Below are 72,089 nucleotides of genomic sequence, written 5' to 3'. Positions count from 1 at the left end.
ATTTTGATATATTTTAAGGAAATGAAACTATAAATTGATAAAAATTCTTAAGAAGCTTTTGATAAAATAATGTGGAGCACTATCTAAGATACTATTTGAAGAAAAAAACTCAATAGTACGCAACAATGATATCATTTTTGTGAAAATGGTATGTAAATAGATATGTATAAAATTTTCTGGATATGTAAACCTATGTATGTATATGCATACATGTATACATATGTATATAACATCTCTGGAAGAATAAAGGATAGCATTTATATAAACTTTTTTTAACCATATTGTTTCCAAGCACATATTTGTAAAAATAAAATTACAGAGACATACATGGTTCTGATAAACACCAAATTCAGAGTAGCAATTAACTTTGGAAAGGAGTAGTAATAATACGATTATGCAACAATACACAGAGCCTTCAACCGTTCTGTAATTCTTTTGTACGGTTGTCATTTTCATATAATTTCAAACTTGAAAAATAGTTCAAAGACAAGAACAAAGAACTTTCTTACATCCTTTACCTATGTTTTAATATATTTTTCATCTCTCTCTCTTCCTTCTTTCTTTCCTCCCTCTCTCTCGCTCTCTGTCTCTATCCATACAGACAAAATATACTTTATCTCTAAATAATAACCATGATTCAATGACCAAAATCAGAACATTAAACATTGATTTAATATGATTAGCTAATCCATGGTCCATTTCATCTGTAATATTATATTTTTAAAAAAATGTGAAGCAGGCTGGCCATAATTGTTCACACCTGTAATCCCAATACTTTGGAGGGTCAAAGTGGGAGGATCACTTGAAGCCAGGAGCTCTAGACCAGCCTGGGCAATATAGTGAGACTCTATCTCTACAAAATATTTTTTTTAAAAAAATAGCTTGCCATGGTAGTGTGTGCCTGTAATTCTAGCTACTCAGGAGGTTAGCCAGGAAGATCCCTTGAATCCAGGAATTTGAGGTTGCACTAAGCTGTGATTGCACCACTGCACTCCAGCCTGTGTGAGAGAGTGAGACTCTGTCTCTTAAAAAAAAAAAAAAAAAAAAAAGTTAAAACTGTCGGAGTTTATTAAAGGGGATGTGGATATTTTATAATGCTACAATTTTCTGTATCTTTAAAATAGTTTCCATTGCCTAAAAAAAAAAGATAATTTAACCATACATCAAATGATGTTATCTAGCTCATGCTTTAATCAGCTGTCAATAAATATGTATTTTCTATCTATGATGGAGACCAATTTCCTGGCCTCCAGGATCTGGTCCCTAGGTTCACTTAAGGCAATTATTTCTCTCATCATGTCAGATAGATATGAATGTTATGGACTGAATGTTTATGTTCCACCAAAATTCAAATGTTGAAGCCCTAATCTCTCATGTGAAGGTATTTGGAGGTGGGGCCTTTGGGAAGTAATTAGGTCCTAAGAGTGAAGCCTTCATGATGAGATTAAGAAGAGACACGAGAGAGATGATCTCTCTCTCCATCATGTGAGGATAAAGCAAAAACTAAGGCCATCTGCAAGCCAGGAAGAGAGCCTTCACCAGAACTAAGCGGAGTCTGCCTTGATCTTGGACTTCCAGCGTTCAGAACTGTAAGAAATAAATATCTGTTGTTTAAGACTCCCCATTTATGGTATTTTGCCATAGCAGCGTGAGCAGAATAAGTCACCTAGCCTCACTCTGCAACAGAAAAATAATGACTCATGAAGATTGTCACTCCAAACCCTTTGCAAAGGAAGATACAAATGCCCAAGGCTGCTCATTACGTAATTGCTCAGAACACTGTTTCTCAGGTGTACACGATGCTGCACACTTCCACTGAGACACCTAGTGGTAGGCAGTTCTGTCTACCTGAAGATAAAAAGCAAAACACCATGCTCAGCGTTTTGCATTTTAACTCATAAAATATACAACTGGTTCTCTCTCCAAATGCTCAAAGGCTTTTGTTTATTCTAACTCCTCTTTAAATCATGCCAATGAGGAATACAAACAAAACAGACTATGTAAGCACGTTGCCCTGGGTCAAAGTCAGGATGAAATGCTTTCATCTCCTGATCTTTGTACTAATTGACTACTCACTGACCTACTACATTGTTTTAATTATTAATTCTCATGGCTCTTTTAAAATCATTTATTTATAAAACAAAATATTATAGGACATTATCTGAATCTTCAGATTTATTTCACTGCAACTAATAGTTGTTCAATAAATATTAAATATAATTGACTTACATTAAGATATAATGATTGTAGGCAATGCGCTAGGTCCTAAACACAGATACAAATACAGATATAAACATCATAATAGGAATTCAAATGCATAGATTGGAAATTATCAAGATCATTACAAAACAATTGTTCTCTATAAGAAATCCTTTCAAGAAGAGTAACCAACAAAAAAGCTCTAACTACAAAAATACAAGATTACATGGAAAAGGTAATGCAATTCATTGTATCAGAGAAGTTTGGGGGTTTGGGGGAAAGCAGGCATTCTTCATTGAATTAAACAACAATGGAGGTATAAATTAGCACATCCTTTTAATAGGAATAACACCCACACTACAGTTTTATAAATCTCTTCTTTCCAACCAGTGAGAGTATCCTATACTCTCTGAGGTAAGAAGTCATGGAGTTTCCTTCCTGGTTTTGTAAAATCGCAAAGTAGGAAATATTTATTAAATATGTTTGTTACTAGATGCTTATCTTCTTTTCAAATGCATTTTTGGAATGACTGTTCTTTAAAGGGGATTTGAATCTTTAGAACTATTAGGAGCACATGAGGAAAGACTTGGGAACTTAGGAGTATAATTAATATTCTTAGGAGGTACTCGATATGAGTTATGAGTTCATACTACAAATGTTGAGGAACAAGAGCTATAAGTCAGAACAAAAGGGGAGGCGGAATTCTATTTGATTGAATGACTGTACTGGAGAAATTGCAGGTTTGGGGCCACACCATGGGACCCTTGTATACTGTTAATAAACTTTTTTGGTAAAAGGATTGTAATCATTACAAGGGAGTCAAAACCAAACCTAACCTAAGGCTGAGTGGTATAATTTCCTAAAGCAGAGATCTGTAAACTTTTTCTGTGAAAGATGAAATAATAAATATTTTAGGCTTTGCAGGCCAGATGGTTTCTGTCACAACTGCTTAACTCTGTCCTTGCAGCACAAAAGCAGCCAAAGACAATACTGTAATAAAAGGAGGGTGGGCTTGGATGTATTTCAATAAAACATTATTTACAAAAGCAGATAGGTAAGCAGAATTAACCTACATGGGCTGGGCGCAGTGGCTCATGCCCTTAATCCCAGCACTTTGGGAGGATGAGGCAGGCCAATCACTTGAGGCCAGGAGTTCAAGACCAGCCTGGCCAACATGGTGAAACCCCATCTCTACTAAAATTACAAAAATTAGCCGGGCATGGTGGCGTGTGCCTGTAATCCCAGCTGCTCAGGAGGTTAAGGCACAAGAATCACTTGAATCTGGCAGGCAGAGGCTGCAGTGAACTGAGATTGTGCCACTGCACTCCAGCCTGGGCAACAGAGCGAGATCTGTCTCAAAGAAACAAACAAACAAAATAATAGAATTTAGCCTACAGGCTGCAGTTTGCTAACCCCCTGTTCTAATCTCTGAAAATCTTTTCTAGGTGATACACCCACATGAAGACAGTCCTCAGGCCAAACTCGTAGATCCCAATTCTTTGCTATCCATTTATCCTCTTCTGAACTTTCTAGAGTCTCCTTTTCTGTTTCTTTCTCCCTCCACCCCCACATGTGTCTGGAATTGTCAGGCATCCTTTTCTCAGAAGCCCTGAATGGCTGTATGGGAAGAAATTAGGCCTCGATGAGACAAACAAAATGATTATTAGGGACTTACTTTGTTTAAGAGAGGAAATACACTTGGGGTGATTGCTTAACCCAGAGATTATTACTGAGAATAGTGAGACTCACAAAAAAGGAGACACTTGGAAGGCCTCAAACTCTCCAGATGAGAAATAAGCTGAGGGCTACCACCTGGCTCACATAATGGTTACTTTGTAAAAGATCCTTTTATACATAAACAATGTGTCTAAACTATGAAGCAAATTACACAATAGAGTCCAGTAGGTGAATAGATTTCTTGCAAATCCTGGTTGGCAATATTACTAGGAAGAGAGGAAAGAAAGGAAAATTTGCAGAATTTTTTATAACTCGTCTTTCACAGCTAGAAGCTTTTTTTCTAACAGAATTTAATGAAACACTAAGAGCCACGGTTTCCTGTGCAAGAGTTATAGAACTGGTATGATACCACAAGGCAGACATAAAAGATTAGGAAAGGAATGTTACCTGATGGCTGCATGTGATGACATCCTACTGACTCCTGTGAATGACTGCATCAGTCAGGGGCCCACAGGAAACAAGGAGCATGCTCAAACTGGGTAATTGTGGGAAAGTTTACTAAGGGGATTCTTTACTAAGGACATAAGCTGGAAAATCAAGACTAATCATATAATTTATAGTTGAAACTGTGCCACTTTTTTTTTCACAGTACTTTGAGTTGTTGTTTTAGGAATGGTGCCAATTTTGAGGGTGAAAGAAGCTTTATTAATAAATTATTTCAGGACAATGGGTATAAACTGGGTCTAGGACGGCCAAACCATAACTTTTGCAATAGTGGTGTATCCCAGGCTAGCAAAAATAAGGAGCTGTTATCACCCCTACCCCTACAAGGACAAAGGGAGGAAACAGTTACCAGAACCTGGCAGGCAGCAAGATGAAAAGGTTAACAAACAGGAGCTGTGGCCCTCTATAAAGGAAAGCATCCAATTTACAGTGAGCCAACAGCTGGAGTGTGGGTGAATTAAAATCCGAACTTCACTGTCTTACTGCTTTCTGATCTCTTGCCAATATCTCACATTAGGCGAACCCAACCAGAAACTGGAGGTTAGGGGAGCCTGTGGATGCAGTCCTTATGGGTCTGCTTCCAAGGCATAAAGCCTCATAGGGAAGTACAGAGATTATACCTAAAGGGGAAAATAGAATGTATCCAGCATAGTAAATATCCTTGCAAAGTATCCAAAACTGAAACTATCCTTTAGCTCTGGCTTCTTCCAAAACTTTTTTTGAAGCATTCGAAGAAAGCTCAACTCTTACATTCTTCTTGAACACACTTCTCCCTGTTCATGTCCTGTTATGTTGTAGAAAAACAGTAAAGTAAGCAAGAAGTTGTTTTACCCCCAACAGGCTGGGAGTAAGACTGTTTCTTCACAGAGCAATGAATGTAAGCATGAGGTTTACATGAATATATTTAGTCTCCTCACTCTCCATTTCAAAAAGATCTGGGAGCATTTGACAGCCATGAGCTGATTATGCAGGTATCATCAGCCTGGGAATAAGATGAAATAAAAAAGTTGTTTTTCACATTTGTCATAGGAAACTCCTTCACCCGCTCTCTGGTCCACAAATGTTCCCAAGAGATCTTAGAGGAACTGTGGAGTCTGGTGAACCACATCAATGGCTCAGACCAACAGCAAATCTGCATGAGCATAAATATAAAATGCAAAGGAAACAGGCAAAATAAATATCACTTTCAGAGGTGAACACTAGCCACTTCTCCTTACATAAATACCATGCTTGGCTATAAAAAAAATTAAGGTAGAATATGAAAAAAAGAAACAATGTCCACCTCTGAAAGTGTAACACTGTCTTTTATATGAGCATATGAAAACCAAGAAGTAGAATGATTTTATGACTTGCATCCTGGAGGATCCAGAGCAATACACTTTACCTTCAAGACCAAAGAACACTCTTCTGCTAGGGAAACTCCATTATTGCCCTTTCTAAATTATTACCAAGCTAAAGTTGGTGTCATTGACTTTTCTTAATCCAAAGAGAGAGATCTCCACCATCTCATCAATAACCTCTCTGATATCCCTTCCATTTTTTTAAATCCCATAATTATATTATTGAATAAGGTAAAAAAAAAATAGCAATCTCCTTTTGGCAACTATTTTTCAAACCCAAACTGAGTTTTGCATGAGTTCTGGGCTACTTTAAATATTCAGGACAATTCAAGGAAGAGGAAGAAAGACATAAATTTAAAAAGGAGGGAAGGAATAAGGGAATAAAAGAAGGAGTGGGAAAGAATAACAGAATGAAAGAAAGTGTGGGAATCATTATTAAAACAAGAAATAAAAGTATTAAGAAAATTAATGAATGATTTATCTTTTTAGTGAGGGTAGGAGAAAAGAGAGCTATGTCATGGATCATTTTCTGGTCCATCACAAGGGTGAGAGTATTGCCTAAGCTTCCTGAGTAATCACAGAGTGTTACAAATGATCTCACTTCTATTTCCATGTGGAAGACACACCATTCTTGACCTAACCTAGGATTTCCCAAACTAGGTGTGTAGATACTGTTCACTCCTTCAGCATTTGGACAAATGAAAAAAGAAGGAAAACGGGAAGCTTTTCAGCTCACTCTGAATTTTCACAGATGGCCCTGGTCTGAATTGTTGCCCAAGGTGAGACATAAGTAGATTCCAGGAAGACAGGAGCAAAGAGCTAGAAAAAGAAGCCTTTATAGAGAGGTTCTTTCAATGGAAAAGAATTTGCTTCCTGACAATGATCTTCATAGAAGGTTAATATGGTTAAGCATACTGAGAATTCATTGACTATCTATTACATGTAGTACAGAAGATAGCCCTATTGTGGTTATGATGATGACCATTAGCTTAAGAAAAACTGGCTTTCATGATGAATTTGTGTGTGGTAGAGCTTGTCACAGTCTGCCCCTTGTAGTGGCTGTTTGGAAGATCAGAACTCACTTTTGAGATCAATTGTTATAATTCTCCAGTTTTTAGTAATGCTTTTCTAAGGCCTTCCCTGCACCTGATTCTAATTTGCTTATTCTAATAAGGCAGATTCTAATCCACCTTATTCCTTTGCTCCATTCTCTTGTCTCACCTTGACTGCTTTTTTACCTTTTGACACCAATGTATTTATTGCAAATCAATTTAAATGCTGCTGGAAAGGTAAATAGTGAGCAAATGAACTGCTATAAAACATGACCTACTTTTAAAGAACTCCCAATTTAATAGAGATAAGGTTGAAAAACATTATTGAAATGTTAAGTAATCTATAGAAGCCATAGAAAGAAGTCCAAAATAGATATGGCTTACAGGATAATGAGGTCACATCCCGGTAGGAGACCACTTTTGGAGACATCAAATGAGATGAACATGGAAAGACATTAAAATCTAACATCTCAGATTGGGAAAAAGAAAGCTCAGAGCATGTTTAGAGCATATTACCTTCAGAAACTGTTTGCTGGAAGCCTAGGAGAATGAAGGAAATAGGGCTGGAAAGACAGCTTGGAGCCAACGCAGGAGGGATAATTGTAAATCTCAAAACAACCTAGAGTAGGTTGTTTTGCCATAACTTTTGAGCAGAAAAGTAATATAATCCAGGTGATCTAAGAAGTCACATAATTACAGATAAGGAAACTGGGGACAACAGGAACAAGTGTTAGCAATGTTTTAACAAAGAGACACCTGGGATGCCTTAGAAGGAGACACCCTGCCTACCTCATCTGAACAAAGACTCTACATAGATCATAGACACGAGGGGTTTTTGAAAAGGGAAACAAAAGAAGGGAGGCAGCCTGGTTATACCTCCAGAAGAATGCAAGTCGAACCTCAGTGCAGGCTGCTTTCTGCTGTTCTTGCCCCCATCAGCAATCAAGAGATGAAGCTGAAGGTTCTAGTGGGCACTCACACTCTCTGGCCCTACAGCAAATCACTAGAGGGGAAGGCATATGAGGTGAGGGTGACAGAAGCAGCCACCATGCCCCTTCCTTTGTCTCTTGGAGCTATCCCAGCCCAGTGAAGAAATCTGAGTTTAGCTCCTGTCTGCCTATGTAATGTCCAGCTGCCGACCAGAATAATCTCTGATGTCACAATAGATTAATCAGGTTTTGGCATCGTCCCACAATACCCTGAGAAGTCGGTGATGGGGGAACAGTGGACTTTTTTTTCGATGAATGCTGTGGTGACTTGAGTACAACACACGAAGAATTCTAGAAAAGGGCCATTTTTGAAGTCAGCGGTGAATCAGAGGTTTTCTGGCCCTCTCAAGTGCCTTCTATGAAGAAGAATTCAACTCTGGCTCCAGTTTGTCCCCTACTCTTTTCCCGAATCCCTCGACATTTCCCTGCTCTTTTCCCCAGGCACCGCATGGCCTGTAACATTTGCTGGGACTCACACACAGCGTCCAATCTCCTTTCTCCGAGCGATGACTCCTAGGAACTTCCCAAGGACCAGAGCGACGCAGGCTCCGACACGCGAGGGCGGGGGGCGGGGGTGGGGGGGTGCGATGGACGGGGGAGCGAAAGGGAAAGAGAGAGAGAGGGGACCTGGGTGTAGAGAGGGCCCAGGGCCGCATGAGCCAAGCTAGGGCGGAGCAGGGAGTTCATCTCAGCAACCTAATCGGTGTCGGCCTTTCCCTCCCTTCAACCCTCCATTGGTGCTGCTGGAACTCGGAAGACTGCTAGACAGACATCTTCTAGGGCGCTCTCCCTGACTCACTTGGCTGCGCTTTTAAGCACTCTTTTCTGGATCAACAAGAGTTTGCTAGTAAAAATCTGAGCCCGCCATCTCGATGCTTCTCCTGTCTCTAAAACTGGTGCCCAGGCTGAGGCCCAGGTGACAGACGTTTTCCAGTCTACGCTGCGCGGGGCTAAGCCTCTGGGAGGCAGAGCGCACTAAAGCGTGCGCCGCCTCGGGGAGAGCTGAGCTCAGGACAGCATCCTCTCCGTGCGCGCTCGCCGCTGCGCACCCAGCAGCGCGGTCTGGCTCCGCTTCTTGTGTCACGTCCTCACGTTTAACGCTGGCCTTAAGAGTGGGACTGTGAAGGTGGCTGGGCGCTGGAATTTATAGTTTTAAAAGTTCTTGACACCTACTAGAAAGTGCTAGAGGACCCTTCAGCCCCTAAGGCGCCCGTAGTCACCAAGAGTAGGCGCTTTTCCTGAAATTGATATGGGCAATTTGAAAAGTAGGGTTTTTGAGAACAAGCCACATCAGATCTTTCACCATTTATTTCAACCTCTTATCGTTCCTGCCCCTAAGGTTCTGGTCACGGTTCAACATTTAGTGCTTTCACATGGAAGTGCTGTCGAAGACTGAGACTGCACCCACCATCCAAAACATCCCATAAGTAAGCACAGTTTCTTACTAGCCAAGGAGAAGGGAAAGCACTAGTTGAATGTGGCCACACGAAATGCTCAAAGATGTTCAGAATGCACGGGTCATATGCAAGGACTCCAAATCCTTACAGTGGCTGCTGGTTTCAGAAGGTGTTTCTCCCAAATAGAAAGGATTGGTCACGGAAATGCCCTGTAGGAGAAAGACACTGGTATCCATTTCTTAAAGGACATTCACACTTATAAAGGGTTTAGGGCAAAGCAAAAAGGAGGAAGGTGAGGGAAATTCCTGATGACTTTACTAATGTTAAAATTCCATAGATTTAGCTACTCCTTTTTTTTTTTTTCCTTTCACATCATCAGTTCAGAATTCTATAAAGGAAAAGAATGACATGGTAGAAAATCATTGGCCTAGGAGAAAAGAGCCCGTAGGCGTTTAGGTGTTATATAGTGCAGCCAGAAAGCTCTGGAGCATCAGGGAGACTCCAACTTAAGGCAACAGCATGGGTGAATAAGGGCTTCCTGTGGACTGGAAATGAGAGGCAAAACCTGGTGCTTGAGCACTGGCCCCTAAGGCAGGCCTTTCAGATCTCTTACACTCTTGGTGGGAAGAGTTTAGTGTGAAACTGGGGTGGAATTGGGTTTCCACGTACATTCCCTTTTGCCTTACTATATGTTCTGTCAGTTTCTTTCAGGAAAATCTTCATCTTACAACTTGTAGGGCTGGTGCTAACTTACGACTTCACTAACTGTGACTTTGAGAAGATTAAAGCAACCTATCTCAGTACTATTTCTAAAGACCTGATTACATATATGAGTGGGGTAAGTGAAGAAACTTTTTTAAAACAAATGTATTTTCATCAGACGAGTCGGCTTACATACACGCTACAATTTAACTTTGTAGGAAAGAAAAATAATTTAGAAAAAATCATGGCCCCACATTTTGTCAAGAATTCTTACAAGTGATATTCAAATATCTAATCTAAAATGATTATCTAGAAATTGGCACATTCTAAGTATGCAGATGCTGATGAGGAGCAGGTATTGATAGACAGCGCATTATGCATCGAAAGATGTCTATCCTCTGCTAAAGTGCTACTCTGACTATGCTGTAAAAAGACAGCAGGAGGTTAAGAGCTGTCTTTTTAAGAAAGAGGAGTAAAAGAGAGATAATTCTCATGAGCTAAACTCTAAGGATTGATGCTGTGCTCCAGGTCTCTCCAGTGTTTTAGATGTTTCAGGATGCTATTTATCACAGAATATGGTGTACTTGGAATTTTTTTTAACATACAGTAGTAATCATTTTCCCGATTAACCTAATTTCTAGATAGAGTTTGCATTCATGAATGGCCACACTACAGATGTGGACATCCAAAGAATGGCATTATTACTCACAAGCATAGTGCTATGTGCAGTCATGGCTTGAGGGAAGGGAGGCGGGAGGTCGCCCTCTGAGACCTGAACCTTTTGGTGTGGTTTCAAGCACTAGCCAGCACTATCTAAAGACTGTTTCACTGCCTTGTCAATGACATAGGAAACAGGTACCTGAGTGGAAACTGTTTTCAGGGCACTTTTAAAGCTCGGGAGCAAAGGGTGGAGGGATGATTTTCCTTGTAGACTTAAAAGTCTTTACCCTCTTTGCCTATTTTTCTTCCTTCCAGACCAAAAGTACCGAGTTCAACAACACCGTCTCCTGCAGCAATCGGGTGAGTGGACTGTTCAGTGCTGCTGGCTTTCTCCAGGCTGCTGGCTTTCTCCAGGGAGACGCCAGACATTTTGGAGAGGGAGTATGCTGCGGTGTGCAGAACCCCGAGAGGTGCCTGGGTTCCGGGACGCCGCCGCCGGGGGATAGGGGACATCTGGGCTGCCAGCGCGGGGCTGCGCCTAGCTTGGGACAACACTTCTGTTCCAATTTAGGGAGAGGAAGTCTCTATCCGGAGGAAAGGCAAATTGGGAACTGGGACAAGGGAACGTTGTCGGGGGCACCACCTGCTGGGGTCCGGCGCCTCCGCGCTCGGGCTGGGGATTTTGGCAGCCTCCGCCCCATGGTGACTTGGGAGGAGCGAGCGTGGGTGACAGTCTTTTCGCGAGGAGCGCCCTCCACCACCCTCGCCACGCCCCTGCTCCCCCGCGGTTGAGTCTTCCTTGCTCTACGCAACCGTGACCTCTTCGCTCTGACCGTTGACTTGCGTGCCCCGCTCCTCCCTGACCTTCCTCCCCTTCCCTTTCACTCAATTCTCACCAGCTCTTTCTCTCTCTGGTGTTTTCTCCTTTTCTCGTAAACTTCGCCGCCTGTGAGCAGCCACACTGCCTTACTGAAATCCAGAGCCTAACCTTCAATCGCACCGCCGGCTGCGTGTCACTCGCCAAAGAAATGTTCGCCATGAAAACTAAGGCTGCCTTAGCTCTCTGGTGCCCAGGCTATTCGGAAACTCAGGTAAGCCCGAAGCGTCAGACGCTTGCTGTACCTTGGGGCTAAGCTCAAATTAAACTGGGGCTTTAGTGCAGAACTCGTTGTCTGATTTTTATTTAGGTTTTATCTTTCGAAGAGCAAATGAGCCTGGTAAAAGTGGTAGGATGTCAATTAGACCCACGTTGATACCCGGACTCAATCTCACCTATTTCTAGGGTTCTGATACTGTTTTGGCTGAATTATGGTTCTAAACCTTAGGGCAATGTTTCAAGGTATGATGAGTGAGACTTCTATACGAGAATGTTTTGATTGCTGGAGCACAGGAGTATGGCTATTAAAAATGCCAATTCCCAGGTACTCAACCCAGAGCTTCAACATCAAAATCTCAGATTATGGGGCTCCTTAAGAGATTCTTGTCCAGTCCAAAGTTAGCAACACCTCTTGTTCTTATCACTTAATTATTGTGTGCTTATTTGCTAAATGTATAATTACATTATACATAAAATCTCTATCCTATGTTTGCTTAATTGCTTGTATGGGTGCTATTGCTGTCTCTTTACATATTTTTGCACACGTAGTTATCTGCATTTGAATGCTTGTGTAGCATTAAATATGGAGATAGTGTAGTGGAAAGTTAGGCATAGGAACTCTGGAGACAACCTGCCTGACTTTGAATCCTGGCCCTATAACTTCTGTGAAGACTTAGTTAAATTACTTAGCCTCTGTGTACTGTAGCTTCGTGGGTAAAGTAAGTATCATATCAGTTAGTCTTATACAGGTTGTTTATGAGGATTAAATTAGTCAACGCATGTAAATGCAGTTGGAACAATGCCTGGCACATAATAGGCACTCAATATTTATTTCAGTCAGCAAGTAGAGAATTTATCTTCATGGTGACAAGTTTAAGGAACAGAGAGAGACAAGTGCAGATATGTATGATTGCTCCTTATTAGCCTAGTGGACTTTATATGTCTACAATCTAGGTAGATGGACACAACTGTCACTTTTTTTTTTTTTTTGAGACAGAGTCTCGCTCTGTCACCCAGGCTGGAATGCAGTGGCACGATCTCAGCTCACTGCAACCTCCACCTCCCAGATTCAAGCCTGAGCCTCCCAAGTAGCTGGAACTACAGGTGCCCACCACCACACCTGGCTAACTTTTGTATTTTTAGTAGAGACGGGGTTTCACCATATTGGCCAGGCTGGCCTTGAATTCCTGACCTTGTGATCTGCCCGCCTCGGCCTCCCAAAGTGCTGGAATTACAAGTGTAAGCCACCATGCCTGGCCAAGACTGTCACTTTCTAGAGCTTGAGGATTGAAACCATTGCGCTGATCTGGGTTGAGCTTGAATTAGAAACTCAATACCAGACAGGCATATGAGAAACCTATTTGGCTTCATGCCTTCTTATGAAGGAGACCCTGGCAAATCTACAGATGGCTACAATAAAATTCATTTAAATAGGAGCACAAACAAAAAGCTAGATCGAGTTCCTGGACAGCATGTGAGAAAGGGAGAGTTTGGAGAAATTTATTTCAGTCCCTCCCAAGCCCAAATGGAGAGTCTAAGACTAATAATAATGATTTCACAGATTTTTTTTAAGATTTGTGCTTAATAACCCTGTGACTTTATTAATTTGCATACCATGTGTCTAGGAGGCCCAGTGTACTACTCAAAGGTAATTCAGATAAAGGCATATACTGGAATCCTCTTTAAAATAAGCCTTCAGATGTCTGTGACACATCTAGACAATGGGGCAGGGGAGGGGGAAGGATGGGGAGCAGGAGCATGCATTTTGGGTCCAAAAAATAGAGTAGGTTTATTGAATTATGTCTATAAACAGGTATAAGATAGCTCTTGCCCATGAGGAACTTGTGATCTTGTCAGGGAGATTTTGAAATCAGCAATTTATTCATTTACTTAATCACTCAGCAAATATTCAGTGTTTCCTATGATTAAGACACTGTATTCAGTGCTATGGGGAATACCTATGATGCAATATAAAGAAAAGTATGTTAAGTGAGAGCCAAGTTAAATGACACACACTCTTAAGCACTGGAAGAGTTTCCAAAAGCAAGGTCTGAGCAATTAACGGAGGCTTTTTGAAGGAGGTGGTGCTTGGCCTTGAAGCAAAAGTAGGTGGGTACAGAAACAGGAAGGCATTCCCCTGGAAAAGGCACATGCTAGCACATAGTAAGCAGGTGCTTTGGAGACACACTGAAAGACGGATTTGCATACAGAAGGCAATAAAACCTGCTCTCAACAGTTACTAAAGATAGTGCAAAGTAATTTTGACTATTGATTCTTATATTCTACAGATAAATGCTACTCAGGCGATGAAGAAGAGGAGAAAAAGGAAAGTCACAACCAATAAATGTCTGGAACAAGTGTCACAATTACTAGGATTGTGGCGTCGCTTCAGTCGATCTTTACTGAAACAACAGTAAACCATCTTTATTATGGTCATATTTCACAGCACCAAAATAAATCATCTTTATTAAGTAGATGAAACATTAACTCTAACTGTGACAAAGAAGACCACAAATAGTTATCTTTTAATTACAGAAGAGTTTCTTAACTTATTTTTGTAAGTTTTTATTGTGTAAGTTTATAATGCAGGGGAAGTACTACTCCTCAAATGTTGAGGGAAGCTTCCATAACATTGATGACTGGCTTCGTGGCAGTAATTCTCGGCTGTAATTGCATAAGCATTGCTCAAGAGGAAAATCCAAAAGTGCAGCAGGAGAACTCTTTTCCCTGAAAAAGGAAAAATATTGAACTCAGTGATAGCACCAAAACTTACATTTAAAAGACAGACATTCCTTCTACATGTAATGACACTTCTTGTGTTAAAATAAAAATTTACAAGAGAAGAAAGTGAAAGCAAATGGGGTTTCACAAATAGTTGTAAATATAGTGAAGCAATTTGAAATAATTTTCAAGCAAAATATTGTGAAAGTATTCCAAGCCAAGTTTTAAATATTATCTAACAGACGACAGTGGTATATACAAGTAGATCCTGAAAAGTACTTTTGTTACAGCTACTATAAATCTACATATAAATTATAGAATGTACTTTAATTTATTTTGTGAACACTTTTCAAAATGTACATTCCTTTGTAATTGACACTATATATTTCTTAATAAAACAGTTCTCAAATTTGTTTCTTATGAATCATCTTTCAAATCTAGTTAGACAATTTGCACACATACTTTTCTAAGGGACATTATCTTTCTTCAGGTTTTTACCTCCACTCATCCTTAGAGCCCACTGACTGCTCCCCTTTATACCTGTTGGCCCTGCCTATAGGAGAAAATATTTGGAGATTGGCAGCTTCAGGATGCATTGCAATCATCCTTTTCTTAAATTATGTCATGAGTCTTTTCTTTATTCCCCTCTTGAACTTTCCTCACACCTGGAAGAAACAAAGTAGGCAAAAGTGAACTGGGGATGTCAAATCGATTCTTGAATTCCTGCTGCAAGCTAGAGCCACAGGCACCCTCTCACTCAACTTCCACTCAGAACCCTCTAAACACCAGTGGGAAGGGCAACCCACTGCATGTGGGAATGCACTGATTTTTCCTAGGAGTAGACATGTTCCTCTAATTACTCCCTGAGGGTTAGTTGGGGCTAAACCATGACAGAAGTGGGGAAGTTCAATGTCCTTAAATCCATCTTACCTGCCAACAGGTAAGAGGAAGCTTACATTATATGTCCAGTCTACATTTAAAGAGCACTTACTGTGGAACAAGCCTTCAGCCAAACACTGGAGATAGAAAAGTAGGTAAGACTCAGCCTTTGTCCAGAGAAGCTCCGGGTGTAGCTGAATAGGCAGTTTCTTTTGTTCTGAGGAAAATCAGGACATGCCTGCTGTCTAAAAATCTTTCTCTGAAGACCTGACCCAAGCCCTTAAATGCCATTATAAGAGAAATTTCTTTAAGTCTATTAACTCCATTTGAGTAGGGATTCACTGACTAGATTTTACTGAACTATGAAAATAAATACACATAATTTTTCACAAAATTTTGGGCCTAATTCCCCTAAAAGAATTGAGGATTAGGGAGAAAGGAGACAACTCAAAGTCATCCCATTAAATGCAGTTTCTTTGAATCTTCTGCTTTATCTTTAAAAATTTGTGTATATCTTTTATTCTATTTATTCCATAGACGTCTTAATATAAAATTAGTCAATTCAATTACACCGTCAATTAAAAGTAATGGGCAAGAGGATGCATCATACTAATTTAGTAAGAACGTTCCTAAATGTAACAATGTGGATCATGCATCTCTGGTTTTTTAAATGTATTGAGGCTTTCTTGGTGGACTAGTATAATACACGGTCAGTTATGTCAATGTTTCATGGTCAATAAAAAGGAAGTTGCAAATTGTGATTTAAGCATATGAAGTTGGATATATACATACTGAGACTACATTGTTAGTTATGCTATTTATATAATCTATATTCTCACTTTTGTCTCCTTCATTCAGAGGCTAAGACAGCTGTATGAAAGTCTACTGCTGGCTGGGCGCAGTGGCTCATGCCTATAATCCCAGCACTTTGGTAGGCCAAGGCGGGCAGATTTCAAGGTCAGGAGATCGAGAGCATCCTGGCTAACACAGTGAAACCCCGTCTCTACTAAAAATACAAAAAAAAATTAGCCAGGCATGGTGGCGAGCTCCTGTAGTCCCAGCTACTCGGGAGGCTGAGGCAGGAGAATGGCGTGAACCTGGGAGCCGGAGCTTGCAGTGAGCCAAGATTGTGCCACTGCACTCCAGTCTGGGCGACAGAGCCAGACTCCCTCTCAAAAAAAAAAGAAAAAACAAGAAAGTCTAGCTGATATAATTCTTTATTTCTTTGTATCCATAAAGTTTTGCTTTCTTGTTGCTGAAACCATTTTTATCCAACGCCTAAAAAATCAATGGAGCCATTTATTGATCATTGTACCCTTACCATTACAACATTTCCACATCTTATTTGCCAAGTAATCTATGCTGTCTATTAAACTCTTTCTGGGTCTCTTTGCTTTTCATATTTCTTGTACATAGCATGTCATTTTAGTGTGTGGAGGTGGGGAGCGAGAGGGAGTGGATGAATTCCAAACTAAGGCATGTTTACTTTTAGTGTTGTTGCTGCGTTTTTATGTTTTCTGTTTTCATAGTTCCACATTATTTGTATAATTTTAACCTAAAAACAGGTCTTTACATTTATTCCTTTTAACCATTTCTTATCGGTTTTTGTCCTATCCCCTCAGCATGTTGATATCTTGAGAGTTTGGCTCTTGGTTCTATCATTACATAACTCTCCCTCATAGGCTTTCTATTGTTTAATTCAGTTTTTGAAAAAGTGAAAAAAGGTAAGGACTAAGCCCTCCTTACCGTCAAAGGAGGCAACTCTATAGGCTGGTAATTTGTCAATGTACTTTGTTTAAAAAGAAGAAAAAAGTTCCTTTAACTTTTAAGAATCAAATATCAATTTTTTCATTCTATACATATCAAAATAAAGCTGAGGGGAAATTTATCAAATGCTTTACTGAAGTCAAAACATACTAAGCCCATATCAAGCCTACAGATCAAATAAATTTATCTAAAAATGGGAATTTTAAAATATTTCAATTATATTCCTTTCTAAATCTTACAAGCCAACTCTCTGAGAATTATACCAGACAGTAACATTAAACTGATCTGAGATTTCTTAGTATTCTCTCCTTTTTATTATTCAAAAGTACTAGGTTTTCTCAAACGTTTTTGTTATAGCTGTAGCTTTGAGAATATCTGTTGGCTTTTGTCTGGCATTGCAATTTGTAAATACACCTATACTTTTTGATACCCAGTATTTACAGATTACCAAATAATATAGTTTCACTGATGATTATCAGGCAAAAGTTATTTATATCTAAACACAAAGGATAATAGCTCACATACAAAGTTAATTGCAAATTGAATTTTTTGAGTCTCAAGTTCTACATTTCTAAAATAAGGATGATGCTTCCTATATTTTAGGGTTATTATTAGAATTAAAGTACATTATAAATATAAAGTCCTTGGCAAATGGTAAGGAAAATACTTTAAATTTAGTTATTTGAATGCCTGTTTGTAACCATTATAAAGATTAGGAATAAAGACTGTTACAGAGCCTGTCAGATAACTTTATTTTTAGTTTTCTGTTTAGGACTGCTTTGTGGCAATAGAAAGAAGGTTGAAAAGTTTAAGCACACAGTTATTGACAGCCTGGCAATTTTGAACTCTACCAAGATAGCAGAGTTCATAAGACAGAGTACCTCAGGTGAGAGGTGCACAGAGAAAGAAGCTCAGAGACCTGTAGGGATATCTCTTGAATATTTAGCTGAGTACTTTTCAGCACATGGCTGAAAACTCACATGGCTATGAGAAAACTACCCAACACTGGGAAAAGAGTCATTTGAAAGGTTAGAGGGAATAGTGTCCATTACTTACTCAAAGCCAGGAAAATTGCCTATTTTCATCAACTAGACTGGAATATCTCACAACTCATTAGGCATTGGGTAGGGCACTCAGGAGAGTCTTACTTTAGTAATTAATAATAATTAATAATTAGCCCAAGGCTAATTGCTGCAATAATCCCGCATTAGAAATCTTAAAAGTAAGACTTGAAAGAATCAAACTGTTTCCAAGTAACTTAGCTGAATCCTACAATAAACTTCAAGAATATCTGTAGAAATAAAAAATACCTAGGACCCAAAAAGGAAAATTCGCAATATTTTGTATACAATTAAAGATTATCAGATATGAAAAAAGTGCAAAAATATAACACATGATAAGGGGAAAAAGTGAAACTGATTCAGAACTAACATCGAAGTTAGAATTAGCAGACAAGGACATTAAAATGGTTATTGTAACTATATTCAATATGTTTAAAAAGTTAAATATAGACACAGAACATGTAAAGAAAATCCCAGTCCAACTTCTAGATATGAAATCTGTAATGTGTGAAATGAAATTCACAGTGAATGGTAATCATGAGAGATTAGACATTGCAAAAAATAAGATTAGTAAACTTGAAGACATACCAAGGGAAACTATACAAAATAAAACACAGAAGGAAAACAATAACTTAAAAATGAAAAGACCATCAGTGAGCTGTGAAACAACTGCAAGTGCCTAATATACATGTAATAAGTCTCTTAAATAAAGAGGTACAGGAAAAAATATAGGAAGAAACAATGGTAAATTTCCAAACTTTACAAAAATTCTAAACCCACAGTTCCAAGAAGCTCAATGAAGCACAAGAAACAGATAAAACTACACTAATGCTCATCATAATCTAATTGCTCAAAACCAGAAAATCTTAAAAGCAACCAATGGAATTGTAAGACCTTCAGCATGTTCTTCTCAGGATTTCCTCTCCAGAGCACTTCAACCCTTTCTCCTGTACTTCGTATATAGTATATCATGAACAATATCATGATATAATTAGAAAAAAATTTTACATTGGTTGGCCTTAATTATTGATTTCTACGTGTTAGCTTCTGTTTAAGTAGGAGGGTGGGAAGATTCTTTTCCATTCCCCGCTATTCTTGAAGTAAAGACAAGGATTGTCATAAATGAAACCACCGCTTACTGAGTAGTTTTATCAGTTATTTTTCTTATACTACCTTATGAAATATTTGCAACAATCCTGTGAGCTATGTGCTATCCCCATTTTATAGATTCAAGAAAAGGCTCAGTGAGTGAAATATCCAGTGTAGCACAATTAGCATGTGTAGCATCCGGCTGATTCTGAAGTGCACACTTTCTATTACTTGAGATTAAAGTTTGAGACTTTAAAATAAAAAATGCCTTCCACTAAGTGGAAATTATCCTCATTACCGAACTAATAGATATTGTAGTTGTCTCCTCAACATGGATTCTACCGCTTCTTAATTTTGCATCTATTTCCTCATCCACCAGAGGGCTTTAGGGATTGATCCCAGCTCCTGGGATGGATCTGGATTAGTCTAACCTAGTCTGGGTGTCCCAATATCCTTGCTTGGAGTTAATAGAGGTAACCAGGCTAATATTGATAAGCATATTGGTAAGCAAGTACTTTGACTCGGGTCTTATTCAGGATAAACATATGGCCACCTTTGGTGATGAACAATAAGCATAAGGTTTTTGAGGGGAAACTCTGAAAAAATGTTTCCTCACTTTAAAAAAAAAAAAAAAAAAGGCAGTAGAGTGATAGTCTTCCCCTCTCATGAGATACAAACAAAGAAACATGCAGTGGTAATTACAATTAGCAATTATCCTTAGACCAGGATTGAGATGAAGCCGTGAATGGCAGAGAAATAAGAAGGGAAGAGCCTGAAGTTTTTTGTTTGTTTGTTTGTTTGTTTGTTTGTTTGTTTTGAGACAGAGTCTCGCTCTGTCACCCAGGCTGGAGTGCAGTGGCGCAATCTCGGCTCACTGCAAGCTCCGCCTCCCGGGTTCACGCCATTCTCCTGCCTCAGCCTCTCCGAGTAGCTGGGACTACAGGCGCCCGCCACCACGCCCGGCTAATTTTTTGTATTTTCAGTAGGGACGGAGTTTCATCATGGTCTCGATCTCCTGACCTCATGATCCGCCCGCCTCGGCCTCCCAAAGTGCTGGGATTACAAGCGTGAGCCACAGCGCCCGGCCTGAAGTTTTAAATAATTACACAAGTAGATTAATCAACCTTGCCCTCACCCTCCTTTTGATTTCCCATTCCGTGAGCTACTTAAGTAAAGGTTTTGTTTTTGTTTTTCTGTGTGGGTGGTTATTGTTTCTTACTGATTAATGCTACAACTTGCCTGAATGCCAAGACAAGACAAATTAATCTTGATTTAATTTGAAGTGGGAATAAGGGATGAGCAAGATGAAGGTAGGCCCCAATATCTTAGGGAGCAAGCCAAAAATTGTGACCTGGGATGGTAAGGATGCAGGAAAAGTAAACATGTAAAGAGGATGTCATTCTTTGGCATATTTCACATTGTTTCCTGCTGTGGCTTGAACATGTGTCCTATCCAAAATTCATATTGAAGCTTAAATCCCCATTGTATTTGGGGAAGTGATTAAATCCTGAAAGCTCCATCCTCATAAATGGATTAGTTCCTTATAAAAAGGCTGGAGGAAACTAGCCTGGTCTCTTCTGTTCTTCCCATCTTCTACCATGTGAGGACACAGTGTTCATCCCCCTTTGCACTTTCTGTCATTTCTGCTATGTGATGACACCTAGACAGTGCTATATATGAGGAACAGACCTTCACCAGACACTAAACCTACTGGCACTGGCACCTAGATCTTGGACTACCCAGCCTCCAGAACTGTGAGAAATCATTTCTGTTGTTTACAAATTCCCTAGTCTCAGGTATTTTGTTATAGCGGCACAAATGTGCTAAGAAACTTTCTATAAACAACTCTCATGTCAATAGATCATTGCCTTGGCAATTGAAGCTGAGATGCCACTTTTCAAGATGGTGCTCATAAATGCAGTATTTGTATGCCCCTATACCCTTCCCTCTTCTACTCTCCCTTCTGCTAGCTATTCTTGTGTGGAAGAGAGTGGCAGGGAATTCCAAATTGTATTGAGGATGAACTTAGATTATGTTTGGAGCAGATATCTTAGATATAAAATTTATGGAATGATTCAGGGTAAATATCAAACGGATGTGGAGTTTGAGGAAGATTTGGTAATATCTTTTTTTTTTTTTTTTTTGAGACGGAGTCTCGCTCTGTCACCCAGGCTGGAGTGCAGTGGCGTGATCTTGGCTCACTGCAAGCTCCGCCTCCCAGGTTCACGCCATTCTCCTGCTTCAGCCTCCCAAGTAGCTGGGACTACAGGTGTCCGCCACCATGCCTGGCTAATTTTTTGTACTTTTAGTAGAGACAGGGTTTCACCGTGTTAGCCAGGATGGTCTCGATCTCCTGACCTCATGATCCACCCACCTTGGCCTCCCAAAGTGCTGGGATTACAGGCGTGAGGCACTGTGCCCAGCCACTAATATCTTAAGAGTATAGCCCATACTTTATCTTGGTACTAAATCTACCACATAATAGTTCTCAATAGATATGCTGAGTAAAAGAATGAAGGAATTAAAATGACTTAAAGGTTAAATACGTGTTTCCCAAGAATAAACTGTTTTAAAGTCTATCATGAGTCAGAAACTGAATTGGCAGCAGCAACTATCAGATAAACTATCTGATTCCTGTCACCTGCTCTGTGCAAAAGGAAAAAGGAAACTATCAATCAATGTCATTGCAGCCTATCATTATTCTTCACAGCTTCCTTTTTTTGAGATGGAGTCTCACTCTGTCGCCCAGACTGCAGGGCAGTGGTGCGATCTTGGCTCACTGCAACCTCCACCTACCGGGTTCAAGTGGTTCTCCTGCCTCAGCCTCCCTAGTAACTGGGACTACAGGCACATGCCACCACATCTGGCTAATTGTTTTTTGTATTTTTAGTAGAGATGGGGTTTCACCATGTTAGCCAGGATGGTCTCAATCTCCTGACCTCATGATCTGCCCGCCTTGGTCTCCCAAAGTGCTGGGATTACAGGCATGAGTTACCATGCCTGGCCCACAGTTTCTTTTTAAACAACCCTACCCCTTCTTTTCCCCAAAAAAATGGAAAATAAAAAAATTAAACTTGCATTTATTCAATCATCAAAGATCCACTGAGCCTTTATTCTATGTCATCCTTGGACACACAACTAAGAACATGAATAATTTGGAAACCTTAATATCATATTAGAGGATATTTGTCATTTGTGAACCTGTGGCCCAGTCCTCACTTTCTGTAACACAGCTTTAATACTTCTATAAAGTAAAACAAACGATATTTTTTTATTTTTAGATGCTAATTTTCACACATTTCTCCAAAATTCACATAGACTTTTGCTAGGTTGTAATTAGAAGGCAAACAAACACCAAGTCTCACTGGCTTGCAACAACAGTTAATTCTCACTCACATTACAAACTGGCAACCTCAAGTCAGCCGCAGGCTTTGTCTACAGACCTCATTTCAGGACCCAGGCTGAAAAAGCAGCTCCTGTTTGAGACATGCCTTTCTCTTTCGGGAACAGAAAAGAGCAAGAGAGTTGGTAGAAACAGAAAATGACTCTTCAAGCATCTGCTGGGACTTGCTGAACATCATGTTTGCTCATATGCACTGGCCAAAGTAAGTCAAATGCTTCCTATTCCTGCTCCACCACGAAGGATTTGTTACAAGTCTTGGGCAAAGGACAGAGATACACATCTTCTTACAGGAGGGAGTTTAAATGTTGGAGATGTTAAAGTACACAACTCATTACTTTGGGAGGGAATATGACTAACATAAAAAAAGAGAGAACATTCCACATTTTTAGCATTTTTGTACTTAAATGTAGCTTTAAAAAAAATGTTTATTAAGCACCCCTTTTGTTCCAGACACTGTTCTGGGTGCTTGTTATGTATTAATGAACAAAACAGAAAAAAAAAAATTCTCTACCTTTATGGAGCTTACCCACTAAACTATTAAAATAAAATAAGCCTAATAAATAAGTTAATAGTACAGTGAGATGCCCTTTTCCCCTCTTTTTTAATTTAAATAAAATTTACAAATAATTAGCAACTTGTTCACTTTTAAGTCATACCACAAACATGGCTGAAAATGTGCACTGCTATTGAGAAATCCGGGGTACAAGTGAAAATACAAGTAAGTACAACATGTCAAGGACTAAATAACAAGCTCTCATTCTGTTAGCATCTGCCCCTTAATGATCTTAACATCCAAAGTGTTTGAGGCTTTGTGCCAAGAACTATAAAATAAATCAAGTTTTTTTTGTTCAAGAATGTATGAGTCAGACATTCAAATTAGCTAACAAGTGACTTTTGTTTCATAATAAAATAATTACATTTTAGAACTGGAAGGAACCCGAGAGAGTACACTGATCTGTGTAGAGACAGACCCTCTTTATCTCTTTCAAGTACGAGTATATTTACATTAGTAAATATACCCTTTTTATCCCTCTCAAGTACAAGTATATTTACATTAGTCACTCGACCCCAACCTTAATAGGCTGCCAAAACATTTTCATAAACGAAACGAAATGAAATGGAAATAAAACAGTAAGATAAGAGGTTATTCCATATGTTGAACTTCGGTCCTGGGCTCTAAGGTCACCACTGTTTTAATTAACGTTCACACGCTCAGAGATTGTTCCCCAAACCTACATCTTGGTAAGGCAGCTGGCTCCTGAGGAGTGAGGCATCTCGACACCCACTTCACTGGAATCAGTCTTCTTCAGCGTCCTAAGGCACTTAGCTCTAATGAACTGCCCAGACTCCCCTTTGCATTATGATGAGCTCCTCTTTAGAACCTCTACTGTCTGCTTTTGACAGCCGACCTCAAGGAATACTGACTTAAGCCAGGGGTCCCAATAACATTTAATATTTATCTTCCTTTTGTGGGAGGAATCTACACTTATCCAAGTTGCCCAAGTGAGCAGTTCCCTTCCCCCAAATAATTAGTTCTACTCCCCAGAGTGTCTGTGAGTGAATCCCTCTGTTACCTTTGAAATGTCCGATTATAGTTTTCATCTGTAAATATGTCAATATGTATCCAAAAGATGAGGATCTTTAAAAACGTAATCATAATGCTACTATCACATGTAAAAATTAAATATAATTCCTTAATATCATCAGCTATCCAATGTTTAAATTTTTCCATTCTCATGTTTTTGTACATTTTTACATAATCACATGTTTAAATCGTTTCCATCTCCAAGGCGTCGAACTCCCCTCCATTCTCCTGGACGTCGCGCTTCCCTCTTTGTTTCCCGCCCTTGCGGTTCCGTCGGAACCTAAGGAGCTTCCTTCCACCGCAAAAGAGCTGGAGAACAATGTTAGGCAACGTGCTGGAGACCTTGGCCTTCGGAACTGAAGTCACGCCTCCCATGTGAGCTCTGGAGGGAGAACTTTATGTGTTGCACTGAGGGCAGTCTCCGGAAACGCGATTCGCAGCGGGCGCCGGAAGCGGTCTTGTGTCTGCGGCTCTGGCAGAGGACTGTTCCACTAGACACGCTGAAGGGACTGGGTACGTGTTTTCCTTCAGGACCAGAGCTGAGAGGAGCCGGGATCGCGGCGGCAATGGAACGGGCCTCAGAAAGGCGCACGGCCAGCGCGCTTTTTGCGGGGTTCCGGGCCTTGGGACTTTTCAGCAATGACATTCCACACGTGGTGCGGTTCAGCGCGCTCAAGCGCCGGTTTTATGTAACAACCTGCGTGGGCAAGAGTTTCCACACCTATGACGTGAGTGACTTCTTTTGTTGGCTTCCCAGAAAAACCACCCTCCTTGGCCCCTAACTCTCTCCTGGAGCAGTCCGGTTCTCCCCATCTACCACGGGCTTCCCTTCTTTAACCCCTCCCTGTCCTATTAATATTTCGCCATCCGGTCACGTCCACGTGCTGATTTAGCACTTGCAGTCCTCCTGGGGCGTGTTTCAGAGGCAGCCTGGCCAAGGGGAAAATGCTAGAGAACATCTCAGTTGTATGGCAGTAATATTCAGTGAATATTTATTGACCTTCCCTTGAAGGTGGAAAGATAATTAAGACAAACCTCTACCTCTTGCATTCTTAATGAGTGAGAAAAACATGCACGCTATTACGTTATTGGTGACACGAGCTGGGTTAGAAATTCACTCTAGGTAGAATACATTGGGAGAACCGGCGATGGTGAGATTAATTACCGTTAGGGAAAATATCTGATAGCAATCAGTTATTTTCAACTAACGCAAAGTGTCTGGCACTGTCACTGTAAGCCTTGCAGCCGTTTCTTTGCAAGACAGGTATTATACCGTAGCACCTTTATATAAACTATTAAAGTAAATTTCAGATAAATCACTTGTTAGTGATGATTTTTTCTCCTATAACAGCTCATCAGTCATTGTAATAGTGTCTCGTTCTTTTTTTCTTTTGCCTTCTCCAAAAGAATGCAACCTCTGTGAGAACAGGAACCTTGATGAGGAGGATGATAATAGTGTTAATTAAGTACTTTCTTTTCTGGAAAACACGTAGAGTTGTCTCTCTTGGAGGATTGTGAATATCGAGTGACTTATTAGCAAAAAGAGCTGGGAGTTAGGAACTAGTTGAGTTAGTGGAAAAGGAAAGTGAGGACAGAGCTGAGGTGAAGAGCAGTTGGGTTTCTGAGAGTCTGAGTTGGTAATGGAGACAGGGTGGGTTAGAACCATATCATTAATCATGTGAAAGTATTTAGTGTTACCATTCTCTGCACTTGTTCCTTGCTTGCTAACTTTTGCTTTTGCTGGTTAATGTTTTCTTCCTTGAAATGTAATTTTTCTAAGTTTATTACTGAAACAACTCTTGAAATCTTGTCTTTGGTATAGTGTCTTTCCTGACACTGCGTTACACACAGACACAGGTGTTTTTCCCTATATTCTACTTCCAAAGAAACCCTGTGGTGAGGAGAGTAACATATTTGCACATTTTATAAAGTTAACAATTTACTTACTGTGTGTTGACGTTTAGTCATAATAAAGATGGCTTTTAAGGTCTCCTCTAGTTCTAACACTGATGATACATTCGTAACATCATGGCATGTAAATGTTCTTTACCCAGACTGTACACTGCTCAGATTAACCAATGCATTGGGCTGTGACCTCTAAAACTGAAAATACTTGGGAGTAAAAAGAAATAAAAAATGGAGCTAGTGAACCTAAGTCACTAATTGGGTCTACAAGTGCTCTATCCCATGGCTATGGCTATATATGCTGTTCCCAGTCAGACTTCCCACAGTCCTACAGATTAGTTTCTTCTGCAGGGGAAACTAGACAAGTTGTGAATAGGTGGTGGTAGTGATGGTAGTAGCTATCATGTATTGAGCAATTACTATATGACTGGCCCCATTCTGTTTTACACAAATTTACTCATTGAATCCTCATAACAGTCCCATAAAGTAAATAAATATCTGTTTTACAGATGAAGAATTTGAGGCACAGGGAGCTTATTTTTCCAGGGTCGTACTGCTGGATCAGTAGCCATGATTGGAGTCAGCAAATTACAGTCTGTAAGCCAGTCTAGCCCACTGCTTGTTTTTGTATGACCCAGGAGTTACGAATGATTTTGACATGTTTAAATGTTTGTGGGGGCAGGCTAGGGGTAGGGAGAAGGATATTTCATGACATGAAAACTATGTGAAAATCTAATTTCAGTATCTATAGATAAAAGCTTAATATACCCACGCACATTATTTATGTATTACATATGGCTGTTTTCATGCTACGGTGGGAGAAGTGAGTAGTTGCAACAGAGACCACGTGCATTGCCTTCAAAGCCTAAAATATTTAATATTTGCCCCATTATAGAAAACATTTGCCTACCCCTTCCATCACCACTCCTGGTGAAATATAGTTGAAAATATAAACTTTCCTAATAATGAAAATTAGTGTCAGTAAGTGTCTTTCTTATGAAGGACAGCGTAGCGAATATACGTACGAGGTTATATCTTAATCTTCAGGTGTTAGGTTATTGTGATTATGTTTGTTAATGAAAATTTAACCTTTTTTCTTTTTTAAACAGGTTCAGAAACTTAGCCTGGTTGCAGTAAGTAAGTATGGACTTTATTCTGAATTTATGCACATCCAAACTTTTTTTTAATTTTGACATGAATTTGAGACTTACAGAGCATATAAGGAAGCCAGTGTAACATTTATGTCTTATAAACTTACATTATCAGCAACAAAAAAGAGTGCCAGGATAGAATGATGTTTTGCTTTCAGTTGTTATGTGTCTTTATTTTCTTTAATCTGGAACTGTTCTTTAGACTTTCTTTGTGCTTCATGACATTGACACATTGACATTTTTGAAGAGTACAGGCTCATTTAGAATGTCCTTCAGTTTGAGTTTTTTTTGACGTTTCTTCAGGATTAGATTCAGGTTGTACTCCTTGGGAGGAATCACAGTGAATTGTATGAGAAGGCACATGCTGTTAGTTGGTTCTGTTCCTGGTAGTGATTGGTTAGGAGGCTCTATTTTTAAGTTAGTGTTTTGTCATTTGTAATAAATAAGTATCTTTTGGTAGTATGCACTGGGACTATGTAAATACCTTAGTACTCTTCAAAGTTATTACCTGCTGCTTTTAGTATTTTATGATGATACTTGCCTGAATCAGTTATTAGTATGATGGTTGCCAAATGCATGCTGATTATCCTTAATCCAAAAATTTGAAATCCAAAATGCTCCAAAGTCTGAAACTTTTTGAGAGCCAACATGATGTTAACAGGGAAATATTCGCTGGAACATTTCCGATTTCAGATTTTCAGATTAGGAGCATTCACCTGGTTATGCAAATAGTCCAAAATCCAAAAAAAATCTGAAATCTGAAACACTTCTGGTCTCAAGCATTTCAGATAAAGCATAGTCAGCCTATAGTGATTTTCTTTTGCCATCATTCGTTCTACTGTAAGGAAAAGTTTTCCCTTTTCTCACGTTTTGGTATTTCTTTCCAATGGAAGGGTTGTTTTTTTTTTTTTAAACTATCTAATAGAATAAAACATTTCTCAGGGCTGAGAGGTACTTGTTTTACCATCAAATATGGTTCTTGTGAGAGAAACAGAAGACCTACAAGGACTGTAATGTGTATGTCTATTAACCTTATATTTTAATAATGGATTAGAAGGCAGAAGAAAGGCATTGGAACTTGAGTTGAATACAAAAGCGAATGATAAACTTAGAAAACAGGATTATGCAAACAAATCCTAATATGGAATTTGCAGCGTCTAAAGTACAACAATCCTGTGTCTACTAACCCTCCTGCCCCAAAAGAGAAAATGAAAAGGTCAGTGTGACCAGGATACTGAGAGAAGAATCATATGTCACATGAGAAATGCTAAAGATTGATAGGCATATTTCCCTTGGAGAAGACTGTAGAAACAATATTGTCTTTAAATGTTTTAGGAATAGACATATAGAATACCATATGTAATATTTTTGGATTGGTCCAAAGGGTAGAGTTAGAGATTTAGATTTTGAGTTACTTTTAAAATTTTTCTGGAGTTATTAGTGAACTTGATATTCCAGAAGATACTCACATGGGTCAGGCGTGGTGGCTCACGCCTGTAATCCCAGCACTTTGGAAGGCCGAGGTGGGCATATCACCTGAGGTCAGGAGTTCAAGACCAGCCTGTCTAACATGGCGAAACCCCGTCTCTTCTAAAAATACAAAAATTAGCTGGGTGTGGTGGTGCACTCCTATAATCCCAGCTACTTGGAAGGCTGAGGCAGGAGAATCAGTTGAACCTGGGAGGCGGATGTTGCAGTGTGCCAGGATTGCATCACTGCACTCCAGCCTGGGTGACACAGCAAGACTCCATCTCTCAAAAAAAAGAAAAAAAAAAAGATGTTCACATGAAGACTGGATGACTGTCAGAGCTTTGTGTTTCAAATGACAGTTTTTTCCAAATAACCTCAAAAAGCTTCTTTTCATTTCTCTAGGATTATGTTTTTATTTCTGCAAATCCTAGACATTCTCTTAGGGAAGGACAAGGTGATTTCCTATCCTTAGTTTGATAGTTACTATTAGATATCTAAAATATTTTAGTTAAAATTTTATACTCTGATTCTCAACTTTGATCTTTATTTATATATATTTTTAAATTATAGCCATGAAAAATGTTATATGTATACTTGAGGTTTCTCTTTAACATCTTAAAAATCCCTGTTTCTTTCATTTTGTATTTTCTGCTAGGTAATTCTGTTCCACAGGATATCTGCTGTATGGCAGCTGATGGCAGATTAGTCTTCGCTGCTTATGGAAATGTTTTCTCTGCATTTGCCCGTAATAAAGAGGTTGGTATCGCTAAACTACTTGTTTGTCAGTCAGTAGTTGTTTGCCATGATAGTGGAGGGAACTTTAATTTTGTCATTCTTTACCCAGCACACTCTGGAACTATACAGTATTCTTTTTTTTTCTAATGTATATTCAGTTTTCTGGAGGAAGATAAATTTTCAGAAAAGGCTTACTTAAAACTGGTGCTTTACTTCAGTTTCTTTGCCAGAGATGAATATCAGAATTACTTGGGGACCTTCTTCAAAATTTTTTATGCCCAGTCAGTTCCCATCTCAGGAGTTTTCTATTTTGTATATTGAGATAGGACGTAATGTGTATTATTAAGTGTAGTTTTAAAATACTTCCCTGGAAAATTCATATTTGCACCACCACTTTATGTGGATTGGTTATTTATTATGTATAACTTAACTTCTAACTCTTTTTCTAAAAACCAGATGCTTGTTCCCGATTTAGAGAAAGCTAGATTCTATGTTTTCTCTACTGCTAAGGAAAGATCTTTTCTGGTCTAAATCTACCAGTTGGTTTCTGAATTTGTCCTAGAACAACTAGCTTGAGAAATGACCTGGCCTTAATGGTCTAGAATGAAAAGAAATGTAGGAGTGGGGATATAAAGATAGCCAAATGATAGTATCACTGTACTTGTCAGGGACTTGGAGTGAGGTGGTTCCCACAGTCTTTCATCATCACTACCTGTGGCAGAGGAAGGTAACTTATCTGTAGAGTTCTTTAATGGAAGGTGTTCAGATTTTTAGAATTGGAAAATGTTCATTTTTATATTGTTGTTTATAGTTTTCCCAGGGAGATAAATGTGATTTACATGAGGAGACTTTATCCTATATGTATATCCTATATGTGGTTCAGATGCGAAGACTTTAATAAAGGACCTTTATGCACAGGTGTGGTCAGGGTTAGGGGAACAAAATAGGGGTGGGGAGGCATCAGGCACTGTCAGCTGTAGGAAGTTGTTACCACCCCTAAGGCCAGTGGCCAAGGAGAAGAAACAGTGTTACTGGAATCTAGTGAGAACTGAAACCAGGGAGAAGGGGCTATACATGGAGGGATCAGCTACCGTAAGGATCTCTGTCAAAGCAGAAAGGTATGGGGAAGAAGACCCTATATCCCCCTTTCCCATCTCATCTGAAAGCCAGTTGGTGATGGAGTCTGTAGAGATCAACCTTCTAGAATATACCATCTTGCTAGGATATATGTAGTTGCACTGATTGAATTGGGTGAGGGAACTAGGTGTGTGTGCATGCCTCCTCTAACCCAAGATGGAAGGCTGAGCCTCAAAGGTCTCATTTCTTTGTTCTTAATGGACAGTTTACTTCCTTATTGTTGAACTGGCTGAGGGAGCAGATGAACATGCCTGGTCCCTTAATATTTATGTGTTCATCTTAGCCTTGAATAATCAAAAGTTGGGGTACATTTCTTAACAGAAGCATCTCAGGATTAGCATGTTTTTGGGATAATGTGAATAATATGACATGATGACTGAGTAATAATATGAAATTCTTTTAAACTTTGATGTTGTAGATAGTACATACCTTTAAGGGTCATAAGGCAGAAATCCATCTCTTACAACCCTTTGGAGACCACATTATCTCTGTTGATACTGACAGCATTCTTATTATTTGGCACATATATTCAGAAGGTAAGAGTTAACTCATTTATTTGCTTTACCTTAGGGTAGTATGTGTTTAATTAAAATTTAAAATCTATGTAAACATCTATTGCAGAGATTTTGCCTGTAAATAGTAAGAAATTAAAAAAACTAAAAATCTTTAACATGTATAAGAAAAAAAGTTCTAAGTAAGAAAGAGATAAATAACTTTAGCAAGTTAACTACTTATAAACTGTTTAATGTGCTTACCTCAGCTAATGTATTTTCCATTGCAGTTTCCAACTTTAATGATTTGTTATATTGTTTTCCCTGTGGAGTGAATATTGATGTATTTTCATACCTGAGTAATTCTTGGTTTGTATTTTCACCTTTTAGTAAAGGAGACTGGATAGTAAACTTGATCTTGTAATCTGAAGGAAAATATACATCCATTTCCTAGGGATATGAGTCAGTTTCTGTCAACTGTGATAGCTTAGATAGTGGCTATGTTTATGGGATTATGTATCTTTAACCATGAAGAATTTATCTCTAGAATATCTACACCTTTCCTCAACAAAATACTGGGTTCATCGTGAATTGAATCTTTTAAGTTCTTTAATCTGGTTACATTTTTAGCTTATATTACCTCTTGGTTATTTCATTGTTCAATACAGTTTGTTTGTTTTAGTAAATATCCTGAAGATTGCATTTCTGGGAATTATTCCAGCTTCTTATTTCAGATTAGTAACCCTTTTCTTGTTTTGTTATTGCTCAAGTAGAGGGAGGGAACAGAATTCCAAAAGTATTCCCTGTGCAGATAGAAGTTAAAAGGGCTTTTATTAGGTTACAGGATCTGGTTCTTACATTCCAGCAGACTCTCTTGATGCTGATGGACCAGCTTTTTTGTTGCTGTTATAGCAGCACATTGAACCAGTATCTTCAGGGAGCCATTTGTAGTGACTGACGAATAAAGGCAAGGATCTCTTAAAATAGCATTCAAAGTAAAGTTTATATAATTTTCACCTATACCTATGCATCCTAAACTGTGGTACCCATACACCTGGGATTGTACAGCAGTGTGCCAGATAGTATGTGAACCTGAAGATTAGATGAAATGTACCTTCTTTGATACACAAATTTACTGGAAAATATAGTGAAACATTGTTTTAATCATAGAGGAACTGTAAAGTGAAAAGCAGAATTCAAACATAAAAATTTTGAATGTAACCGAAGATTTCAGAGAATTTTTTTATCTTGGAGCAAGTGACCACTGGCTGTGCCACCCCCCACTCCACAGAGTTATACATTTTTTTTTTCTCCTTTATTAGAGATTTTTTTGTGGAAATGTGTGAAAAGTCCTCTTATTTCACTGAGGTGCGCCTTTTATTTTTGACATTTTTTGAGTGGCCAATCAAACTTTCCAGATAATTGGCTCTTCATTCCCTGAAAGAGCTAAGTATAAGCACTTCATCTGGAATATTCACTCCTGTCTGTTGATCAAATTACAGAAACATTAATGCTAATCCTTAGGATCTTTTTTTTTTAAACTTTATTATCCTTTTCTGTAAAGTAATTCAAAAGTGAATGAAGCTTTTAATAGTATTTTTATTAGAAGTTGTAGAAAATTTTTGACAGTCTAAATTAAATTACATTTACAAGTTGCCCCTCATTTATTTTATTTCTCAAGGAATGTTTATAGATTAGTATCTAAGTCTGTGGTTTATTTTAGCATATAAATCTTTGATATGATAGACTTAATTTAACTGATCAATATATGGTTATATAAAACATTTTCAACCATTTTATAAAAAATAATGATAACTTTCACTTTTGTAGAAGAATACCTGCAGTTGACTTTTGATAAATCAGTATTTAAAATTTCTGCAATTTTGCATCCAAGTACCTACTTGAATAAAATACTTCTGGGCAGTGAACAAGGAAGCCTGCAGTTGTGGAATGTAAAATCCAAGTAAGTATTTTAGTTAGAAAATAATATAGTTGTCACCTTATCCTCATCTACTACTTCCTAATGCATAGTCAAGTCTCATTTCTCCCTGCCCTTGTATATTTATTTGGAGGGTTGTCTGTAAATACAGTTGGTCCCTTGTATCAGAGGAGTCATTTAACCTCGGATCAAAAATATTCAAGGAAAAATAAATAATAATACAACAATAAAAGATCACATTTTAAAATAGTACAGTATAACAGCTATTTACATAGTATTTACATTATATTAGGTTTTATAAGTAAGCTAGAGATTATTTAAAGTATATGCATAAATGTGTGAAGGTTATATGCAAATACCACACCATTTTATGTAAGGGACTTGAGCATCTGTGAATTTTGATATCAGCAGAGAGGTTGGGGAAGTCCTGGAACCAATCCCCCACAGATACTGAGATATAACTATTTGTTTGCTTTTGGAGTTGTTGCTGGTGGCATCACATATGTGAAAGCTGGCATGTGATCCTGACACATGTTAGCTTCATAAATGCTCGCTGAAAAGTATGTACTAATGACCTAATAACTGTAAAGAATTGCTATAGAGAAGGCTCTAATAAAGATCTATGAGATCCATCAGAAAATAATAATTACGGGATTATTACTAGGGAGCTTCTGATTTTCCATACATGAAGATTTTCTATACACAAAGAAGGTAAAAGATGGAAAGGCAAATCAATAATTTAGTGCTAGCATTTAGAAATGATTTTTAGGGTTAAAAGTATTTCCATCATCTCCCATAGATATGCAAATATCTGTAATATTGATGTAGCTGGAGGGCTGGATACAAGATTTTGAATACTTCTATCCATTATTTAAACATTTATCAGTAGAAAAAGGTGGCAGCTCACACTTCTTTGTATAGCATTTTAAAAAGCAAACAAAAATATTTGACCATCCAAATTGTTTTTTTCCAAAGTCCTTACAAATTCAAAAGGGAAAATAAGATTATTAAAGGTTTAATGTTTTAAATCAATGTTTTCATTACAATTTAACAAATACCATTGACTGCCTACTTTGTGCTAGGTTCAGGGATAGTGACTGAAATACTGTCTTTGCCCATTTACAGAATTTAATACATGATTTAATATTTTAATGATAATTGTAATGATTTCAGATACCTCTGTTTGCTCCATGGATGTATTATTTATCATTCATGGCTTGCTTCTGAAATTGAGAGCAGCATTACTGTTGTCATATAACAGTCATATAACATGCAAATAATATTGTTATTAAAATATAAGTTATTCCCTTTCATGATGATGTTTCGATAAAGATACTGCAGTCCTAAATTTTTTTTTACTGTAGCCTGTAATATAACATGGTTTTTACTCATGTATTTTTTTTCCACTTAGGACATTTAATTTCTTAATGAGGTGGCATAGCATAGTAGTTAGTTTGAGATCTAGAATTTGTCTGGACAATATTACTAACCTTGTGACATTAGCTTAATTATCAGAATAGTGTGTGGAAGAGTAAGAACTTAATAAATATCACCTATTATTATGTCGCTTTTTAATGCGTAGCTGATATTGTTTTCCTCCAAAAAAAAAAAAAACACAGCTTTCAACTATTTTTCTTCTTGTAGCAAACTTCTATATACATTTCCAGGATGGAAAGTTGGAGTGACAGCTCTTCAGCAGGTAAGTATTTTTATGTTAAGTAAAAGAGGAACAAAGTTAATAGGAAAATCCTTTAGTTTCAGGAATCAATCATAATTTTAGACGTAAAGACAAAACAATGTATAGCTTAGTTTACCTTTAAAATTGTTAGCCTGAGGAAATAGTGTTTTGGAAATGTTAAGTTAAAACAAGTAAAAATGCCTTTGCCAATAATGCTTATTGGAGTTCTTTGTGCTTATAGTTTGACTTTAAACCTGTGGTTGCTCTGGATCCTTGTTACTAATCATTTTGCAAGTATATGTAGTCCTTTGTCTTGTGTAGACTGGAAATGAGTGTTCAGCAATGCAAGGGGTATTGTAAGTCATGTAGAGAAATTTGTCAAGATGTTGAGATTTATGGTTTGAAATAATTGGAGCCAAAATCCTAATGTTTGATTCAATGATGGACTATTTAAGAAATAACTGCTTTTGTTTGATGAATCTGCAAAATATGTATAAATAAATGAATTCATGTCTACAGTGAATCTTGTGTTTATATTGGCCACATATGTAGCCAGTATACCCTTATCTTTTTCAGTATCCATTGTCTATACTTGCCCAATTAATATGTATTCCTTATCTTCTCTTGCTGCCATCAACCTAGCTCCACTTTTGCCTATGCAGAAGACTCCATAAGTATCAGAGGATTAGGTCCCTTGAGAACAAGGGATTATATTTGTTTTAGTATCTCTAATTTCTACACAGAGTCTCATGCATAGTAGACACTTGATGATAAATTAATAAAACTTGTAGCCTGATTCCATTCTGTAATGATATTGGACATTGATCTTTGCTAAAATAGAGAAATTCATAATAGAGCCTGTATGTAAGACTTGTATTATAGACCATTATAACCATAGAATATTAGAACTGGAACAGACTAATTGTAAAACTTTTTTTGCCTTTTCACATGTTTTGTAGGTTTTTCCTAGTTTCTTGGATAAACAATTCTTCACTTCCTTTGTAATTGGTTACATGTTGCCACGCATAGCGCAAGCCTTTATGTTTTCTAAGAGTTGTCTTCTTTTTCTGTTTCCATCGAGTCCAGTGATCTGTAGTGATTTTATACATAGCTTTCTTTTTCTGTTGTGGCTGTTTTCTTTCCAAAATCTTACCAGCTAGGTTTTGGGAATGAGGATGGGATGTTGACTGACAGAATTGAAGCTGGGAAGTAATTTGGAAAAATCATTTTTGAATACTTCTATGCTGAATAAAAAAGTATGCTGGAATGGTAATACTTGCTGAGTTTTTCTGCCATCTTTTAGAAGATACTTCATTATTTCTTTTGATAACACCTAGTAAATGATGCATATCATCAGGATTATTAAAGCTATTTTGCTTAAGAAAATAAAAGTTTGAATAATTTAATTTTTAGGCACCAGCCGTGGATGTTGTTGCTGTTGGTCTTATGTCAGGTCAAGTTATCATTCACAACATTAAATTTAATGAAACATTAATGAAATTTCGTCAAGACTGGGGACCCATTACTTCAATTTCATTTCGCACAGGTAAGTTTTAACATACTTAGGCGTTAAGAACACTTAAAATTCATTACTTTAAAAGTCATTTTTTTTTTTCTCTTCTGGTAGCTTAATCTAATAGAAGTGAATGAATACTGGAGTAAAAGGCAAAGAAATATGAATAGATTATTGGTACATAGGTTTTTTCTAACTTTATGGATTAAAAGGGAAAAGAGAAGTATTCTTGTTTATTTTGGGGGATCTAGAAGTATTTTTCTTAATGTATTTTATTTTAATAACAGATGGTCATCCAGTAATGGCAGCTGGAAGCCCATGTGGCCATATTGGACTCTGGGATCTAGAAGACAAAAAATTAATCAACCAAATGAGAAATGCACACTCTACAGCAATTGCCGGACTGACATTTCTCCATAGAGAGCCACTTCTTGTCACAAATGGCGCTGACAATGCTCTCAGGGTATTATGATTGTTGTTAACATCTTCCTGGCTCATCTAACTTACGCTTTGGGTTGTTACAAGCTTGCTTTAATGTATCAGCTTTCAACCTAGAAGATGAAAGGAATATGGAATGAGATATTGGTGTAGATGAAACAAAAAGCACAGCAGGTGACATGGTTACAGTGAAGCGGGAAAGAATTACAGTTTATTTCTCCCCCAATACCCACTCCCTCCCTTGTAGCTCCAGGGTCAGTGGCTTAGCAAGCACTACTCAATGCCGGTTGATTTATGTAGGGGGTGATTTGACCACTTGCAGATCAGATGGAACATTGTACAAGAACTAACTTTTTTATTTCTTGGCAGATATGGATATTTGATGGCCCTACAGGTGAAGGCCGACTTTTGAGATTCAGAATGGGTCATAGTGCTCCTCTTACCAATATCAGATATTATGGACAGAATGGACAGCAGATTCTAAGTGCAAGTGAGCTTCTGCTTCATACTATTAGTTTATTTCAGCAAATATTGAGATGTGGGTGCCCAGTATTAGGTTTGATATTTACACATATTTAGATTCACGTATCTCTTTGAGTGACTTAGAAGTCTGGGTAAAACTAAGAGTCCTTTTTGTCTACTTGAGAAGCACTATAGATGTTATTATCTATGCTTAATGTGTCCTTCTGTTTACTAATCCTCAGAGACAGAATGGTCAGATTCTAAAAATTCTGTTAGTCTGTTGAAACTTATTAGTACGCCATTTTCATTTTATCCTTTGTTCTTACTAAATGGCATTCTATAAAAAGTTGAATATTTTAATGAAGTAGTTGCAATCTGGTTTTCCCTTTAAAGTGTCCCAAACTGTAACTTCAAGATTTTCAAATTGAATATATAAAATTTGTGATTCACATAGTCTCTTGTTTTAATGATGCTTGATTAGGGATTTTCTGTGTATATCAACAGGTCAAGATGGAACTCTTCAGTCGTTTTCCACAGTACATGAAAAATTCAATAAGAGCTTGGGACATGGTAGGTCCTCTGCAAGACAGAAAATAAGCTGGTCACGAAAGAAACATTTCAGCATTCTATGAAACAACTGGAGGAAGTTTCATCAATGCATTTTATTTTTTTCTTAGATGAACTAGATAAACATGTATGGAAGAGGTAGTAAGATTCCTAGCATCAAAGTTGCTGTAGAAGTGCTTGAGGTTCTGCTATAAGGTTACTGAAAAAAGTTAGACACCTTGGGTGGTAAAAACATACTGCTGCCACTCAAAAGATGTTCATGGCCTCACATGAGCTATCTGTAGAGTGCACAGTTTTTAAAATGGAAGGTAGCTGAGAGAAAGCATCAAAGTAAGCAGCATCCAATATTTTTGCTTTAAAGCAATCATTTATTCTCTTTCCCTTTTCATGGTTTCCAGCCTTTGAAAGATTTTGTTTATTAAACAACAAAATCTTACTCAGTTTTATTATTACTAATTTTAAGTGACTATCTTATACTATTCATGCATGTATATAAATTTGAAGATTATTTTTAACAATATTTAAAATAACTTTTCTTAGAATTAAAAAATAACAGTGGTAATAACATCTTTGTTTTGTTTCTGACTTAAATGGGAATGTCTTGAGCTTTATACTTACAAGACAATGATAGCTTTTCTTTTATATACATTTTTTATTAAGAAAGATTCATAGCTATCTATGTTTCCCTTTCCCCCAACCTCAGGATTAATAAATAAAAAGAGAGTTAAACGTAAAGGACTTCAGAATACCATGTCGGTGAGACTTCCACCCATCACAAAATTTGCAGCAGGTAAGTAACTTCATACTGTGTTTTGAGAAGTTCTCCTTTGTCATTTATTTCCTACTGTATGCTATTTCATTTTCTGTTTTAATAAATGCTTTTACAAATATTAATAAGCATTCAGAAGGTAACCCCAGGTGCATGCTGGTCTTGTTTGAAGACTAAAAATTAGTTATTTTAAATGTGAACTTCTTATCTATTAACATCAGGCTTTGCTCTTCTGTATAACAGGTATTAATAATATTTGATTTTATAGCCTTTTTATTCTGTCATATGCCTGGTATAATGAAAGTCACTAATGTAAAAAGAACTGGAACAGCAGAGTATGAGAACATAGAGCTCTGACTATTTAAGATCTAAGAATCCTGAGGTCTTAGTGTACTATGTCATTTGACCTGTGCTGCTTTCAAAGAAGTGATTTTAAGAAAAATATAGGTAATGGGTTTATTGCGTGGAATCTATCATGGGAAATTACTGTAGAGGCACCATTTCTATTCGAAAGTTATTATTATGACCACCTTTCTGTTTTCTTAGAGCTTGAGTCATGTTTCTAAAAACATTTGAATCACATTACTCGTCTGCTTAAAATTTTTTAGTGGCTTCTTACACCTTTAGAGTGGAATCTCATCTCCTTAACATGACTTTCAAGACCCTTTGTGGTGTGGTCTTGATTGCCTTGCCCTACTCCTATCCCTCCCAAGAAGATACTACACTTACTTGCTGTCCTCCATTTTGTTCATTTTTTCTTGTGCATGTTATCCCCCCAGGTAATTTCTACTTGTTCTACCACTCCATCCAGAGAGGCATTTACTTTCCCCAAATCTTCTGAGTGGTCATAAGACACTGTCATACTTCACTGTAATTTCTTCTAATTAGAATCTCTTGTTAGGTATGTCAATTAGCTTGATTTAGCCGTTCCACAATGTGTACATATCACAACGTTATGTTCTATGCCATAAACACATAAATACACACTTTTTATTTGTCTATTAAAAAATAATAACCTCTTGTTAGATTGGAAGCATATTGCTATCAGATACCACCTGTTTGTTTTACCATTGTATCCCTAGTGTCTGAAAGATTAGATGCCTAATAAGTAATAGATGAATAACAGAATGAAAAGTAATTTGATTTATGATTTTCATCACGTTTTAGAGGAAGCTCGTGAAAGTGACTGGGATGGCATCATTGCTTGCCATCAAGGTAAGCTATCTTGCTCAACCTGGAATTATCAAAAATCTACAATAGGCGCTTACTTTCTCAAGCCAAAAGAGTTGAAGAAAGATGACATAACTGCAACAGTAAGTGAGCTTGTTTATAAGAGTATCTTCTCTTTAAAACTTTGCTGTGGAGATCTTGTAATACTCAAGGTTTCTTATCATAATATTGATTGAAAAAACGTAGTTTAACATTTTAAAGCATTGCATAACCCACAAAGATTTGCTCCTGTGACTTCTAAGAGTTTTCTAGTTTTAGCCCTTATATTTAGGTTTATTCTCTTTGAATTGATTTTTGTTTATGGTATGATAAAGGGGTCCACATTCATTTTTTTGCATGTGGATATCCAGTTGTCCCAGCACTATTTGTTCAAAAGACTATTCTTTCTCCTTTGAAAGATCTTGTTTCCTCTGCTGAAAGTCATTTGACCATATATGTAAGAGTTTATTTCTGGCCTCTGAATTCTCTTCCATTGATCTGTATGTCTGTTCTTATACCAGCACCACACTGTCTTGATTTTGGTAGCTTTGTGGTAAGTTTTGAAATCAGGAAGTGTGACTTCTCCAGGTTTTTTGTTCTTTTTTCAAGATTATTTTGGCTCTTCTGGTCCCTTGCATTTCCATATGGATTTTAGAATGAACTTATCAATTTCTGCAAAAAAAAAAAAGCAGCTACGATTTTGATAGGGAATTCATTTTGATTTTATAGATCAGTTTGAGTGTTGTCTCTGATCTATGAACATGGGGTGTTTTTCCGTTTGTTTAGATCTTCCTTAATTTTTCAACAATATTCTGTAGTTGTTTGTATATAAGTCTTACACTTATTTGGGTACATTTTTCCTAGTATTCTTTTTAATGTTACTGAAGTAGAGGTTTTTTTTTTTGTTTTTTTTGTTTTTTTTTTTTTTTATTTTGGATTGTTCATTGAGAGTGTATCAAAATGCAATTGATTTTTGCATTATTGATCCCATATCTTGCAACCTTGCTGAACTTGTTTATTAGTTCTAATAGTTTTTAATAGATGCCTCTGCTTTTGAAAATGCTTATTAAAAGTGTAACTCAACATTTGACCCTATTTTATACAACTTGCATTGTAAGTTTGTATAGTCTATTCTCCGTAGTATGAAAATCCAGTCTTAAGCTTTTATATAATTTTCTAAACCATAAAGATTCTGTCTTATGCTCCCTTAGGGACATTTACCTGCATAGTTTTGAATAATGGTTGTAATAGTATTGGTAATGATAATCACAGGTAACATTTTCTGTGTTATTACTTTGTTCTAGGCTTTCCGTCTGGCATGGATTATTTCATATTTTCCTTACAACAGTCCTACAGCATGGTACATTGGTTAGCTGCTTTTTATGGACAGTAAAACAGGCTTTATGAGCAACATGCCTAAGATCAATGAAGCGAGTAAGGGACAGAGCTGGGATTTAAACCTAAGGCAATTCATTCTAGAATCTATATTCTTATAACCCACAGGGATCACTTATAGAACATTTAGTATGTGTGTATACTATGATATTTAGCTGGAGTTGAGTCATTTGTCAGACAGTCTCAGCTATCTGGAGCAAAGCTTTTAACCAATAAGTAATAAGCAAAAATACGTATAGAGAGCCTGTGTACTAAAGTACAATTTGTTACTCAAAGATAACATTCACGGTTTATTTATTTTTGCTTTGTTTGGCTTAGATAATACATGAGAATGAATAAATTAGAAGAAGAGATTGCCAGGAGCAGGCCAACTAAAAACAATAACTCCCCTAAAAAAATGTAAAGCAGGACAATGTAGGACCTGTATTACTTGTAGGTTACAGCATACTAGCGCCTTTAGTTTCCTGATTGTATAACTATACAACATAGCATAAACATTTATGAATTTTTCAAAATAGGTGAGCTTAATGTTTGTGTTTCATTTAGGAAGATAAAATGCCTTTTAACCATAGTAATTTCCTATCTAAAATACATTTTTTTAAAGAAATCTTTATCTAGAAAAATGTATGTATGTAAATAAAACATATTTATGTGATGCATTGTAAATATGTCTTGACAAAGTGGTGCCGGGCGCGGTGGCTCACGCTTGTAATCCCAGCACTTTGGGAGGCCGAGGCGGGCAGATCACGAGGTCAGGAGATCGAGACCACGGTGAAACCCCGTCTCTACTAAAAATCCAAAAAATTAGCCGGGCGTGGTGGTGGGCGCCTGTAGTCCCAGCTACTCCGAGAGGCTGAGGCAGGAGAATGGCGTAAACCCGGGAGGCGGAGCTTGCAGTGAGCCGAGATCGCGCCACTGCACTCCAACCTGGGTGACAGAGCGAGACTCCGGCTCAAAAAAAAAAAAAAAAAAAAAAAGACAAAGTGGTATGTCAAACTTTATGTTGCTTTGCTTAGTTAAATAAACCTCCATTAAACACTTTCTATTTGGTTTATGTAAGTCATCTGTTTAGATGTAAATTCAATTATCTCTTGGGTGGATGACATCTGACAGACTCACACTGCCAATCAGTTATTTCTCCAGCAATGACCAAATATGTAGCCAGTCTCATGTTTTCAATATAGAAAAAATATATTGACATAATATTGATATTTTAAATATTAAAATGAGATTATATTATAGAACCTGCTTATAAACCAAATGTTTTCTCTGTAGGGTCTTATATATTTCCTTCCTAATATGTCATAATTAAAATATTTTGGGCTTTTGCTTGGCCATTCTAACTAATGGTATGTTTTTGGTTTTATGTCAGCTGTGGAAGCAGTTACAGAAGGCAAGACAAAAAGAAATTAGGCAATGGAATGTTTTGACTTTAGCCTTGTTAATAAATTAAAAATTGAAGGCTAGTCCCATGTATAGGTCTATTGACTTTGTACATTTAAATTGAGTTAACCTTATGTTTTGTTTTCTTAAATAATTCTTCATACTTTTTAAAGAATGGAGACAGAATCTAGCATATATTCTTATACACCCAAATAATAATTACTTTATGTTAAAAAAAACTAATGAAGCAATTCATTTATCATGCTTTTGTTAAATAAAAAGCAACAAGTAGATAAAAAATACTTTGGAAAGCATAAAGTGGAATAAAAATGTTAGTTATTTTCTTTGTCATTTGTGGGTTTTTTTTCTTAAAGGCAGTGGATATAACTTCTTGTGGAAACTTTGCTGTAATTGGCCTCTCATCAGGAACTGTAGATGTATATAACATGCAGTCTGGCATACATCGAGGAAGTTTTGGCAAGGATCAAGGTATAGAATCTTTTTCCTTGTTTTTAGTTAATATAGATACAAGACTAGTAGTGAAAGCTGGCATGTATAATCTTTAAGTGCTGGGCATTTTGCTAAAGTTGAAGATGGGTTATAATCAACTCTATATGGTAGATACTGCAATTGTATCATAAGGACCATGTTGAAAGAGAAAAGTCATGAGTACCTAAAGAGTTACGTGGATATTATACAGATTAATTTTTTTTTCTTCTCTCCTTTAAGCAGAAAATCTTAACAAACTTTTCAAACCTATGTTGTGTCAGTCTGATTTCTGTTTTTTTACTCGAACAGTATTAAGAATCTTCTTACACCCCTAAAATCCAGATTAATTTCAAGATTTTAAAGGATATTTAAGTGGCAGCTTATATATTTGAATGGAGGAATCACTGTGTGTATTGTTCAGAGAGAAACACTGCCAATTCTGATTTTTTTTTTTCTTTTGACATATACCTTACAGCTCACAAGGGATCTGTTAGAGGTGTCGCAGTGGATGGATTAAACCAGTTGACAGTTACAACTGGTAGTGAAGGATTACTCAAATTCTGGAACTTTAAAAACAAAATTTTAATCCATTCTGTGAGCCTCAATTCATCTCCAAATATCATGTTGCTACATAGGGACAGGTAAATTTTTAATGATAATGGATTTTCTCTTTGATTCTTTTGGTAAAAGTTATAAAGTCACAATTTACCAAGTGGGAAAAATCAGACTATTTAATAAAGAACAACATTTGGCTTAATTTCCCCCAAAGTGTACTTGATTTAACAAAATTCAAGTGGAGGTGAGACTTTAGTACAAGGGTTTTTTGTTTATTAAAATTGGTGCATTTATCTTGCTAGTGGCATTCTGGGACTCGCCTTGGATGACTTCTCCATTAGTGTTCTGGACATAGAAACTAGGAAGATTGTCAGAGAGTTTTCTGGACACCAAGGCCAAATAAATGACATGGTAAAACAAACTCTTAACTGATAAAACTTGACTCATTTCTACTTTTGTTTGGGTGTGTTATCCTTTAATAGCCTTAAAATCATTATGTGAGGTGGTTATCAATTTTAATTTGCAGGCTATTTTTCAAAGATTTTAAAGGAAAATTTTGAATTAAAAGTTTAATATTTTTCAGGGAGTTGATGCCATAAATTAAAGTATAAGTTTTAGAGCTCGTCTTTTTTTCATTAACTCTAAACAAGGCCAAAGTATACTTTAGAGAATGAATGATCCATTGGTATATATGTCATTCTTAACTTAATATTAAAATAGGCTGGGAGAACTCATTTCTGATTTACTATGTATGGAATGAATTAATAGTAGAATACCATTTGCCTGGAATATCTGGTATCTGGTTTATTTTAGTTTAGTGCTATTTCTAGAGTTTACATATCTTAACTCTGAAAGGGTTTAATTAATAAAAGTGTGCTTAAGTTTACTATTATGTTCTTATAATGGGATATATGATATGGAAAGAAGTAAACTAGTTTAAATAGCATATTTCATTAAAAAGAACTTTTAAAATTTGTCACTTGAGGACCATATTAAGTATATATTATCATTTTTCATCAATTGCAGATACCTTGATTTGCTTGAAAATAGAAAAAGTAAAATAAAAATAAAATCTTAATACTTAGTGACAAACCCAACAGCTACGTTTACTAGTTCTTACACCAAAAATCAGAATTTACTCCTTTCCTTCAAAATTGAAGAAAAAAAACGTGGTCAGGACATTGTGTTCTGCAGATAGGAGGTTGGCAAAATTACACATCAGCAGAATTTGTTTTGAGAGCGTCTGTAGAAATGAGGGTGGGATTGGGTTAATTGTGCTGAAATGGCACTTTTGAAAACATCTGTCAGCGTCAAGTTGCTCTTCCTATTTCTTTTTCAAACCTTACTTTCAACTTGTATATCTTGAGTTTCCCTGCTCAGTAATAAGTTACTCCCGTTAGTTAAATCTGTGAGCATTTATAACATGACTTTACCTGTCAGAATCATTCTTTCCCATCCTTTACTATGTGTACCACCCTTCTGTAAATTGATCTATCTGTAACTTGAGATTTGAGTTGCCATTGTATTACTGCAGCCTGAGGAACAAATTAACATTTACGTATCCCAGTATCATCTACTAATTTAAACTGCTGGATGAACAGTCTATTACAACTGTAAACTTCAAAGTTTTTCCTTTTGGGTTATCTTTCACCTGTGATCTGATTTGTGCCTCACAACCCTTAGGTACTACAGGCAGAGATCTATTATTTATCAATTTTCATAGCTAGAAAAAAATAATGGATGGCATAAGTAGTTTATTTAAATTTATTTTGAAAATCTGATTATTATAGTTTGTTTAGAAATAAAGCATTATTAAAAGAGAAAAGATTTTTAACTTAAGCTTCAAGAAAAGTAAGCCCTTATCACACACATAAACATTGTCTATAAATAAACAGAAGATTATGGTTTGAAAATTAATGCAGTACACTTTTTTAACTTTTAATAATTCATTTAAAAGTCTAATCTTTATCCAGATTCCAAATCAGTGGTATTTAGGAAGTAGTATTTTCTTTTATATAAAATAAGGCAGCCTGAATGTTAGTCAAATTAATTTTTTTATGAAACCTGCATTATCTTTTCATTTATTACATTCTTTAAGGTGTTAACTATATATACACACACACATACATACAAATATATTCATACATATATATATATATATATTTTTTTTTTTTTTTTTTTAATTTAAAGGCTTTTAGTCCTGATGGTCGTTGGTTAATAAGTGCTGCGATGGATTGCTCTATTAGGACTTGGGACCTTCCTTCTGGGTGGTAAGTTTATATTTCTAAATCCCTAACCTCTATAAGATTTCTAAGTTATTTTCTTCACATGTGACTTTTACCAACAGTTAATGGGTTATATGCTTTTTCAATGTGACTATATTTGGAGATTTTTCTGACATGACTATATTGTATCCTTGGAGTGTTTTTGATAACTAAACAGCAGGTAGTATTGTCATGAAACATAATAGAAAAATGAAATCTCTCTTAGGTTTTCTCATCCTGCAAAATTGAGATACAGAAGCGAGATGCCTAAACCTTAAGAAAGCTCATTTGACGTTGATACTCCAAAATAAAGCTCAGACTTAAGGATGGCAAACTTTTGAGTTTTTTTTAGTTCATGCTGAATTTAGTTAAAAGGTCAAACCTTCTAACTTTTCCTTTTTGTGTATCTCGTCTGCTTCTCTGACATAGTTCTTAAAAGAAGGCATTTTAGATAGTCTTAGTGCATTTTCTGTTGCTTATAACAGAATATTGAAACTCTGTTGTTTCTAAAGAAAAGGAGTTTATTTCTTACACTTTGGGGGATTGAGAAGCCCCAGGTCAAGGGGCTATATTTGGTGAGAACCTTCTTGCTGGTGGAGACTCTCTGAAGCGTCCCAAGGTGGTATGGGGAATCACAGAGTAAGGGGGCTGGGCGTGATAATGTAATAGCTTGAGTCTGTCTTCCTCTTCTTATAAAGCCACCAGTTTCCCTTTCATGATAATCCCTTAATCCATGAATGGGTTAATCCATTAATGAGGACAGAGCCCTCATGATCCAGTCACCTCTTAAAGGCACTCCCTCTCAATACCATCACTTTGGGGATTAAGTTTAAACATGAGTTTTGGAGGGGACATTCAAACTATATCTTAAAGTGGTGAAAATGTGTGTCTTCGGATTTGGTTAAAACCTAACAAATGTTCAGAAATCTATTTCATGGGTTGAAATTTGCTACTAATCCAGGACTTTAAAGAGAAAGTGGTATGAACAGAGGAGACATACAGAATGTGTGGGCTTTGTTGTTAAAATTTAAGTAGGTATAGATACCATTTAAAATCATCTCTTTTAATGTAGGATTGCTTAGATGAGTATGAAGAAAGGAAGAATTATGGGAATAGCAAAACGTCTAATTTAACAGTAACATACCATTAGAGAAAGATAGGTGAGAAAAATGAGAAGGAAGGTGGTACCTTTTAATCTAAAATATTCCTAAATTAAGCTCTGTTCACTTCCTCTTCCTACTCAAGAATTGGATAAGCTCATACATGAAAACAGTTTGACCTTTAGGAAGGAAAAACCCTGATATCCTCAGTTCCCTTCAAGTTTGAAACAGGCCTGAGGCGTACCTCCCCATCTTGCATATACACTGGATTTGTAATAAGCACAGCTAACTATTGTCACTAGTGGGTCCAGCTCTAATAACCAGGGACCTTTGTCCACAAGTGTGTCTGTTTCACTTAAAATAGAGTGAAGCAAAATCGAATTTATTGACTGTATCCTCCTTTGGCTTCAGAAAGTTCACTTAAAGTTGGTATTTCTTCAATTAAAAAAAACATTTTGTTAAAGACACTATTAGAAATATTAGTGGTCTGACACTTCTTGGGCTGTTGCTATTTTCTAAAAGCTAATGTTATATAATTTGAATTGCTTTAAAATAAGAAAGTTGTATAAATAGTAGAGTTGGCATAGTGCCTTTTCATTTTCCTTTTTAATAGTTTTGGTTTATATTACTGGGAGAGATAGATTATTCAGTAGTAGTAAATTGGCAATGTGTTATAAGTGGTAAATTCGTCTTTGGAATGAAAGAATTAGGATCTGAAAGTAGCATTCAAAGCCACTAACCTTTGACTCAGCATTAGCCTTTTGCTGAATTTCTTATATCAGTAAAAAGTTGAACAGATTCAAATCTGATAGATTTTCAGCTCTAGTATCTTTATTTTTAGGTGAACAGGCAATTTTAAGTGAATAGAGAGGCATGAAGCTGGGTGTAGTACAAGAGCAAGAAGTGACCACATCGAATTGTTAAAAGAAAATGTAATAAAATGTACACTGATTGAAGAAAAGTATATTTTTATTAAAGAAAAAAGTTTTTGGTTAAAATTTGAAGTGGACCAAATGAGAGAGCTTGAATAACTATGCAACAACTGCTGCTGCTTAATTGCAACTAAGCTAAGATACACAATGTGCTGCTAGGCACTGTATATGCTTTTATTTTTCATATCCTAACAAGTTGTAGGTACTATTACTGTTATTAGTCCCATTTCAAAAATGAGGAAGTGGAGGCTATTAGGGAAATTAAATGAGTTGCCTAAGGCGACTTAGTTTATAAATGACAGAGCACAAAATAAGCACAGGAGAAATAGATTTCTCAACAGTTATGTTATCATCTTTGCTCAGACTGTGTCTTGTTTTAAATATGAACTGATTTGCTTGGGGAAAAAAGCGTAATTAGTATGACAACCTTTGGAAATTCCTAGTTCTTCTTTCAATTAAATAATTTGAATAATGAAAACACATTACATAGCCTGGAAAGTGAAGCTATCTATGAGTAAACCCTTGAGTGTATTAACATACAGGTATATCCATCTGGAATTGTGCCTATCTGAAACAAATTGCATGGGTATTAAAGTTTCCTGTAAAGTTATTTTAAAGCGCTGAAACATTTTTTATGTTTGTAAAATTTTCACAGGAGCAGAGTTGAAATTTTTTATCTAAAATTATCATTCCTCCACCACTACCACCACCTTTTATGTCTGGTTGTTTTTGATCTAATAGAAATTCAGATTGAATTCTTTTTTATTTTTTTTTCTGAGACGAAGTCTTGCTCTGTCTCCCAGGCTAGAGTACAGTGGTACGATCTCGGCTCAGTGCAACCACCGTCTCCCAGGTTCAAGCAATTCTCCTGCCTCAGCTTCCCGAGCAGCTGCGACAACAGGCTTGCGCCACCATGCCTGGCTAATTTTTTTTGTTTTGTTTTTTTTAATGGAGTTGGGGTTTCACCATGTGGCCAGGCTGATCTCAAACTCCTGACCTCAAGTGATCCACCCACCTCGGCCTCCCAAAGTGCTGGGATAACAGCCGTGAGCCACCGTGCCCAGCCCAGATTGAGTTCTTTGAGGGGTGAGAAATATGTAAAATTAAATAATCTTAATAGAATTTTTCATTTGTTCTGTCTCACACCACCCCTACTTCCTGAGGAGGATTACATGAGAAGAATTGGAATAGAACATTGTTTTGAATTTCTCACTGAGGCAGAAACATCCCCTTCTTCCTTAAAGATTTCTGTGGAAGGTGATTTTAGCACTTTGGAAATAGAACATATGGAAGCAGTCTCCATTTGCTCAGAATAATAATCAGAAACAACCTTCTGAATGGTTATGCAGGGCTCTGATATTGTAAATCTGATCCCTTAGAATAGGAATTGTATTAATATTCTTTCAGAAAAAATTGTAAGGTACCTTGGGACTTACTTTTTAAGATTACCATGAAACTGTATGGTAGTTTTAGGTCTGGGATGAGCCTGTGCATTTATGTTTCATGAACTAATGTGGCAGTGTAGAATATGCTGTGTATGTGGAAACCACCTTCCTCAATTTGGTGGTTTTATATAATGGAAGTCCCATCTACCCACACACCACAGCTGTGGAAATGAAGTTACACAATGAAGTTGACAAGATAATTATAGTATGAAGTAAAATAAGTTTGCTCAAGCAGTAAGCTTTTTAACAGATAGTTCCTAAACATGTTAGGAAGTTTTACCCTTCACGTATGTAAACTTCTGGTGAGTAATATTAAGACAAAGGAAATACCTTAAGATTTGAAATTGCCGTGTTTTAGGTTTAATCTTTGTATGTGTTAGGATAATATCTTCATCTCTGGATTGTTTGGATTAAATGACTTAACATAAATAATTTAATAGTCTGTGGCAGAGGATAAGTATTTAGCAAATGTTTTCTTTTCCCCAATTCCCTTGATTCCCAATAAAAGCCATTCTTTTGAGCTTTCAAAACAGACTTGAACAGAAATCAGACAGGTTATTGCTCCCTTCCCCATAATGGACAATTAAACAGCAGTCGTTTTCCTGAACACACTTTAATGTGTGTGTGTTTGTTTCCAGTGCTTCTAATTGTTGTCTTTTTTTTCCATCTTGCATTCGTTGTTTAAGGTTTACATTTTTATTGGCTCTTTTAGCAAATTGAGAGAGGCGTTTTACTATGGGCAAGCAACTTAATGCCTCCCACCGGACAGTCTTCATTTACATTTGAGCTGCTCACAGTGTGTCCCATGAATCACCGTTGTAGGCATACCCTCAGTGTGTGTAAGCTGTTGCCCTGTTGTTGTGTTTTAGTTTCAGTAGTGGCTTTACTAGAATTTATATTGGCTAACAATATAGATTGGGTAGAACTGCTTCGGTGAAAATCCTTATCCAGTTGCTTTCTACCTTGAGCGAGTTTTCAAATCTTACTGGGCCTTAGTTTTCTGGACTGATCTGTCTTATAGGGTTTGTGAAGATTCAATTAGTTAACACACTCAAGTACTGAGGATACTTCTTCACACAGAACACTAAAAAAGTGTTAATCTTGTTCTTGAAATAATTTGTATTAATGTACATCCGGAACTTGAGTCATTGGTGTGTACCTTCCTATGGATAATAATATATTGGCTTCAGAAAAGCTGTAATTAAAAACCAGTATATTCTGCTTAAAGCTATTCTCACTTTTAGTCAGCCTAAGGGGTCTTTCAGCAGGATTCAGATCAGTGTAGGCCTTTCTCTTTGCTTCTTAAATATACCTCTTTTCACTCCTGCTACCACCATCCTAGTTATCTTTGTTGATTGTTAGATGATTACTACCATACTGTCACCATTCTCTCTGTTCAAATATATTCTGCATTCTGATAGCAAGTTTTCCATAGAAGTGAAGATTATGCCACTATCTCCTCTTAAGTGGTTAATAACTTTCCATTGATTATAAGATTAACACAAACTCAGGTGTTTGGTATATAAGACGTTGTACGCAGCCTTATGCTTATGCTTAATGGTCCTACAAAACTGCACTCCTCACTCTACACAATTGTATTTTCCCTTGCCTTATCCACTACATTTCTCTTAGCCAGGAAATGCTTTCTCTACTAGACACCAATATCCATTGAAATCCTGTCCATTTGTAAAGCTCCTCTCAAACATAAGTGTTCTCTGTGAAGCCCATTCTGCGTCTTCCACCTGGTTTGTGGTTAGTCTCCCTTTCACCCCAACTTGTAAATCCCTTCAGCAGTTTAAAGCTATGGGACTAGTTTCCATAAAGTGCTTTATGGTTCTTCTCTAGAGACTGAATTTTCATGGTGTTTCATGTATAGCATGATTACTTATTTGAAAAATAGGTACAGTTGCTCAAAAGCTTTTTTTAAATTACTATTCTTATTTATATCCATTTTGTTACATTACTTTCTCCTTTTGCCTAAGCTTTTCCTTAGTTTCACTGAAGTAACAAAAATACAGAATACTGATAATTAGATTTATTTTAAATGTTATATCTTTATCATTGTCTCCAAGTCAGTCTACCAAAATTTAGTATTCTAGAAAAACAGAAAATTTCCTCCCGTTTCCTCCCTGTTGTTGAAACTGCGTCTCCAGTTAGTCAGTCTAGTTAATGTTGTCTTTCTCATTGAGTGAGATTATTTTCACATAGTAACTTAGTTAACAAAGCTGCTTATTAGTGGTGACTTTCTGATCGATGCTGGTGATGGAAAAAAAAAAAAAAAAAACGTTTTCTGCATCTCTTATCCCTTGTCTTTTTGGCAAAAATATTTTTGCGAATTATATCCTTTTTGGTAGAGTTCAAATACTTTTAACATGTTAATTATTTCTGTAGCCTTATAGACTGCTTTTTGTTGGACTCGGCTCCTCTCAATGTTTCTATGTCTCCTACTGGAGACTTTCTGGCAACTTCCCATGTGGACCACCTTGGAATTTATCTATGGTAAGTTCTTTCATACAATTCTGTTTTGGGATGAAGAAGATTGTATTGTCAGAGAGTTAGAGTTGCTAAAACTGTCATTTAGGCTGTTTTTAAATTTATTAAATGGAAATGTCACAAGTTAACATAGATACTTAATTCACTGTAAGTCTGTGAGTGATTCAACATCTGCTTGATAATGTAGACAGCTTTGCTTAAGTATATTCTAAACCACATGATTGATTTTTATCTGTTACATTTGGCTTTTATTCACAGAAAGAATAAGTGAGTTTTAAAAGTTTAGGAAAAGGGAGTCCCCAGCCAGGCCATGGTTTTCCTGCCAGTATCCCACAACTACTTTATGACCTTGGCCAATCACTTCTGAACTTCAGCCTAGTTTGTATATAAAATAAGGCACAAGTATAAGCAGAATACTTTCTGAGATTTATTCTAGTTGCATGACTTTTATAACTGTGTAAAGATACTTCAAATTCTCTTTTGATGAACCTGTAAGGGACTATGATTGCTCATAATAAATAGAACATCACCTGGGTTTAGAAAAAATTTTGTTTCTTTCCTAACTTTATACCTCTATCGGGTAAAAGAAAAAATTGATTTTTTAAAAAAGAATTAATTATAAAGTGTTATAATTACATTTGAAGATACAAAAGGAATTTTAATATGTAATAGAAATAGACCCTGTTCACCTTAATTTGTAAAACAGAGTATCTTTTAGAATCCATGAGGCTTCAACAATTTAGAAAAGAATAGCTATGAGCACTCACAGCAGGAGTATGGCCCTTCTCTATAAAGTACTGCTGTTAATAACTTGAAACCTGAGATTCTCAATTTTTATTTTCTATTCCAGATTCATAAGGTGTGGGAAAAAGAACCTGTCCCCTACTTTGGGACCGGTATCTACATCTTGATTAGTCATCCATGGCCAGGGTGCAGGCTGAGTAGCAGAAATATGGCTACTTAGAGGGCCATTCTAGAGAAGGGGAATCTATGACCTTTCAGCAACCACAAGAATATGCTCTGCATATTCGCACTCTGACTTAATCTCTGAGTTCATCTTTCCTTTTAATTTCCTTAAATAAAGGTTGATATATGTCAAAACAATATATGAAATTTATTTTACCTTATAAAAGTATTATCTGCTACTGGTCTGTCTTTAATATGTTTTTGTACTACATCAGGAAAGAGACTTAATAGTGTATTTACACAGCTTTGTTATGATGGCATCTATGACATAAGTCAAGGCGTTTTTAAATTGATACAATCTATCTTTGAGGTCTTTCTTTAACTAATAAAAGTCTGTAGTCAAATTGAAGATTGTAGAGTGTTTCTCTGAAGAAACTTTTTATAATTTTTAAAATATTGCTTATGTTTTGATTTTTCAGGTCCAATATTTCCCTGTATTCAGTTGTTTCATTACGGCCACTTCCTGCAGATTATGTCCCTTCAGTAGTAATGCTTCCTGGTACTTGTCAAACCCAAGGTAATTAGAAAATTGCAAAGTAATTTTTGAGGTGTAATATTATAAACCTAATATAGGAGATATTGCTACCAAAGGCAAAGTTTAGTGCATTCAATCAAAGTGTTTTTTAACTGATATAAAAGACTTTGAATGACTTCATGAATTTATGCAAAATTATAATTGATGTGGCATTGATAAGCTGTCAAATAGTATACCATTGAAGAAGGTGTTTTGGGTCTAGTGATGGGAGTTTTAGTTAATATGAGAAAATAAGGAAAAGACAGGCATAAGTAAATGAAATAAATGAACAGTTTACAAGGCTGCATTAAATGAACATGTTATGAAATACAGATGAATTTGGAATGAATTAAGTTGCTTTTATATGATAAAAATCTTTTATTTTACCTGAAAAATTTTTTTAAGATGTAGAAGTATCAGAAGAAACAGTAGAACCAAGTGATGAAATGATAGAATATGATTCACCAGAACAGTTGAATGAGCAATTGGTGACTCTTTCACTTCTTCCTGAATCACGATGGAAAAACCTTCTTAATCTTGATGTTATTAAGGTAATACTTAATTAATACACTTTATAGACCCTAAGCAAGCGTCCAGAAGCATTTTTATTTTTTTAAGCAGAGAGAACTTCTCCTACTTTGAGGGCATTAGAAGAGCAATTCATACGTAAGACAACACTGACAATGCTATTTAATCAAATATTGTTTAATATGGTATGATTATCACAAGATATTCATATATGTGTCAACTTTGAGAACACTCAGCAGACACTTGGATGTGGCAAAAGTTCAGCCTGTAACTACAGAGCTATTGGATACTGATCTTTTAAAATCCAGCCTAAGAAAGCACTTTTATATAAGTTTCTAAAACAAGCGGGAACATATATGGCCATTATAACGTATTTCTACTGCTAGGCATTTGAGAACCAGAGAAATTCCACTAGACTTTCATTTTATTAAGTTAACCCTTTATCTCACACCACACCCTGTCAACTACCGAAAGATTTTTAGAACTTGCTGTGTCAGGGCCAGGTACATAATCTAACATGAACTAGGTACTAAATAATGTACCTGGAGAGTATGGTGGTGAAGAAAAAACAGCCCCTTTGTCCTTGAGGAATTTATGATTCTGCGTGAAAAATGGACAACTGTGGTATAGATTAGTATTTTTTTAGAGTATGTTTTATGATCCCCCACTAGTGAGTAGCAAAAACTACTGAAAGGAATACATGTGAAAAATACAGTGAAAAATTTCAGGTTACCTTTTGATCATGAATGCAAGTATTGTTTGGTGAAACTTGAGTTGGTTAGACATACACATACGCTAGATCTGCTGGGTGTACTTAAGTCACAGTATGGGCTGTGGTAAAAAGTTGAAGGAATATTGACTGAGTAACTAATAAGATGTAGTAATTATCCTTGTAACTAATAACACAAGAAAAGAAGTGTGTGTCTTGGGTAAGGAAAGAGAAGTTTTCACATTACATTTCCTCACAGAAGTTAAAATTGCTTCTTTTTACTTGCTAACTTTTTGAGAGATTAGTCATCAGCATAAAGGTGTGCTGTCTAGGAGCATGGTGTGGAATCTCTTCATCATGCTGTCCACACGTCAGCTTTAAAGGGAGTACTTTATGAAATAGTTCAAATGCAAGGCATTAATAAGTACAAATAGATTAGTGTGAGGGGAGCAGTCAGAATAATGCCCAACTAATTGAACAGAGTTTTGGGGCTACTGTGGTCCTCACTAAGATACGGTTTGTACTGCATAAAATCTTACATGAAAACATAAATGGATTATCTTTATGATAGGAATATGCTAAAACCTCTAATATTTTTATTTTCTGCTGAATAAATGAAGAGAATGTACCAAGACTATAGTTTACATTTGTCCTGTGGATAACTTCTATTTTTGCTTTTCTTTATAAGACTGGATAATTTCCAGGGCACTTTGGAGTTCCTCCAAAGCCTTATGGTTTTAACAAATCAGTGACTGTCCCCTTTCTAACTCAAGAATGGTGAGTTAGAATGGTAATTGTGACTCGTAACAGTCTCCATCATCCTAAAGGGCTCTGCTTACACTACAGTTTGCAGTGCTTTGTCCTGTGTTCATGTGATCATTTTATTTTATACCATGGCTTCCCTTTGGAATAGAATGTCTCCCTAGGGCGTTATAGCTCCTAAGGAATGGAAGAGTGATGTGAGGTGAAATTGTGAGACTTCCTTATTAGGCACTTTATCATAGAAAGGCTCTTTCGTCAAATGTTCCTGAGGGGTGGGGCATGGTGGTGCGCGCCTGTCCCACTTTGGGAGGCTGAGACGGGTGAACATTTGAGGTCAGGAGTTCGAGACCAGCCTGGTCAACATGGTGAAACCCCATCTCTACTATAAATACAAAAATGAGCCAGGCGTGTTGGTACGTGCCTGTAATCCCAGCTGCTCTGGAGGCTGAGGCAAGAGAATTGCTTGAACCCAGGAGGCGGATGTTGCAGTGAGCTGAGATCGCACCACTGCACTCCAGCCTGGGCAATGGAGTGAAATTCCATCTCAAAAAAAAAATGTTCCTGTGATACTGATATGTAGCAGTGTACTTACCAAAACAAAATTCTTTCAGTGGAAATTTCAGTAGAGTTTTTCCTAATATGATTTTACTAGCATTTGAAATACTTATAAACCAGCAATCATGTTTTCTTGCCTTTTAAAAGCACAGGGTACTAAAGAAAAAATTCTAACAAAATAGAAGAATTAGAGTTGTACTTTGAAAGGAAATTATCAGATTACTTACAATGTCAGTCTGCTTCCGGCTCCAAAGTTCCTTTGGAGAAAAGTAATTTAAGAAATTCTTTTGTGTTAAGTATTTATGTAAATTTTGCTCTCCGTCCTGTTTTGTGAAAGAGTTTGTACTCAATACAAAAGGAAGTTTAAAATTACTTGTTATATCTTCATGTAAATATATTCATATTTCAGGAAAATGAGCTGTGTTTGTCTTAGAACTTCTCCTGTGCCCTGTCACTTTTTTTCTGCCTTATCAGCAAGAGTGCTAGAGATCTGCATTGGGAAGCCCAAGTTAAGGATAGGTGTGGTATTGGTCAGAAGAGATCGTATTTTAACATTCTTATGTGAAAGAGTTTCATTCCTCTTTTACTTTTTGGTATTTGTTTTAAAATTGATTTGAAATTAAATATGAGAAACTGTTGGCAAGATAATTCCCATTTTTCTTTCTCAATTTCTCTTAATCAGAAAAAGAATAAACCAAAGGAACCACCCAAAGTACCCAAATCAGCACCATTTTTCATTCCAACAGTTCCTGGCCTTGTACCCAGATACGCTGCACCTGAACAAAATAGTGAGCCCCAGCAGGTAAAAAACAAATTAGAAGATTCTGAGTATATCGGTGTATGTTTGTATGTGTTTTGTGCACTTCTTTACCAAGACCTAGTTTTACAGATATAGGGTAAATTAATGATAGCTTTTAATTACAAACTATACATTTTTGGGTGATACTTGTATTATTTGAATAATGTGTATTTGTTTTTGTTTAAGTCTAAAGTGGTAAATCTTGGAGTTTTGGCTCAAAAATCAGATTTCTGCTTGAAACTTGAAGAAGGACTGGTAAATAATAAGTGTAAGTTGAATTATAAGATATTTTAACTAATATATTTAGCTTATTTTACTGTATATGAGGATAAATTGAAGGAAATATCAGAGTTCTCAGTAGTTAAGATAGTAAAAATCAAAAGGATTGAAATTTTGGTTTTAATTTGAAGTAATTTTAGCGTTTATATTAAATAAGCCCACTAAACTCAAATGGTATTGATATTATAAAAATCTGTTGAAGATTTTTCATATATCTAACTTATTTTTTGCTATTGGAGATGGACACATTTATTGACTACATTTATAATAAGGAGATCCTTCTTGTTGTGAATTAAATGTAAAAGTTTTGTTTGTCATTTTTGTAGCAAGTAATTTGCAAGTCTTTTGTTTTTATTTATAATTTGTAATTCAGCAGACTGCTTAGGTAATTTCATATATTCCCAAATTATTTTATTAAAAAGGAAATGTTTTAATCTGTTGTGTTAATATATTTAAATTTCGAAGGCTACAGTCTGTAGATAATAGTGATTAGATGTAAGAACTGTAATCATTTAAAAAATTGTAGTCACTCTCCTAATAATCTTAACTTATCCTCTTGTTTTGATTCAAATGCTTTTGTTTTCATACCAAGATTACTTGAGTCCACATTAGCAAAAGTCAAAGAATGATACCGATGAGCCCTTGTAAATGACTTGTTATGTTTATAGGGAGACAAAGAAATAAAAACACTATTGTTTACTATATACTGAAGGATCTAAAAGTGATTAGACTTCATTGGTGATAGTCTTTTTCAGAAAGCTAAAGCATAGTCATTGCAATTCTCAAATGACTCATAAAAATAGCTGTAAGTGTACTGAGTATGTTTTCCTAGGGTGCATATAAACAATTCTTCTAGGGAAAAGAAGTAGGTTTGGTCTGGGTAAGAATAAGGGATGGGGTCTTCCCTCTCTGATTTTATATATTCTGTATTGTTAGTAATATATTTCCTAATGATTATGTACTTTTATAACTTTGTAACAATAGAAAAGAAAAATTATTTTACCTCATCGGATTCCCAATGTTAACCACTATTGATACTTTTGTATGTATCTTTATAGGCTTCTTAATTAGGATTTACTCTGAGAGAAGATATATGAGCATTTTAAAATTCTAACGTGTCTGTTGCGAGGCATTAGATTTTCTTTATGAATAGGAAAAAGGTTTAAATTACAGAAAAAATGTGTTTTGAGTACTTTCTCTTATATTGGTGTCATCATTTGTACTGATTTTCAATTATTTTGGGTTTCATTCTACTACATAATATGAAAAAGGTAACCCACAGGAAGAATTTCCTGTACCATTTAAATATATCCTATTTGGGGTATAAAAGGAAAACTGTAATTTTCTAAGTTAAATGATTATAATCGAGTCATAACTGGATTAAAATTTAATGCAGATGACACTGCTCTCAACCTTCTGAAAGAATCAGGCCCATCAGGAATTGAAACAGAGCTGCGAAGCTTGTCTCCTGATTGTGGTGGGTCTGTAGAAGTTATGCAGAGCTTCTTGAAAATGATTGGGATGATGCTGGACAGAAAGCGTGATTTTGAGTTAGCCCAGGCATACCTTGCATTGTTTCTAAAGGTAAGTCTAATGTAAGACAGTACTGCCCAGCTTGTCTTCTTCTGGGGCAGTGCTATCTAATAGAACTTTCTGTAAAGATGGGTATGCTCTATATCCATCCTTTCCAGTATCATAGACACTTGCCACATGTAGCTATTGAGTCCTTGAAATGTAAATAGTGTGATCAAGAAACTGGATTTTTAATTTTATAGAATTTTAATTAATTTAAATTTAAATAACCACATGTGGCTAGTGACTACCACATTGGACAGCTAGACAGTGCAGCTTGGGAGTCTTGTTTTCTGTTTTTACCCAACTGCACAATAATTTTGACTTTACCCCCTGACATGTTTATGCGATCTGCTTGATCCAATATGCTGAACCATTAACTTTTCTTTTTTTAGTGGTTATTTACATTTTGGAAGTTTTTTTGTGATTATGAATAGAAAGTCGGGTTTGTTTTTTTTTCCTTCTACTGAAATCAAACTGTTCACTTCTATCATTAGTAAAGGAGTTTTGATCATTTGACAGTAAGACAGTTACTTTTATGATTAATATAGTGGTGAATTCATGTTTTGAGGGTCTACTTTAGTGGTATAATATGTTGAAGGAGGTAGATGATGCCGATTTGCGGTGATAATAGATTTGATTCTTTATCTGATTTATACCTAAAATGAGTTCACTTGATCTAATTATTTAAAAGTTTCAGGACTGTCCTTAGGTGGAGAGGAGTGATGACTACTTTAATTCTACCAAGGAAGTCACAGTATCATAAAGGACCTTATAATTAAAAAAGTTTGATAGAGGAGGGGAAAATGGGAGATAGTAATAAACCAGCACTTAAGAAAACAAATATTTACTTAGTGTCTTCTGTGGTTCCTTGGTAGAAAAATTGAATCCAGATTAGGTAAAATTTTAATTTTCTTAAATGTTCAATCATCATATTTTTCTTTGCAGTTACACCTTAAAATGCTTCCTTCAGAGCCAGTACTCCTAGAAGAAATAACAAATTTGTCATCCCAGGTGGAAGAAAACTGGACCCATTTGCAGTCACTCTTCAATCAAAGCATGTGTATTTTAAATTATCTCAAAAGTGCTTTGTTATAACAGTAAATTTGTGACTAAACAAATCAAAGACTTTTGTATTAAACGGGTTCAGTTGAACTCATTTCTTATTTTCCAAGTGTCAATGTGAAAAGAAAATAAATGCTAGCACTACTGACTAGTCAGTATATCTCCACTTTAAATACTAAATACTTTCTTGAAATAAAATCACACCTCCTGGCCAGGCATGATAGATAATGCATGTAATTCCAGCACTTTCAGAGGCCAAAGCAGGAGGATTGCTTGAGGCCAGGAATTTGAGACCAGCCTGGGCAACATAGCAAGCAAGATCCCATCTCTACAAAAAGTTAAAAAAATAAATTACACCTGCTTTTTGTTTTGAAGACTTAAAGAATCTGCTCAAATGATTTATTTTCTGAGTCTCTTCACTTTAACTTTTATATGATTTTTTAAAAATTATTACCTGCTTATATTTTTTGAGTATCTGTTTCATATAAAGGGAAGCTGCATGTTCACTGTGAATTGCTGAATTAAATTGAAAATGTCAGATAAAACTGATACATGATGTAGTTATAAAAATGCTGTTATGAAGAAAAAAGGAATGGTTTTTTTCCTCGGTGGCCTTTGATAAAAATATGAATGATTGACTCTCAGAGTTGGAGGATAAACTAATCATCTTCTAGTACAGCCCTGTTGTGTTGCAGGAGAGGAATCAGGCTAAGGTCTGCTGGTATTTCAGTGACAGATTGAAACTTTCTAACAGTGGCCTAGTGCTTTCTCCATTGTAATGTACTGAAAGGAAGTTGTTCATGGATCAGAAATGTGGGAGGCCCTTCCTTGCCCAAGGCAAGTCGCTATAGACGGTTAAACTGATACCAAGGATAGGTAAGGGAAATTCCAAATTCCATTGGAAGATGGCCTTTTATTGACACCGCAGACATGTAGATAACAAGAGTTTAATGTCCTCTGAAAAGGTAAAAATTCCATAAATCCTTGTAAACAATTTTTAGCAATATTGTTTATTGCTACCACAGCCAAGAATGAGTATTTCAAAGCCAGGGTTTTTTTTATTTTGTTTTGTTTTTTTTTTTTGGCTACACTTTTTTGGGGGAGACCTTTTAATTGGGGAAGAAACTGCTGAGTACACTTTTCTTTCACAACCATTGCAAACCCAGGTAGCCCTGGATTTTTCTTTTTTTCTCATCATCGTTTTGTTTTTTTTTTATAGTTCAAAACTTTTGCAATACATGAATTAAAAATAAGCGGTTCTTTAAAGCACAGTGCTCTAAAAACTATTCTTAGTTTATACACCCAAAAGTTGGGTCTTTCGTGAAACGCAGTGGGTTGAATATGAACACCAGTAGCATTCTTGTTCATTGTTAGGGTAAGAGAGTTTTATAGAACAATCTCCAGAAGAAGCAGTCCTCAAAAGGCATTTACCAGTGATACCTTTAATATTCATGTTCTTATTTAGTGATGTAAGATAGAGTTAATAAACTACTAAGGAAATAAGCCAATCTGGTTATTGTACTCAATTTCGTTTTTCATTTAGAAATGTGTATAGACTTATTAAAGCCACTGACAGAAATGTTAATCATGACTTAAGTTCTAACTTAAAAAACTATTTTCCTCTTTCCTAAATACTATATTCTAAATTGGAATATGACAAAATTCCAATATATAATTCTATACCTAGTAAAGATTGTAAATAACAAACAAAGTGATAAGAGCTGTGAACTGAAATTGTATTGCTTACAGAAATCATGAACCAAATTTTCTTCTCTTTTTAAAGTGAGCATATAGACTTCAGTGTATTGTTACCTGAGATATATTTAGATAGTATACATCATTTTGGCAGGTAATCTTCTAGAACCTTTCATGTACTGTTTCCATCAAGGGAGGGAAAGAAATACAAAATATAATTTTGTCTATATTTTCCTTAAAATATATCAATCTGTGCACACTAGTTTATCTTTAAATTTTTTAATTACACATGTAATATATGACTACATTTTGCTTGTTTCGTTTTTGAAAACCATCTTCAGTCCCAATACCCTCTGTAGAAGTAATAGTTTTAACTCTCCTAGATGTTTTTTTAGAGTGTTTTTATGAGTGTTTAATGTAGGAATGTGTATATGTTATCTGCAGCCACAGGAAATGTATAGTTACGATTTTTACGTATGTGTATGTATATTATTGTACAACTTGCTATTTCTACTTGGGAGTTTTTTATTTTGGTACATTCACATTTACCTAATCTCTTTTGCACTGTCCAACAGTACTTTGCCTATAATAGAGACTTAAGGAAGTTTTCCTTCTTTTTATTCCTTTATAATTACAAACAATGCTGAAAGGAACATCATCCTACATGAGCCCTTTTTGTACGTACAAGTCTTTCTCTGTGGTATATGCTTAGGATTTGAATTTCAGGCCAGAGTGTAAGCATTTTTAATTTGAAGAGATACTTCCATTTGGGTTCCAGAATGGCTGTATCAAGTTACAGTTCCCCTGAGCAACACATGAGCATCTGCTTCCCCATGTAATTAATGACACTTGCTATTGGGTTTTTGTAATTTAATTACTCTGATGAAAAAGTTATTTTGGTTTTAAATCAGAAATTTCTCACTAGTGAGGATGGACGTATTTTTGTATGTTTATTGTAGAACACATAAACATTTGTTGTCTTTTTCCTCTCATTTTTCTGTTGAATGATTTGTCCTTTTATCTCATGGATTTGTTAGGAGTTCTCTGGTATTTTCTGTATTTTATGTCTGTTGCCAATGTTTTCTTCTACTTAGCCATTTGGCTTTAATTTTACATGGTGTCTTTTTAAATAAATGTTTTATATTTGTGTACAATCAAATTGATTAATAATTTTTCATGACTTTTATTTTAGGATGTAAAGCAGATTATTTTCTAAGACGTTTACAGTGTACGTTTTCCTGTTTACATGTGCTCATGTCACGTCATGTATTTTCCTCTACGACATGTTTCTGTGTGCGTAGTTAATGTGTAGATCTTTAGAACTGATTTTTGTGAAGAGTGAAACATACAGCGCTGCCTCCAATATCTGTTCAAAATTCATTTATTGAGAAGTCCACTCATATGTCTGATTTGAAATGCTGTTTCATTATGTGTTAAATTATTTCATTGAGCTTTTCCATATTCCTAATAAATGATGCATTACTTTGGTATGTTCTCAGATTTGGGATAAAGCCTTCCTAATGTTCTATAAACATTTGTTGACTGCTGGTGAGCATATCTCTTGAAGTTCTGATATGGGTTGCACAACATTTATAGGACTGATTTGGAGAGACCGACAATACCGAATGCAGTCCTTCCTTGGTATCCAGTTCCAGGACCCCTGTGGATACCAATATCCAAGCAATGCCCTGCACAGCATGGGACCTATGCATACGAAAAGTTGGTCCTTGTATTTGAGGGTTTTGCATCCCTCAAATACCATATGTTTTATTTGTGTTTGGTTGAAAAAAATTTGCATATAAGTGAAACAGCATTTCAAACCTCTGTTGTTCTAGGATCATTTGTATTTCTCTTCAAGAACAATGAATGTCTTCATTAAATCATCTTTTGTGGGAGAGCTTTTGGTTACATAGATTTTCATATGTATGATATATGTAATAAACACTTTTTGACATTCTGGGGGTTTTACTTTTCTTACTGTAAGGAAATATCCTTTTCTAATACAATTGGTTGTTTCTGTTTGTGGTAAAATGACTTAATTTTTATATTCCAGTCCATCATGACACTGCAGAATTCTTTGTCAATACAGTCTTACTAGAAAATCCAAGAGAATTCTATCTTCTGCAATTGATGAGACTTTATTTCCTATCCAGTATTTGTGTACTTGAAGTTTTTGTGCAATAGAAAGTTTTATACTTTAAATATATGCCCTTTTTAAAGATAAAAGCACTGAGGATAGAAAATACATAGACTGAAATATGTATTTTGTATTGCGTGAAAATAAATGTAATTTAAAAGCTGTTGTAACCCCCAAAACATTTTAAGCCTTGAGAGTGATGTGACTGTGATCTGAGTCACATACGGCTACTTCTTTTTCTTAGATTATAGATCAGCTCTCTTATTTTGCTTGTTCTGTACAATGTCTAGAGATACTTAAAAGATGTGAAAGACAAAAACCTCTTGCGTTCTTAATGACCTTGTTATAGATAAATTTCCCCTTTATTATCCTGCTTTGCTTGGACCAGATGACAGAAAACCCACGAGTATTTCACCCTCTATAAAAAATGTTAAATGTACCCTTCCCAAAAAGAAATACCTATAACCAATTCCTGTAACTATTTTCCAACCTTGTATGAATAATGTTGTAATCCTGCTAAAAGAAACTCCTGTCTCTGCCTACATAAATGAAATCTTAACTTCTCTACTTTAGAATACTGACTCTATTTCTTTGGAGTTGATGTTGCCGGGTGGGCTATCCTCAAATTTTGCACTTGTATAAGCTCTTTAAATTAGATTCATACCCTTTTGATTATTTTAGGTTGACATAAAGAGCTTGTTAAACAAAAAACTGGGGAAGGCCATGGTTTTGCACTGAACTTCTGCACTGGGTCCCAGCAGACCAGAACAAACTAATGGAGCTGCTCATACCAAATGCCACATAATCAAACTGAAACTTCAAGTAAGCAGATAGATTCCAAAACAGACCATTGTTTCCTTTGAAAACAGATTTCAGTCTACCTGAGTCAGTACAATAAGGAAGTCTCCTCTACTTTAATCCTTACAAAAAAGTAACCTGATGTTAACCTTTTTTCTCTATTTTTCTGTTTCCCACCTTATAAAACCCCCTGTTCTGCTATTGTCCAGTGGGAGTTCTCATTCTACTTTATAGAATGAAAGGCTTCCCTGATGAATGGTGGATAAAAGGCAATTAAATTTATAACTAAATACGTTGTAATTTTGTTTTCTGACAAGCTAAATTAGCATTATATAGTCAAATCAAAGTGCCCAAAGAGAGCCAGGTCATTGAGACAAGATTTTACTAATGTCTCTGCCTGCAAGGCCAATGTTAATGTTTTTAAAATTATATTTTCTAACATTATTTAGGACTCTTGACTGCAAATTACAGAAATGTTTAAACAGGAATGGAAATTTAAGAATTCAGGAATACTGGATTATCTAATAATATCTTTGTTTTCAGGAATTTTTTTTATAATCCGTGACACTGAGAAATTCAAGAAATACTCTTTGAATTCTGCTTTTCTTTGCAGAGTGCTTCATTCCTTTGATTGTGTATTTCTTCTGCAACTAGTGCCTGCCAAAGGCAGTCAACAATCCACTTGATGTGCAGCCTCTTCCTAAAGTCGAAGATTGCGTACTGGAGACTAAAAACCCTCCCTTCTGGGTCCTAAGTCTTCCCCTCACTTATGACACTTCCCTTTATTCCTCTGAAGGAAGAGGAATCCTGTTTTCCTTTTGCAATCTTTTCACCATCCTCCAGGGACAAAAAAGCTTCGCCCCACCCCCACACACCCCCACCTTCCTGTCTTCATGTTTCTTATAACTCTGTTATGCTAAAGGGAAGATTACATTTTCAGAGGATGGAAAGCTATCTCACTGAAAAATCCTATTTTTGAGTGGTAGATTATGAGTAGTGACATAGTATTTCACCTTACAGCGCTGCGAAAAAAATAGTAGTCCCCTTCTAATAAGACAGTTGCCTCAAATAATCTCAGAAAAGGTGATATGTTTGGAAAGGCAAAGGAAGAAGAACACATCACCCTTTAAAGAATTATTCTTACACATTTTTGGTCATTATTAACTTTATTTATGCTCTGCAGACTCTCTTGTTTTCTGCTGTTAATAGTTTGAGATCCTGAAAGTCTCAAGCCAAAATGGTTTCCAAGAGTAATCTCACTGATTGAGACACAAATTTAATACAATATAAGGCATATACCTTGCAGTCCTTCCCCCATTAAGGCTAAGCCATGGGACTTATTGCAAAGGAAAGGGAGCAGTGACATTAGAGAAGGTGACAGTGTAGGTCAGTACTCTGTGTGGTTCCCCAATTAGCAATATCAACATCACCTGGGAACTTAAAACTGCAGATCCCACTGCATAACTACTGAAATAAAAGCTCTGTGGGTAGGGGCCAGCAATATGTATTTTAACAGATCTCCCTTTTGGTGAGTTAATATAACTGAACTTAGAACTGGAGAAGGAAAAAAAGGCTATGAGGCATAAGGTTCTCACCTATGTTCCCTCTTGGTTCTAGGAAGAAACCTGAAGGAAGGAAAGTGAGGAAAAGGGTTAAAGACAGGATTTGTAGGCCCTGGCCCCAGATCTAGAAGTAAAAGGGGAAATGGGGATGGAGGATTAGTTGGAGAAATCACTGGGTACATTAAGTGGAACTCCAGATTTGTGGGGCTAGGTCCTGACTCCCCTGGAGGAGACTGGCTCACAAGCCCTCTATCCTGACACGTGGTGGCCATAGTCAAGGGGTATGACTTACTTAGGCAGAGAGAGATGACTGTGACAGCTCACAGAGTTTCCATGACTGTGGGTGACCCTGGGAGGGATCTGGAGGTTTCCACCTGCTCCCTGAGGGGAATGAAGGAGGCTGCTGGGAGTAGAATGCCAACAGGCCTGCCATAGAGCCCCAGTGGCAGAGTGTGGCCACACCATCCTGGCCCAGGGCCCAGCTGGAAGATGGGCAGAGACTCAGGGCACAGGCTAAGTGGGACCGTGGTCCTGGTGGGGGGAGGTGAGAAGAGGGCCTGGCAACACAGAAGGCACTCACACATCATGAAACTTCCTTTGTGAGGAAAGAGACATGGTAAGGAATTTGAACATAAAATCTCACAAAACATTTATCCAAAAGAGCCTAGGCTAATGTGAAAGAGACTGAGATACTTTTTAATTGGTAATTTTGTTCCCCACCCTAAATCTAGTAATATGAGGGCTCAAGATGAAATTTAATCATTTTGATATATAAAATAAAGAATTCTGTAAGGATCTTTCTTTCAGTATCTGTGTACTATATGCTGAATTTCCCAATTCCAATTATGCTAATTTCCAATTCCAGCTGAATCTACTAAATGTCTCTGAAAAGGTACACAAAATATTCAATACTTAGTTTTATCTCTATGTTGTTAAAGTGATTTATTGACACTGCAGACATGTAGATAACAATAGTTTAATGTCCTGTGAAAATACAAAAATTCCATAAATCCTTGCAAACAATTTTTAGCAATATTGTTTATTGCTACCACAGCCAAGAAGGGATATTTCAAAGCCAGGGGTTTTGTTTTGTTTTGTTTGGCTACCCTTTTTTCCCCCACTGTCTCTGGCTAAATTCCAGTCTTTACTATTAATTTATTTTTTCTCATTTGAATTTTCCAAGTGTGATGTCTGCCTCATAACTCTGGCCCTGTTTCCTCACTCCTGGCCACACTCTGTCCTCTAGGTAAATATGATGCAAGACCAGTGGGTGACTGAATGGTGGGTGAGAGTGAGTTATCGAAGCCTGGACTCACTTTACCACGTGGATTTAGTTTACAAGAAGCATCATATACCAAAAAAAGGAGTCACATACCCGAGAGCCTCCCCACCCAGCTCACAGTGCTGTGATCCCTCCCCTTTCCTTCCTTCAATCATTGATTTATTCATTCTATCTTCAACAAATACTTAGCTCTGACCCTGTCTCAGATGCCGTTCTATGGTCTTGAGATGCTTTAGAAAACAAAACATATAAAAATCCTGGTCCTGTGAAGCTTGTATTTTAGCTCATTATTCTTTTATACTCTTTTGCTTAGCCTTTTGCCTTGCTCTCTTTTAGAACCAAGATAAAGGGGAAGATGTTTCTAGGCTTTCACACTCTGCAAAGAGTGACTGCCAGGAGTTTCTCCCTTTATTTCAAAATGTGGCATACGTGGGTGTGTATGTGTGTGTGTGCTTGCGCATGTGTGCACAAGTTTTTGTGTGTACAGGAATTCCCAAATAGCCTCCATATGAAAAAAATGCCTGCATGCTGCTTCACTACCATTCTTGTTTTAACAAAGGGCTTGGTAACTTAGAAAAGCAGTGCATATGAAGAAATAAAACAATTAAGGAGGGAAAAAAAACTTTTTTTTTTTTTCCTTGGAAGACTCCACCTCTCCGTTCTCTGGCTGATAATAGATGGCCAGGCATAGGGAAGCAGAGACTAGGAATCAGTCTTGTAGTTTGTCAGACGTGGCTTCTGGAACTGAGGGCCACCCCCCAGGGGCCTGGGTGCAGTTTTAGCTCTTGGTACACTGCCTGGAAAGGTGGAGGCAGGGGCCAGAGATGAGATGTTCATCTCTGTTGCTGTGGTGACAAGGAGGTGAAGTGAAGGTACTTCAAAAATGTGAGCTACAACATGTGAGGAAAAAGGTGCCTGTGAAACTGTGTGTTTCTCTCATCCTGTCCCATTCCCTCCTAAATAATCGTGTAGGGGGTATGGCAAGATGGAGATCCCAAAAAGAGACAAGGTCCCTGACCCCCAAGTCCAGGAGATGCGCCTTGCAGGAGGAGAGGCAGCACACATCTGCCTTCTCAGAGCCAGGGGAGGCTGCACAAAGAGGACAACTGCCATTGATCTTGAACAAACGAGGTGGGAGGGGCATGGTATTACAGATAGAGACAGGACAGCATTCAGAGATGAGGCCGTGAGAAAGGCAATAGAAAGGCGTGGCCAAAGTCATACCAGCTGCTACCTCTGGGAATGTGTGGAGGTCAGTGGTCCTGGAACTGGGTACAAAGGAGACTTTATCTGCAATGTTTTGTGTAATTTTAAATTAAACAAAATAAGATAAAATGTCAACAACTATTGATTCTAGGTGTTGCTGTCTATATATTTTCATACTCTATATTTAATTTAGTTTTTTTCTTTACTGTATTTCAATCTTTTTTTTTTGTTTAGCTTTTCAAATAGAATGTATGTACACATCTCTAACCATTCATCCATCCATCCATTCATGCTACTTCATAGATATATCTTTTGTGGCAGGCCAGATCTTATTTCCTCTGGAAGGTGGCCTTTGGAAGATACAATTGTGTTTACCACCCAAGTCACTGGACCTTTCCCAAAATTCCAGGCCACCACTTGACCTAACCACATTCATTTGGATGCAACTCCCTGGCATTGGGTCTTTATGAGGCGCAGATGGTCTCCAGGTCAGCACTGAGCCCTGTCTCTTTCTCTCTGTGCCCAGCTGGCATGAATTGGAAGGCAGAGGAACCGAGGGAGTTCTGAGTCACGTAGCTTGACTGAGTCAGAAATTTCTCCAGGGAGTGGTGGAAAGGGTGGCTCTTGGCAGAAGAGATCCTCATCTCAATGGTGTGGTACTTGCCTGAGATTTCCCAGAAAGCACGAAGAACATCAGGGTGGAGAGTTTCACTCTCTTTCAACGACAAATAGAAATAATCCACTTGATTCCACATGAACTAAGTGTTGAAGAAAAACATAATCTCACATTAGCTTATCTCTTTACCCTTTACCAGAGCTCAAAGATGGAAATTACCATTCTCATCCTGCTTGCAAATGACAATCATGCAGCAAATACACCATACCTTGTGTCACTTGAAACCAGTTTTATCTATAAAAAAATACTAATCCTTAAAATATTATTCCTTTATGAAACATAAGACCTTTTTTTCTCATAGCCTTTGTTGTAGCAAAACTCCTCAATAAATAGCACTGCCCAGAGACAGTTAGGGTAAATTTAGATCATGCAGGAAAGTGTTTCTCACTGTTTGCCTGCATCTCTAATGCCCTTGATGGGTTGGTTGGTTTCCTCCTTTTGTGCCAGTGTGGAAGTCTCATTCCCATTGTCTGCCATCAGCTAAACGTCCAAATTTGCTATAGAGCCCATCTCATTTTTGTGCACACAAGTGTTCCATAAATACCTAATTTAGTGGTTTTCTAAGAGTTGTCTGTCCAGTGTTCCCAGGGGTCCTTCAAATATTTCCAGATGGTCAGCAAAATATAATTAAAAACTATTTTCATAAAACTATGTTTACTCACAGTATTTCAAGTACAGGAAATATCAACAGATATAATTAATGTCACACTGAGATCCTCAATAATTTTTTAGAAAGTGAAGGGTTCCTGAGACCAAAAATGTTGAGAATCATTGCACTAATTGATTGGTTAGAGAAATGCATAGCCTTACCAAGAGGTGCTAGCATATACTAATATCCAATGCTTATCTCTGAAAATGCCTTAAATCTGATGTTCCAAGATATGGAATATGAATCAGTACTGCTCTTGATCCTCTGAGAGAGCCAGTGAGGTCAGGGCTGTTCTCAGGTTTTAAAACTCCATTCAACCTCAGATTTAGTTGGATCAGCCACCTATTGAGTTCAATTAGGACTAGATGGCAAACTTTAAAATAAAACAATTAGGTCATAAACAAAAAATTTTTTAATTAACAAAATGAAATGTATTACTCAGAACCAGTTTCAGTTATTTTCAGCAGAAACTAGTATTTAAGTACATTAAGGGTTTTTCCAAGTCCCTTGAAGACTTCGTGGCTGAGAACTACGTCTAGACCATCCCAAGGTACACATGGCTGATACTGGCCCTAGATACTGGAGCCTCTGTCCCTGATGCCTCACTGAACAGAGTCCACACAACATCTGCTTCTCCATGGCACTTACAACTCCTACTGTAATGTTAGTTCATCCATATTGTAATGCATATGTAGTGCATAACATATTGTAATTTTAGTGCATTAGAACAGTCTAGGGCTCAGGCCTATACCCAATGCTAAGAGACAAAGGTCCCAGGTTCTATGTTCAGGAAGCAGAGACTCTAAATGGGGAATTCCCCAAGCATAGAAGGGTGTTCACAAAGTATTGGGAGTCAAAAAAGTAGGACAATCCTCCCCTTGGCTGCCCAGCTTCGCAACACACTGGGAAGTTTTCACACTTAAACTTCTAGTAGCAATAACAGCAGCAGCTATAATAAAATACTATCCTTCACAGAGGGAAAAACATCTTGCTCTGGGTTTTCCTAAAAGGAGAAACAATTCTCTATTATTTAAGAATATTTTTCCAGCCAGTGCAACGTGGTGAAACCCCATCTCTGCTAAAAATACAAAAAATTAGCTGGGCGTGGTGATGTGCACCCGTAGTGCCAGTCACTGTGGAGGCTGAAGCAGAAGAATCGGGAGGCAGAAGTTGCAGTGAACTGAGATAGAGCCACTGCACTCCAGCCTGGGCAAAAGAGTGAGACTCCATCTCAGAAAAAAAAAAAAAAAAGAATATTTTCAAGACCAAGTAACAACTTAGTAACCTTGATTTTCACAAGTAGGAATTAATTTTTCTCATACATCAAGAAATCTAAAATTAGTTTTTCACAATATTGCAATTACTCAATGGTCCTGAGAAAGATACAGGCTTTTTCTCCCCTACTTCTTCTGCTTCATTTTTATAACAAGGCTTTTTGTTCCTTATGTGTGTCATTTTACAGTCTCAAGCTGGCTACCACAGCTCTAGACATCAAACCTCAGAAAACCTCAATCAGGAAATACAAGAGGCATGGGAAAGACACCTCTGGCCACTATCTAAACACAAAATCAGGATTCTGTTAGAAAGAAAGGGAAAGCAGAGCTTGCTGTCACATCGGCAGTAGACTCTGTCTTATAGTTCATAAGGCCCAATACTCCTACACCATTCACTATCTATAGAGATACTTTTCATGCACATTATAGTTGGGATGGTTTAAACTAAAGACATTTTGATGTATACTTTATCAATGGCAAAACATTTTGTTGTGAAATAAAACAAGTTGATAGAAATACTCCAAACTATTCTGGCTTGGGAACCTGGTTCAGCATCTCTAAGTAGCTGTAAGAGTTGAATAATGCTTCTAGAATTGGAAATAATATGGCTCATAGAAAAAAAGTGACATATTAAAACCAATACCACAGAAATACAAAAGATGATTCAAGGCTACTATGAACACCTTTATGTGCACAAACTAGAACATCTAGAGGAAATAGATAAATTTCTGGTAATATACAACCCTTCTATATTAAATCAGGAAGAAATAGAAACCCTGAACAGACCAATAACAGGCAGCAAAACTGAATCAGTAATTTAAAAATTCCACCCCCCCCACCGGCAAAAAAAAAGAGCCCAGGACCAGATGCATTCACAGCTGAATTCTACCAGACATTTAAAGAAGAATTGGTACCAATTCTACTGAAACTATTCCAAAAGAAACAGGGAATCCTCCCTAAATCATTCTATGAAGCCAGTATCATCCTAATACCAAAGACAGCAAAGGCCATAACAAAAAAAGAAAACTACAGACCAATATCCTTAATGAGCATAGAGGCAAAAATCCTCAACAAAATACTAGCTAACTGGATCCAACAGCACACCAAAAAGATAATGCGTCATGACCAAATGGGTTTCATCCCAGGGATGCACGGATGGTTTAACATGTACAAGTCAACAAATGTGATACATCACATAAACAGCATTAAAAACAAAAACCATATGATTATTTCAATAAGTGGAGAAAAAGCATTTGATAAAATCCAGCATCCTTTACAATAAAATCCCTCAACAAAATAGGCATAGAAGGGACTTATCTCAAAGTAATAACAGCCATATATGACAAACCCACAGCCAATATCATACTGAATGGGGAAAACTTGAAAGCATTCCTCTGAGAACTGGAACAAGACAAGGATG

General features: G+C 36.7%; 2 protein-coding genes across 4 annotated transcripts; both read left to right on the top strand.

Moving 5' to 3' along the window:
• The first annotated feature begins 9,647 nt into the window (after window positions 1–9,647).
• TSLP (thymic stromal lymphopoietin) lies at window positions 9,648–15,977 on the top strand. 2 transcript variants are annotated; one of them, XM_032155904.2, is made up of 4 exons: window positions 9,648–9,996; window positions 10,836–10,880; window positions 11,477–11,611; window positions 13,905–15,977. In XM_032155904.2, the coding sequence occupies exons 1-4, from the start codon at window positions 9,988–9,990 to the stop codon at window positions 14,031–14,033; spliced, it is 318 nt and encodes a 105-aa protein (XP_032011795.1). In that variant the 5' UTR covers window positions 9,648–9,987; the 3' UTR covers window positions 14,034–15,977. The 2 variants fall into 2 exon arrangements, with proteins under 2 accessions (XP_032011795.1, XP_058296462.1); XM_058440479.1 differs by lacking the exon at window positions 9,648–9,996 and adding an exon at window positions 10,607–10,715 and having other exon boundaries at window positions 13,905–14,060.
• An 8,583-nt stretch (window positions 15,978–24,560) lies between these two features.
• WDR36 (WD repeat domain 36) lies at window positions 24,561–61,097 on the top strand. Of its 2 annotated transcripts, none has more exons than XM_032156689.2 (23): window positions 24,561–24,849; window positions 27,136–27,163; window positions 29,303–29,403; window positions 30,938–31,055; window positions 32,841–32,973; window positions 34,594–34,648; window positions 36,041–36,173; window positions 36,428–36,603; window positions 36,948–37,068; window positions 37,545–37,610; window positions 38,311–38,397; window positions 39,544–39,689; window positions 42,738–42,852; window positions 43,328–43,493; window positions 43,710–43,818; window positions 45,598–45,677; window positions 51,540–51,647; window positions 53,027–53,124; window positions 53,527–53,672; window positions 56,358–56,477; window positions 56,661–56,742; window positions 58,150–58,337; window positions 59,274–61,097. In XM_032156689.2, exons 1-23 carry the CDS (start codon window positions 24,688–24,690, stop codon window positions 59,421–59,423), a joined length of 2,688 nt encoding a protein of 895 aa, XP_032012580.2. In that variant the 5' UTR covers window positions 24,561–24,687; the 3' UTR covers window positions 59,424–61,097. The 2 variants fall into 2 exon arrangements, with proteins under 2 accessions (XP_032012580.2, XP_058296611.1); XM_058440628.1 differs by having other exon boundaries at window positions 24,608–24,849; window positions 53,533–53,672.
• The last annotated feature ends 10,992 nt before the right edge of the window (window positions 61,098–72,089 follow it).

This window comes from Hylobates moloch, unplaced genomic scaffold (genome assembly GCF_009828535.3).
Source record: "Hylobates moloch isolate HMO894 unplaced genomic scaffold, HMol_V3 SCAFFOLD_6, whole genome shotgun sequence".
Lineage (NCBI taxonomy): Eukaryota > Metazoa > Chordata > Mammalia > Primates > Hylobatidae > Hylobates > Hylobates moloch.
This window is presented reverse-complemented; position numbering and strand designations above follow the sequence as displayed.

Excerpts from the sequence above, each read along its gene's own strand:
- TSLP (XM_032155904.2), top strand. Across the intron at positions 10,881-11,476 it reads CCGTCTCCTGCAGCAATCGG|CCACACTGCCTTACTGAAAT; the intron begins GTGAGTGGACTG and ends GCCTGTGAGCAG. Across the intron at positions 11,612-13,904 it reads CAGGCTATTCGGAAACTCAG|ATAAATGCTACTCAGGCGAT; the intron begins GTAAGCCCGAAG and ends TATATTCTACAG.
- WDR36 (XM_032156689.2), top strand. The coding sequence starts at position 24,688 with ATGGAACGGGCCTCAGAAAGGCGCACGGCCAGCGCGCTTTTTGCGGGG. Across the intron at positions 24,850-27,135 it reads AGAGTTTCCACACCTATGAC|GTTCAGAAACTTAGCCTGGT; the intron begins GTGAGTGACTTC and ends TTTTTTAAACAG. Across the intron at positions 43,819-45,597 it reads AAGGCCAAATAAATGACATG|GCTTTTAGTCCTGATGGTCG; the intron begins GTAAAACAAACT and ends TTTAATTTAAAG.